Source organism: Microtus pennsylvanicus, chromosome 5, assembly GCF_037038515.1.
Source record: "Microtus pennsylvanicus isolate mMicPen1 chromosome 5, mMicPen1.hap1, whole genome shotgun sequence".
Taxonomy (NCBI): Eukaryota; Metazoa; Chordata; class Mammalia; order Rodentia; family Cricetidae; genus Microtus; species Microtus pennsylvanicus.
In genome coordinates this window covers 70,195,983-70,268,071 of record NC_134583.1, presented here as the reverse complement: position 1 = coordinate 70,268,071, position 72,089 = coordinate 70,195,983, and the positions used below count along the sequence as shown (strand labels likewise).

Below are 72,089 nucleotides of genomic sequence, written 5' to 3'. Positions count from 1 at the left end.
TTTCAAAGGCAACTTTCAGTGGTTTGCTATCCCGGGATCACAATGTGCAATTGTGATTGGACACCAGGATAGAACTAATGTAGTGCAGAACGAGGAGTTCCTTTCTTTCCAGATCCCTTCTCTTCATGACATTCTCTTAAATCTGACTGTAACAGAAAGACTTGGTAGTAAAGACAGGAATAGGTCAGGCCATCCACATCCAAGCTACTACCCTCCTGTGTAGACCTGCCTGGATGCGAAACAGCTGTGTAACCAAGGCTCCTGGAATGTGCAGAAATCCATCTCTGCCCATGAGTTCTGTAGTCACAGGAGAGCAACCCCACATCTGACTCAAGAAAGGCTGTAAAACTGAGGAGTCGGAAATAGATTTTATTCATAAAAATATTATACTCAATAGGAACTTTAGAAAGGGTAGTCAGTATATACAGGGTAGAGCCTTAGCCAACTATTAAAATCACAAGAATAAATTATTTAAAAACCAACAACAAAATTTAAACCAAAGCAAAGAAAAAAATATACAAACAAATGAAAACCAAACCCAAACCAGAACCCTTGCTCCAATTAAGCGAAAAATAGTCTCTAGCTCTAGATCCAAAAAAATCAATGGAGAGCATCTGGCTCCCTAAAGACCCCAAAGGTGACCAAACTTCCTCTATAGACCCTTTCTCAGGACTGACATGGCAGTCCAGGATGTGAAACTGGAGAATCCCCTGACATTTTCTTTACGGATGATCAATGACTAACACAGCTGAGGGATGCTGTAGTCTCTGTACTGCGTTGTCTTCACCAACACTTTCCTGTGACATGGAGTCTCCCTCAGCACTCACAGGAGAGGGAATCCTGTTCTTTTCCCTGTGGTGTGCACAGACTACAGCACGGCATCAGTACAGTCTTTCTCGTGAGAGTCCTCACCACATATGGAGGGCGCAGCCGGCTTACTAAAGACATGGAGAGGAAACTGACAGAGGAAGCCTTGCTCAGCAGCACATCCTCCCCATGCTGCTGTGCGCCACTCAGGGTCCACCTGCTGACCAATGTCGGGATTTGGAGTCATTCTTGGTGGGTCCTCTGAATGTCAGGCTTCTTTCTCTTGATTTCCTTTCTCCAGGAATAGTGGGCCAACAGAACATGAATCAGATTGGTGATGGATCACCTGCAGTAGGTGGAGATTTTTCTTAGTCCTTTGTTCATAGCTACAAGGAGGGGTCTGCTTCTCCATAGGTGTTACTGCTCCAGTGGAGAATGTGTGAAGCTTCCTTCAGCCTCCTCAGTTCTCCAAAGCGGAGCTGTCAGAGAAGGAAAGGCAATCAGATGCATAGGAAGCCTCATTCGACCACAGTCTAGACAAAACCAGGCACTCTCCACACATGGGCAACAAACATCAAAAAAGAAAACCCACCCCATGAATGCCAAGGTTGCAGGGGACAGGAGTCAATGGTGGCTCATTGGCCTGGCACACACACGGCTCCTGCTGCAGCAGGTCTGTCTGCAGGAGGCTCTCATCCTGGAGTGTGGCCAGATCATGCTGGAGGTTTTCATATTAGGGGCGGAAAACAGCTGGGACACAGGTCTGTTAAGGACCTGCCCTATCAGCTTTTGAGCTCCCACCAGCTCTACTCAACTGGGAAATCCAGCATTATAATTGAGCTGGGCTCATTCACTCCTTGCTTCTTCAAGGATAAGACAGCACCTGAGTTTCTTTTTTTCTCCACCTTTAAAACTGCTAGAAAGTGAGCTGAGAAATACACACTGTGGTGAACTAGAAAAACAGCCCATTACTCCAATAGTTTAGATACATTCTTTTGAAAAAAACAGCAGTATAGCAATGTCTGGGTCACAGGCCTTGAACAGATGCCAGGAAACTGTGAGCAACCTGGGAAGTTAACTGTATGAGGCCCTGAAGAGGAACAAACACAACACTGCAGTGAAGGCTGGCTTATTCCTTCAGCACAGAAACTTCCTTGGATTCAACATGTCAAACTATAAATGTGATTTTAATTCCAGAGAAACCTTCTTACAGGAAGCAGATGCAAACTGCAGAGAACCCATAATCAATAAGAAGGTGCTGTATGCTAATCTGCCCACGTGTAGGATTTTATCTCTAAAGGTGATACTCCTGGAGGAAAATAAAGTGGCAGGAGGAGACACCGTCTTCCACAATTAACACTGCCTCTATTAGGTCTGGGACTACCATAGGAAGGATCAATGCACTCAGAACACACGAGAGCACTCAGAATTGAAGAAGTGCACACAATTGAGAAAGATTAAGGATAACACATATTGCTTCCTGTGCAGACATTTCTGTTGACTGAGCCAGCCCAATACTCTCAGATGTTCTTTCCCTGGCTTTGACTGAAAAGTCATGCAAATGTCCAGGAACCCAAATAGGACAGAGATTCAGGTACTGGGGAACTACTTGATATAACTCCCTCTTCGTGGCCTGGGATCCTACCTCATCTGGGAGACAGCGAAGGGATTCTGCAGCTTATCTGCCATTTCTATATATTTGGTGACCAGATCCTTCAGCTTCAGCAGGGATTGTCGTCTTTCCACCAATATATCCTGTTTCTGTTCATTAGAAGATTATGTTCTTAGTGGAGGGTTGAACACTCAAATGCACACACACACGCACACACTTCTGGATATACATGTACAAGAACATACACATTCGGCAAAATAACAAGAATTAATCAGTTGATATTTCTCTGTATCAATGGTCTCATTTCCTTAATAAAAATACACAGAATGACAGAATGGATGCAGAAACAGGATCTATTTTTCTGCTGCATACAAGAAACAAACTTCAACATCAATTATAGACATTACCTCTGGGTAAAGAATTGGAAAAAAAATCTTCCAAGCAAATGTACCTAAAAGACAAGCTGGTGGGGCTATTTTAATACCTAATAAAATCGACCTCAAACCAAAATTAATCAAAAGACATGGGAAGGACACACCACAAAGATAACATTTTAATTTTTTCTTTAAATTTTTCGAGACAGGGTTTTTCCATAGCTTTGGAGCTTGTCCTGGAACTAGCTCTTGTAGACTAGGCTGGCCTTGAGCACAAGGAGATCTGCTTCCCTCTGTTTTTCAAGAGCTGGGTTTAAAAGTCTGCACCACCACCACCACCTGGCCATCATTTCAATTCTTAACATCTATGCCCTAAGTAAATTTTTAAGATAAACATTACTATAGCTTAAAACACATATTGATTTCCACATGCTAATATGGAAATTATTACCAATAATAATCTCAGTCTCACCAATGTGCATGTCATCAGTGTGCAGGTCATGCAGACAAAAATTCATAAACTCTGGATTAACTGAAGTTTTAAATGAAATAAACTTAACAGATATTTATCAGACAATTAGAGAATACAACTGTATATCAACAACTAAAGAAAGGAAAGCATATATAAGTTCATGGAAATTGAAGATCTCTATATTGAATAAAAAGTGGACCAAAAAATAAAGAAAGAAAGAAATTAAAGACTTTCTAGAATTCAATGAAAATGAATACATAATCTATGCAAACTTATGGGACACAATGAAAGTAGTGCTAAGAGCTATAAGTGCCTACATTAAAAATGGGAAGATATTATACTTAATAGTAACACCTCAAAGCTATTGAACAAAAGGAAATATGTCCAAGAGGATTAGACCAGAAGAAATAATCAAACTGACAGCTAAACCAATAAAATAGAAATAAAGATAATTGTACAAAAATAAGTGAAAGAAAGAATTGGTTCTTTGAGAAAATCAACAAGATAGATAAACCCTCATCCAAGCTAAATAAAGACAGGCAAAGAATATCCCAATTAATAAAATCACAAACTGTATGGGGACATAAAAACGGATACCGAGGAAATCCAGAGAATCACAAGGAAATACTTTAAATCATGTACTTCATCAAACTGGATTATCTATAAGAAATGAATAATTTTCTCAATAGGAATCATTTATCAAAATTAAATTAAAATCAGATAAGTAAATATACCTACATTCCCCAGTGAAATAGTAGCCATTGTTAAAAGCCTCCCTCTACCCCACAAAAAAAAACCCAAGGTCAAATGGCTATCGCACAGAATTCTGCCATACTTTAAAAGAATAGTTAATGGCAATACTCCTCAAATTAGTTTGCAAAATAAAAACAGAAGAAACAGTGCCCAAATTATTTTATGAGGTCGCAGTTACCTTGATACCCAAACCACAGAAAGACTCAACAAAGATACTTACAGACCAATTTCCCTAATGGACATAGATGAAAAAGTACTCAATAAAATACTTGCAAATAAATCCAAGAATATTTCAAAAAGATCATCTATTATGATCAAGCAGTCTTTAACCTAGAGATGTAGGGATAGTTCAGCATATGAAAATTAGTCAATGTAATCTACCATATAAAATGAAGAAAAAACATATGGTGGTCATCTTACTAGATACCAAAAAATCTTTGACCCTTTCATGAAGAAAGACCTCAACACATAAACAGACAGGAGAGAATATAAGGAATAGCTGGAACATGCCAGCAAAGGAGATGATTTCTGAAGAGACACAGGCACTAAGATCAACAATTAATAAAGGACCTCAGGAACACCATGAGTAGGAGAAAATAGAGGTTTAAAGAATGGGAAATGATTTGCATCAACTCGCATCAGACAGAGGGCTAATATCCAAAATATACAAAGCATTCAATAGACTAGACATCAACCATCCAAATCGTTCAATTATGAAACGTGGTACAGATAGAAACAGAAAAAAAAGAAGAATCACAAATAGCTGAGAGACATTTAAAGAAATGATCAACATTCTTACCCTTCAGGGGAATTTGAACCAAAAACTCCTTTGAGATTCTACCTTACACCTGTCAGAATGGCTAAGATCAATGGCAGGAACGACAGCTGATGGTGGTGTGGATTTGTAGCAAAGGAAACACTCCTCCATTTCTAGTGGGAGTCCAGAGTTGTCCAGCCTCTATGGCATCAACATGGCGATTCCTCAGAAAATTGGGAACTGATTTACCTCAAAATCTAGGTACACCGTTCTTGGACATATATCTAAAGGATGCTCTATCCTATCACAAGAACACTTGCTCAAATATCTTCACTCTGGCTTTATTCACAATAACCAGAAACTGGAAACAACCTTGATGTCCCTCAAGGGAAGAATGGATAAAGAACGGGCAGTACATTTACAGAAGAGAATATTACTTGGCTGTTTGTAAACTGATATCCAATTGCTATTATAAGCAAATGGGTGGAGCTAGAAAAAATCATGCTGTCAGAGATATCTGAGATCCTGAAAAACACAAATTATATATATTTACTTATAAGTGGGCATCAGTTGTTAAGTAATTGATAATCAAGCCACTTTCTGCAACCCAGAAAAGTTAGGTAAAGAGAAGAAGGTCACTAGAGGAAACAGAAGAATTTCCCTGGGAAAAGAAAATAGATTAGACTTTGCCAGTAAACTTTGGTTGGGTGGGGAGGGAATTGAAAGGGATACTGTAGGGGGGAGGGATGGAGGGAGAGAGTGTGGACAGAGAGTGTTGGAGTTGGGGGGCTCCCAGAGGCTGCTATGGAAAGCTAGTACAGATAAAACTTCCTGTAATCTATATGGGGGATCCTAGTGAGGAATCCTAGAGGTGGAACATACAGAGTCTGAACTGACCATCTTCTGTAGCCAAGAAAGGCTTCCAGTGCTGAGACTGGATTGCATTCAGTTGAATATTTGGCTGGAGGGGATTCTGTGGAGATCCCTATACGGCTCCGGCTCATGCTAGGACAGACTGTTGCTCTCTGAAAACTAACAGTGGGCTCCCATTGTTGTGGACAACATCTACACATCATTGAACCTAGAGAGAGCAAGCTGTTGCCTGCATGGAGCCTTCACCCATATGCTCTAGTCTCTTTGGCATGGGATGATACTCTGCAGGTTACAGAAAGAGAAACATGACATCAACTCAGCCACAAAAACCTTGACTTACAGTCTGTCCTCCCTGCAAGTTATGCTGGGGCACTGTTGGTGCAGATATCGAGAGAGTGGCCATACAATGTCTGGCTTAACTTGAGGCTCATGCAAGGTGAGGCAGTCCATGCCCTATAATCCCTGGATGGCTAAAATCTGCAGACCAAATAGCCCAGAGACATAGCACAGAAGCAAACATAACTAAAAAAAAAATCAATGAACTGATTACTAATATTCCTATCAATGTTCTGCTATACTCATAGATTGGTGCCTTGCTGGTCCTCATCAGAGAGCTTTTCTCTAGCAGTAGTTGTGTGGAAGTGAGTATCTAAATTCGAACTTTCTATCAGTCCTACCCATTGGAGCTCAGGAAAACTTTCAGAAGAAATGGGGGGTGGGGGTGCGGATTTTAGGAGTAAGCGGGAATGATGGGCTGGAGGGTACTAGGAGAACATGGCCCACTGAATCAAGTAAACAGGGCTCACATAGGCTCACAGAGTTCTGTATGGGGCCTGCATGGGTCTGCACCGTTCTCTGCATAGATGGTGGTGTTTTGGTGGGACTCTTAATAGTGGGAGTGGGTGTGGGATGTCTCTGACTCTTTTGTCTGCTCTTGGGATGCCTTTCCTTCTATTGGAAAGCTTTGTCCAGCCTCTGTATGAAGGCCTTTTTCTTATTTTGTCATGCTTGCCTGTTCTTTTCTGGAAAGAAAACAAAGGGTAGCAGATCTGGAAAAAGAGAGGTTTATAGGAGCTGAGAGAAGTGGCGGTAGAGAAAATTATGGCATGTGAGAATAATTTATTGTCAATAAAAGGAAATGTTCACTCAATAAAAAAAGTGAATCGTTGAAGAGTTACAACACTTTAAAACAGAGTTATTAACTGTGTAATCTCTACCCAAAAGGAGAGCTTAAAATTTTCTTCCTCTAAATTATTAACAAGGAGCAGGAATCCCTGTGATTCGATGGCATATAATATTTTTCACATATAGCTGGGATTCATAAGCCATGGCTAGTGGGAAGGAGGTAAAATTGCCTTTTCTGTGAAGAGTAAAATTTATGGACAGATCCTTAGTAAGGCTTAGATTCTGCCTCCTGCAGGAAAATCCTCTGCTCCTGGAGGTCTCAAACGCAATGAGAGCTGGAGGGTTGCACCGAGCAGACACCAGCTAGGATGTAAGAGATGAATTAAAGGTAATAACTTCATCAGTTCCTTCAGGACAGACATCTTATCTGTTTGCTGCAGGTATGGCTTACTTCCTGGCATTTATGGAACTCCCAACATAGACTCTTGAATGGTTAAATGAATGAAAGCTACCTTTATGTTATTCATCTTAAAGCTACCTGTCTACTAATGATAAAACATTTTAAATTATATTTTCACTGATGCATTTCAGATGACTATAATTTAGCACCTATGTCTTAAAATGTAATCCAGGCGGTGGTGGCGCACGCCATTAATCCCAGCACTCGGGAGGCAGAGGCAGGCGGATCTCTGTGAGTTCGAGACCAGCCTAATCTACAAGAGCTAGTTCCAGGACAGGCTCCAAAACCACAGAGAAACCCTGTCTCGAAAAAAGCAAAAAAAAAAAAAAAACCAAAAAACAAAAAAAAAAACAAACAAAAAAAGCATGAACGTATAATCTACTGACCTTGGACATTTGGTTTAAGCATCAATTTTAATTTAACTATTTAGACTAAGATTGAGCTTGTGATGCAAACCCTTAATCCTAGCTACTCAGAGACTAAGACAGAAGGACTGAACATTAACGTCTGGACTGAACTCCACTGTGAGTTCAAAGCTAATCTTTGGAATGTAGTGTGATCATATCTCAAGACTTTAAAAGGATTTGGTGATATATCTCATTGTTAGAATGTGTAACAAACATGAGCAAGCCCAGGTTTAATGTTATTTTAATAATTAGATCAAATAACCATGGGAGAACTGCTATTTTCTGAAGGGAAATTAAGGAGGAGTGGACCCGGGGTCTGGGGAGCAGGGGGTGAATGACTGGGAGGAGGGAAGGAGGTTGAACTGATGAAACATGAGGGAAGATAAAACATGTAGACAAGAACCTCCCCTTTGACATTTACACGGGGATTTCCTCCTTCAAAGCTGTTTCCAGCCATTGATCTCACAAGATGCTAAATCCTTAGAAAGTCTTGGAATAATCACAGATATCAACACTTGGACAGGATGTTAGTAGTGAGCTACTGGAAAACTGGGTGGATGATCACGTGTGTGTGTGTGTGTGTGTGTGTGTCTGTGTGTGTGTGTGTGTGTGTGTGTGTATTACTACAGATGGTGGACAGCCTGCCCACATTGCTGCAGCCTACCTTATCCCCCTCGTCACATAGCTCACAGAACTTCTCATCGGTCTTTTCATAGAGATTCTTCACCTTCTCACAGGCCACTTGCAGTGAAATCTGCTCCCTCCATAGCTTTCGGTTCTCCTCTCTCAACATGCTCACTGTTTTCTTCAACTGAGTTCGCTCACTCAGGAGCTGGTTGTGGAGGATGCTGAACCATCACAAAAACACCATGAGACCTACCTAGCCTCCATCTCCCACATCACCCATGCAAACTCCCATGTCACCAGACAGCCCTAGACCAGAGCCCACAGTCACCATGCCAGGATACCCCAGTGGCTGTCAAATGTCAGAGAATGGCCAAATTACAGAAAGACTCAGACTGCTTTTGAAAACTGTTACAATGAAAGAAATGCATGTACGTCTGAGAGCAGGGTTTGCCTCCTACCACATGTACTTAACTGTCCATGGTATTGGGAAAGCATCAGCAGGTTGAGAGGTAGAAGACAAACATTCTGTGAGGGAGGACAGCAGACCCAATTGAAATATATTCTATCTATGGGTAGAATGGGATCACCTCTGTAAACCCCTACCAGAGCCCCCAAGACTCACAAATGCCAGACACCTTTATCATGGTACAAATAGATTTTCTATCTAGAGGCTCCTGAGGCAGGCAGGACAATGTTGTGATGGGCTCACAGATACTTCAGTCTTAGCAAAACTAGTCCAGTAGGTCCAAGTCAAGAGCATAAGACAGACTGCTTTTTATAGGGAGACAGGCCAAAAGGAAAGTCCTCACTTTGGTTCAAAGACAAAAACATGGCAAAAGCAGTCACTGCCAAGGAATAGAGTCCCAGTGAAGTCAGTCACTCACCTGTAAGAGACGGTTTCCTCAGTCAGCTCCTTGCACTTGTTCAAGGCCTCTCTCATCTCCATGGGGAATTTCTGTAGATCCAACATCACTTTCTTATGCTCCATATTCAGCATCTCCAACTCAAAATTTAGCCTGTATTAGGGCATAGCCCCAGAGCAAAGAACCCCGTGAATTCTGGCCTTAATGATCCTATGATTTCAGGCTGTGCCCTAAACACCCCAGCACAGTCAATGTCACATTCTGATAGCTATGAACGAGGACAACCTGGTGCTGTTTAAACTTCCTGACGTGGCCCCAGACCAGCAGTCAGGGGTGCAAAGGGAGTGATCCAGAGCTGCATGAGTACCATTAATGGGCCTGGAGGAATAGAATAGTTAAGTCCTGGGGAGCCTGTTACACAAGTCTGAAACCACCAGAAATCTATGATAATGTTGTTCCCGTATTCAGAACGGCGATTTTTGATCCCAGGTTCCTACTGCTACATGGATGTCTAAAGCACAAAATCAGTGTTTCCAGCGAGCAGACCTGACTTAAGGATAGATATATAAGTCTCCAGTGGATTCCAATGGGCTGCCAAGGTGAGCACACGGGCCAGGAGCACCATCACTGGTCATAGAGGAGTTCCCTGACCCTAAGGGAACTTAGTGGGATCACCTGGAAACTGTGGCACAGAAAGAACCACATGCGACAGACACACAACTGCTAGGACACACACACACATACATGGAGGATGCCAAATAAATGTAGGCAGGCAGAATTGTCTCAGAATATCAGAAACTAGACTAGAGAGGAGCAGTGATGAAGTTCAGACCTCAAGTCACACACTGAGATGCACCAAGACGACTAGGGCCCTCCAGCTGCTCCCAGGAGCAGCCAGTACTCAAGCACCTCCTGGTTAAGCACAAAACTCACCATAAACTCACAGCACCTAGCATCGTCCACAAGCCAACACCTGCCAAGGCCTCATGAAATGTATGCTGAGGGCTCACAAACTATTACCCCATCCCCAGACTGATCCAGGCCACAGGCTCTGGTTTTTATTTGGAGGAATCACACAGCCGGTATCCTGATATCACTCCTTCCCAGATTTCAGCTATGCCTCTCAGATGCCCTCAGGATCTTTAGTTTGGACAGAACACTCTGGAGATGCAGCCTCCAGTGACCTGAAGAATGCTGGGGTTGACTCGGTAGGGTCAAGACAGTTACGCAGGAACTAGACAAAATGGATACCTGTTGTTCAAATCCTTGTTGGTATAATTAGCAAGAATTCCACGAAGTTCATTCCTTTCTTGGGTCATCATCTGTAGCTGCAGGGTGAGTTTAGGGACCTTGTTCAGCCGCTGCTCCTGCCCAGTAACAGAGTTTGGGGTTGATGTTTTTCCAGCACTCCCTGCAGGTAGATAAATATTAGTGAATTTATGCAGTAGTATGGCACAGGACCAGGAAAGATCATGTTGAGTTCGAACAAGAGGCCAAGGAAGAGTGAATGCATGGAACACAGTGAAGGATCAGGACAACTCCTCAAACTGGGAGCCCATAAGCCATGCCTCTGTCTCCACTCACTGTGGCTAGCTATGTGTATCACCCCTACTGCTGCCCCACTGGCCCTGAAAGGCATATGTCACCCAGCCATACTGCTGTGGAAATATCAACTCATTTCTGATGTGATACAGAAAATTCCTGGAGTCTCCAGTGCTTAGAGACTCTCAGTCTCTTAGTGTGGCCTGGAATAGAAGTAACTGAATGTCTGAGACCCTGGTGCATAGATGGGGAATTTCCCATGAGATACTCACAGAACCTAAAGAAATCACTGATGATGAGTTGTAGCAACAACCTACTCTCACACCCCATTAGTCTGTGCCTCCTACTAATCTTTGCCACTCAAAATAAAATTAAAAAACTCACAGAACAGCAGCTGTAACCTTGACAACTCCTGGATCTCTGCCAAACTAACTAGCAGCAATCCTTGACTATGGGTCTGCACTTTAGTAACCCAGAGAAGAAATATAGAACCATCTCTTCCAAGATCCCAGCTACTAAACCCCATTTCTGTAAGGTCCAACTCAACCCCCAACCTCCTCCTTCGAAAGTCAGATTCTCTGCCAACCAGTGTGCTCAATCTTGCCATTGTGTCTTCTGGTGAACCCTATATGCACATAATTGATGTGGGAGTGATTTCTTATTAATAAAACAACTGCCTAGACCCATTTGATAGGCCAACCCTTAGGTAGGCAGAGAAAACAGAACAGAATGCTGGGAGAAAGAAGCTGAATCAGGAGTCGCCATGATTCTCCCACTCCAGGCAGATGCAGGTAAAGATCATTCCTGGTAAGCCAGCTAGTGGGCTACACAGATTAATAGAAATGGGTTAGATCGATATTTAAGAGCTAGCCAATAAGAAACTGAAACTAAAGGGTCTGGCAGTGTTTAAAAGAATACAGTTTCCATGTAATTATTTTGGGTAAAGCTAGCCGTGCGGGCGGCCGGGTACCGAGGTCGCAGCCCCGCTGCTCCTATTTAAACACATAATGAGTGCCCCAAGAATATAACACTGTTGGTTTCAAAAAAAGATGCCAACGACTCTTTAGGATACAGCGGAATGTCCAGAGAACGGACTGTTAGGGTCACTGCCAACTGCCATCACTTATCTCATAACCGTCTCTTCCCCAGTTCACCAAAAGCCAAGCTGGCTTTTTCAGGTGCCTTCCCTGAGACACAGGGGAAGCTCGTCAGCACCTCTCTGATAGTTAGACTCTAATTAATTATAATTTAATACTTCATCATTTATGGAGGTCAAGACTCATTTTCTAAACATTCCCAAGTAACGGCTCTTCACCTCCTAATCAAACAGATGGGAAGTGAAGGATACTAAGAAATTAGCTCATGTTGATGTGGAATGAAGTTCAGTTTCATGAAGTGAATGAGTACCTCAGGAAATATCTACAAGGCTGTTACAATGTGTGGGGGTGATGGGGATTGCAGGTGACCCATCAGACCAAAGATGAGTCACATGGGTAATGATGTAAATTTCCCCCAAACTTCAGCAGAATACATTCCATCCATCATGATGTTAGCAAAGGTGAGATCACCTAGTGACAGGACAGGCTGGAGACACCTAAGGGCATCCACAGGTGAGCCCTCACTCACCAAGAACAGACGCTTGCAGGGAGAGTGATGGCTCATTCCTGCACTCAAGTTAAAGTTAAAGTCAAGTTAAAGATGACTGGCTATTGAGATTCAGGAACTCAGAAACCTTAGGGGTCACTGACATGCAGCAATACCCAATGGTTCCTACCCTGCAAGTGGATGTGAGGTAAAATTTGAGATCCTCCAGCTTTGGCCAGAGGATTTTACTCTCCCTGTTATTAGTGACCCACAACCAAAAGAAATCCAGTGTGGGTGAAGCTCAGTGCTATAACTGAAACCTCATTCATCCCTGTCTCCTTCCGTCCCACTCAGAGTCAAAGCAGAGGGCCCTAGCACAGCAGCTGCAGGGTTGACCATTACTGGCTCTCTGACAATCTAAGCATCAGAAACCCTAAACTCCAGGTCTACTCTTTAGTAACAGAGAGAAGCAGGATAGATTCATTACCTCCACGAAGCTCTGAGATCCTGTGACTCACTATGAAAAACCAAGCTGAAGCCTTCCACCATCAAGAAACTCCCCACTCCCTCCCCAGGACTCACTGCGTTTTCCCAAGAACCATTTATGTCTTGATGTGCGACACTGAGGTTGAAGGCCAGCTTCCTTCAGACTCCCTCTAGTCTCATTATGCTCTCCCTTCGGTCTCCCAAGGAGCCTGCTCAGTCTTGCCAACATGGCTACGTCCAAAACCCGTAGGCAATGAACAGATGCCCCACAGGCAGTTGGTGTTGCCACAACACTGATGACATCACACAGAATCAGGGGTCTCCAGGATACAATAGAATGTCCAGGGAGGGGTCTGCTGCTGTCCATGGTACAGCCATTACCTCTGACTCATTTCCTCACTCCAAAATGACCTTAAACCAAGCAGCCATATGAGGAGCCTCTCTGGGGTCAAAAAGGGAAAAGGAAGCTTTTATACAGGTAGTAATAAAAAATTTCCCCTGGAGAATCAGCAGAGCTCACTCAGGTTATAAAGGTTGTGAGTAAAGATGTGATTCACTCTTGACGTGTCTGGTTGGAGCCACATGTGGCCAGATGATCCCTAAGATATTTAGAAAAAACAGTCCTAGAAGCAATATGATGGTCCAAACCTTGAATCAATATACTGAGGCAAGAGCAGTGACAAGTCAGAGGTCTGTCGGGGCTGTGTAGAGGCACCCTAAGTTGGAAACACATGCACACGCATACAGATAGAAGAGGCACACAATCATGGGATAGAATATGATGTACATCACTGCTATGCTGCTTCTATCAGGAAACAAAAGCCAAATTCCTTGGCCTAGAGCCAGGTGTTATGATATATGTGCTTGTTAATGGCTTTGGGTACAATACCCATTAGGAGATCATGAGAAGGACAGGCATTTGGAGAGGCTTGGGGTTATTAAATCAAAGAGTTTGGTTATAGCCTAACCTCAATTTTCTATTTCTGACAGTTTTGTAAAGAGGATCCAGTCCATCTTTAGGCTGAAATTCATTTTCTCCAGATCTCTGGACTTTCTCAACAGAAGCATGTTCCTTAGAACTTAGGCTGATGAGGTCTGTCAAGTGATCTGTGCCATTTCAGATATGGAAGCCCTAAGCAGGTGAATGTGATTAGCAACTTTTTTTCTAAATAGGGTCTTGTAGAGGCCAACAAGTTGAGAACCAAACATCTGGCAAAACTGGTATGAAAAGGTTTATGAACATACAGAGTGGTGCTGTGGTAAAGAAGCAGAAGTGAGAAGTGAGATACAGAGAGAGAGAGAGAGAGACAGAGAGAGAGAGAGAGAGAGAGAGAGAGAGAGAGAGAGAGACAGAGAGAGAGACAGAGAGAGAGACAGAGAGAGAGAGAGAGACAGAGAGAGAGAGAGAGACAGAGAGAGAGAGACAGAGAGAGAGACAGAGAGAGAGAGAGAGAGAGAGAGAGAGAGAGAGAGAGAGAGAGAGAGAGAGATATGGTTTGCAAATCAATCTGAGATGTGACAAGATCTAGAAAACAAGGTATAATGGATTACCAGCAATTTCCAGCAACTAAGAAAGAGGCCTGTGTGGGGGAAACCCAGCCCAAGGGGGTGTGTTAGCCTTGGGCTAATTGTTAGGTATAAATCTGGCGGGTGTGAGCCCCGCCGGTCCCTTTTTGTACTTCCTGTTCATCACTGGATCCCTAGTGTTGTAAGCTATTCCCTCATTAAAGTTTACTATTTCATATTAAGCTAGCCTGGTTATTACGCCACACAGCTTGGCCTTTTCAATAATTAATTGTGAGATATCACACTTCCATGAACACACTTCTCCAACTCAAGAGATACACTTATCCAACCCAGCCAAATATGCACAAAACCATTCTGCATGTGCCTGCCTCTAATCTCACCAGTCTCCCACACAAATAGGCTTCACTCTCTTCCAAATGACCTGAGATTCAGTTGACAGGTGACCGCACCTATGACCCACAATGTTTTCTCTTGACCCATCCATGGAATCTGGAAGGTGCTCATGAAATGAACTGAGAGATAAGACTTTGCCTACCTGATACTCAAAATGTAGTCTTGAGATTCTCAATCTCTGGATGATAACCCTAAACCATCCCTCTACAGGAAAGGGAGTCTTGCTGTCAGCTAGTTTTTCTTCTTCCCTTTACATTCTTCAGAAATCGAGGGGACAGCCTCCTCAAGCCTATTCACAGCGGCACATGGTACAGCTTGGCTTCATAACCCTCAAGTCTCACCTCAAGAAGTCAAAAGAAAATTGATGGAGTTCACAAACACTCATATGGTTGGAGATGCCGAGGTTATCTATTGTTCACTCTAGCACCTTGCAGGGCCAGAATGTGTTCCCCAGACTAAGCATGTTATCTTCTCTGATATCATACCAGGGCACACAAATCTGGCTGGAAGGAGCCAAGCTTTCTTCCTTTCCACGGTCTCATAAGGCCCATAATATTGTGAGGTAAGTTCACGTATTATCTCTGCATGGGCATTTGCCTATCAAGGAAAACTCATGTTCCCAAAACATAACTTCTGCTATCTCTGGTTCCACCAGAGTCTTGTTCTAATTCTGCATTCCTTAGTAAATGCAACTTGTGTCTTCTATTGCTTAAAGCTTCCTTTTTTCCCATAGTACACACCATTGAGAGTTTGGCTAAATCATCAAGAATTGACTAATACAGCATTCATCACCCATTCACTTTACTTTAAAATTATTGAGAGATGCACCCTAAAAACAACAAGTCTTTATGTTTCCTGCACCTCTATCTTCTAAAAAGCTTTCAGAGATCTCACTAACAGAATGACCTGCCCACTCCTCTATCAGTCAAAAGGGTCCTTAAGGGTTATATGCATATTTAACATTAAGTCTGCAAATGCTTCATTCTTGATGCTTGCAGCCCTCAACTTGGGCTGAACTTAAGACATACTTCCAGGAATACAATTATCTCAGAGAAGAATTTAAAACCCTCATAAGTTGAGAGCAGCTGTATACATTTGCACAATGGTACAAGGACCTAAGAACCAAGAGAGTTACTGCCGTATACATTACATTAATAACAATTTAAAGTTGTACTAATAAAGGCCATCTTCAAGAAACTGACAGGGTCATTTAGCCTATGCTGTTGAATGAGACTCAGTACAGTGAACAGACTACACACTACTAAACACACACACACACACAAGCATGCACGCGCACACACACACACAGCACTTGTTACTAGGTAAAAAGAACAAGTCTATTCAAAGCATTAACACTGTATATAGAAGACAACATTGTTCTTTTGTGAATTTCGTATCATGTGAGTTTGTTCACAGTACTGTGCAATTTCAATAGTATCAAACTGCAAATTCCCTAACATCTGAAATTAGTAAATTTAGCTAAGCGGCCAGCAGAGTGATCCTACAAAGTCTAGACTGGACCTACATCCTTGGCCTCATTTCTCCATGTATAGCACATCTTTCCTGGAAGACCGGTTTCCCATCCACTTATACAGTTCCATCCTTAGTGCTAAGTGTCAGCTGGAAAAAACCTTTCCCTGAGCAGCTGACCATGGCTGTGCATAACTCGGCTCTTTATATTATTATTTCACCTTCCTTTATTTAAAGACTCAAAGCATTATAAAATATTCTTCACTTGTCTCCCATGTCACTCCCATGAACACAGCATCACAACTGAGGTCTTCCCTCCTGTCTTCTGTGGTCCCCTAAGGGTGCTGGCACACAGGAAGACTGCATCTGTAGAATTACTGAAATGCTAAAACTGATGATGATGTACCTTAGCATTACAAAAGCGCTGTGATCACAGGACTGGTGTCACGTTATAGCTAGGAATGTTCAAGATGTCAAACAGGGCCACTTACCTTCATTATCATCTAGGAGGAATACAGTGAGTGAGAAACTCAGAGAGCCTCCAGCGGACTTCAACGAGCCTTAAAAAAAAAAAAAGGAATTGACACTTTGTGATTAAAAAGGAACAATTTTAATGACCCAGCTGGTACAGGTGGAGTTTCTTACTTGATTTATCACCCGGCTGTAGACAGAAGCTGCCTGACTTGTGCTGTGCCAATGAGAGACAGCCCCAGTACACCCACTTCAATGTCTTCTCAAACAGTCTCATTCTGTAGCCCAACTCGCCTGGGCCTCATTAGCTCATGCCAGCTTTGAACTGGTAGCACTCTTTCTGCCTCAGCTTCCTAGGATAATCCACCAGGGCCAAGGACCAGTTCAGTTTTTGAAAGTCTTTTTCCATACATTTTAACAGTAGCTATTTATAATAAGGGCTCCTCATTGTATCACTCACAATAGTACTGAAGAGAAATCAAGACTTCAGGGGCCTAAGAGATGGTTTGAGAGGTAATCTGCTTGTATTACAAATCTAATAACCTGAGTCTGATTGCCAAGAACCCATGGTGAAGGGCCAAAATGATTCCTGGAAGCCATCCTCTGATCTCTACAGAGACACACTTATGGCTGTGTGCGCTTATGAGCAAGTACACGCGTGTAAACACGAACATGGACACACATACACGCACACACACCCCCAAATAAGCAGAATAATAAAAATGAAAAAGAAAAAAAAAGAAATCAAGAACTTGAAATGTGGGACTTGAGCTCGTTCACACCAGAAACTAAATACGCTCACTCTACTGATGAATCAAGTACTGTTTATGCAGCTTAGAATTTTATGCTTAAAGTATCCACAGAGAGGCTGTGAAAAGACTGGCCTGTCTCCAGTCAACCACACAAGAGATGAGGTAATGTTAGCATGAAGTATGAACCTAGTCTATAAACTAAAGCAGGAACACAAAGCTGACCTTCACAGAAGGGACAGGCAGAGCTCCCAGATAACCTCAACCAGGATAAGCCAATACGAGTGCAAACCCGAGTCCCTAACTCAGGCTCCCCTCATGGCATTTTCAGGAGGGTGGGAAGGAAATGCACATACTGCATGTCAGAACAAGAATAAATAACGATATACCCTAAACTCAGAAAACAACTGTCTTTGTCTTTCTACAATGCACTACCAAGAAAAAAACAACTGTCCAGGGTTCTGAATAAGCTACTGCAGATGCTCCACTGCAGGTGAATCAAGACAGGGATTTAGAAGTTCTCTCTTAAAAGCACAGGTTCAAACTCCTCTCTTTGTCACACACAGAGTTCAGCACAGCAGCAGCACAAGGTCTCACTAACCACCTGCACTAACTGACAGAAGAATCTCCCGAACCCTAACTCGTCAGATAGCTACCTAGAAACACACACTCCTCTCACCGCTGTGTTCATCTAAACCACGGACGTCAGGCTCTCATGGCTGCACTCAAGTCTATTCTGCACCCTAAAAATGATCTACTCCCCCTAGGGCTCAAGGCGGCTTGCTTCTCAGCTGTGACGGGCAAGGATGAGGCTGCGCTTCAGTGAGGCTGAGGAAATGCCACACTGCAACAGCAGGGAACCTCAAAACTGTCATGTTTATTCAGAGCTATGGAGCCTGTCTTAGTTAAAAGAAACAACTAGTGGCTGAGACATTTTAGTCCTGTCCACTACTGAGTAAGAAACCCACAGACATGAAAAGAAACAACTTTGGAGTGTGGAACAACGATGCTTTCTAAGTACTTCGTATTTCTCACCACAGATCCTGTCCTTGGGCATGAGCAGTGTCTTCCAGTTCTGGACCCACAACGTACAATCTCTTTGATGTCTGTACCAAAGCACAAGTGCCCTTGGCAGGACAACAAACAGTATCTCCAAGAGAGAAACATTTGGCTAAGGTAGCTCTCAAACTGGAAGCTCAGGGTCTTTCTAGCATATTCTGCATCAATTACAAAGCAATTACAACAATGACAATTGTTCTTTCAGCCTGAGCACACTAGGCACTTTATGCTGCGCAATAAAACTAAGAGACTTTCTGTGGGGGAAAAAGAAATGAATAAAGTTCAATTTTACATGCTAACATATTGAAGAAAAGCATAAACTATACATACTAACTACTTAGGTTCACTATATTTCCGGTCTTACACGCAATTTTTTCCCCTTTCAAATGAGGCTCTGTTGCCAGGAGGCCGCTAGTTAGTCCCCTGCCACTTAGCCCCGAAATAATCACACAGAAGATGCATTAATCAAATGACTGCTTGGCACATTAGCTCTAGCTTCTGACTAGCTAACTCTCACATATTAATTTAACCCATTTCTACTAATCTGTGTATTGCCCCGAGGCTGTGACTCACCGGGAAAAGTTCCCTCTGGCTCCAGAGGCTACATGGCCTCTCTCCAATCTGCCCTGCTTTCTCCCAGAATTCCATTTAGTTTCCCCACCTAGTTCTCCTCTGCCCTTCTTTCTCCCAGCATTCCATTTAGTTTTCCCCACCTAGTTCTCCTCTGCCCTTCTTTCTCCCAGCATTCCATTTAGTTTTCCCACCTAGTTCTCCTCTGCCCTATCAGGCCAAGCCAATTTCTTAATTCATTAACCAATAAAAGCAACATATAGACAGAAGGACCTCCCACACTAAAGCTCGGGAATTATTGTAAATGTCGTGTGCCTCCCTCATGCTGTTACCCCTGTGGAGTCTGCTGACTGACGGTAGCATCTGCAGTCTCCTCAGATACACCTCCCATCTGTCTCGGGGATTTCTTGGTCTTCAGTAAAAGGGTATCTATGAGACAAGAGAAAATACATTAACCACACATCGTCATGCTCCAGATGCTCCCTGTGTGACGGCCCCACTCACTGCTGCACTCTGCAAGCTTCACACATCAGTAAGGCTTTCCTGAGGTTCCAGCAGGACTTCTCTGCCAGCCTGTGAGCCAGCTTTGAAGGAAGAACCAGATCTTCCTTCTTGCAGGCAGTGGATAATACACTGCAAATCTGGAAGACAAATCAACAAGGAGGAAAGCACATGAGCCAATGTCTAACGTCTGTCCGCATCGCTGTGGAGTCTTTCACAGGACACCACGTGCCGCTGCTGTACACAGTCTTAACTGTCTATGATGAGTGAGCGCTGTCTACTGGGAAACCAGTACATGTTATTGACAGCTATTAAGATGAAAGGGAAAATGGCGCACTGACTCCCACAAAGCAACCAGGGATTCTCACGTTCTCTATGTCTCCTATGCTCCCATTTCCCCTATGACAAACTAAATCAGCTTTAGGTAGAAGACATTAAATACTTCATCAGTCCTTATGCACTGAATTCATAACACTCAAAACTTGTTAAAAGATAGATGCAAGAGAACATGTTTTCTATTTGTATTTACCAGTAAACACATCACTCTGTACACCTACTAATGGTTGACCTTTCAGTCTGGCTGATATGCTTCCCCTTGTTTTAGAAAACAAAATTTGAGCTAAGATATTTCTGGAAAGCTTAACATGACTTACGTCATCAATGCTGGGAGCAGGCACACGAATTGCCAGGCACCTATGGCAGATCGGGGGATCACCTTAGATGTGGAACTGTAACACAAGATCAGCCTGCAGGTGGACATGTACTTCTCCATGGTTCTGTGCAAGGCATGCTGAGCATTCTTTGTGAGTTTGTCCACCTCTGTCAATAAAACCACTGGGTCAAAAAGAAACAAACCAGCTACAACTGGAGGGCACTCAAGCGTTAAGTCACCATCTGCCTCTACTGTGTCCTCATTAATAGGTGTGACGTCCTAAATAGATGGCTGATATTCTACTTTCACCTCCACAAAGGGCAGAATCATATTTTTTAAAATGTTATAATCAAACAAGACTAAGAAACCCTGGTCAAAATGAAGTTAAATTAGGACTTCTCACTTCATCTCAGCTTTTATCATAACAAAGTTGCAAGACAAGGATGCGCTGATCTATGCTATAAACTCAAAGAATTTGTTAATACTTTGGAAATCTCTGATGCAAGAGTCATAGCCAATGGGTACAGTCAACAGGAGAATCTGGGAAGACATACAGGAAAATTGCATCTGGCTGCAATCAAGGACCAGTCATCCTTAAGTGGTTCAGGAACTGTGAGTAGGCAGGGGGTGAATCCAAACAACCTCAATGTGTAAGTCAAACTCCATTCCCATTTCCATAAAAAGAACAAAGACAAAGACACATCATGCCTGAGTGGGAGTGAAAAGAGGAATCCACAACACTTGTCCAAGCTGTGAGAATGTGAAACCACAGACTGCCCACAGGACACACAGGATCACAGCCAGTGTGAATGCAGAAGCCATAAGCAGGAGCAGGCCCCACAGGGCCCAATCTGTGGCTGAGAACATGGGACCCTGACACAGTGGGAATGGAGCAAGTAGGTGGTTCTGGAACAAAGGCACTTCCTGCTAGGAGGATGCTCCATGCAGAGCCCAGCAGTGGGAGCAGAGGGAGCAGAACAGGAGAGACAAGGACAAGGATGTAGAGTGGTAGGAAATATGGGTCCCGACTTTCTGAAGAAAAAACACAGAAACACCTAAGCCCCAAACATAGAAAAACCCTCTCTGGCCTCCTACTTTCAAACACTACAAAAAAACCTATTTTTTTTTTTTATGTTTTGTTAACGATGGTCAATAGAAAATAATCACATTGAATTCATAGTTCTAAGAAAATAATTACTTTTCACGTAACCATAAATGTAATGGACAAACATGCTAATCTAACTTTGGAGCATGAAGACCTGAGTTCAGCTCCAGAAACCATGTAAAAAGATGGTCATAAAACTCAGAGCTGGAGAAACAGAGGCAGCTGCATCCCTGGAACTCAGCAAAACAAAAAATATACCAAGGAAGGATGGTGGCCCACATTCAGTATCTGATACTTATTCCAGACAGGATTGACTTTTTAGACAGCTTTGTTTATGCTCACCAACACTGAAAGAGTCAGGATAGCTCAACCGAACTCATGCAAGGAACTGCAAACTGTGAGCTCTGCAGAGCGAGCAGACTTCAGTGACAGCACAGGCTGTGGGTCAAGCAACCAGCTTTACTTTAATCTGCTCTGTGGACCAAGCTTCCACACGTACAGCAATATTTCAAAAAATAACTCTAAGCTGGAGGACAAGGAGTGTAAACTATTTTTTTTTGTTTTTACTAAAACTGTAATTCCTACTACTTTTCTAAAAATATTTAGTAGCAGTTTACCTGGGATTAACTTCAAGGTGGTAGTTACTGCCAATGGTGATGATTTCAAAATTTTTTTAGATGGAGTCTGTGAATGAAACAAGAATCTGCTCAACATCTTCTTACTGGCTATCTTCTTTTTCTCATGTATAACCAATCACCACTAACTACCTGAACAGTCTTCCATGTTAACACAGAAATACAGGAAAAATATATTCATGTTCCACGGCAAATAATAACATAGAAAGAGGAAATCTCATGCACACATGTTTTACTCCTCCCACTTAAAAATGTGTCTCTGCAATCCCTTTTAGACAACTGGTGTGAGATGACGGCCATGTATCAACTTAAAGTATGCATGTTCTGCAGCAAATTACTTTTGTGAATTTTAACTTTGACCACACTGTGAATGTCTGTTTCATCTGATGAACTGATCTATGCATATTACACACACACACACACACACACACACACTCTATTTCTTTTTTTTTTTTTGCTGTAAAGTATTTTTTTTTTTATTCTCATGGTAGATCTGCGTCTAGGCAATAGCACATAATAGAACTTTCCATTATTGAAAAGCTACTAGCAAGACACTTCTTTTTAGAAAATATTTGTTGTTGTTGTTGTTGTTTTTTAATTTATTTATTTATTAAGGATTTCTGCCTCCTCCCGGCAACCGACTCCCATTTCCCTCCCCATCCCCAGATCAAGTCACCCTCCCTCAACATAGTAAAAATGGCTATTCTACCAAAAGCAATCTATAGATTCAATGCAATCCCCATCAAAATCCCATCAAAATTCTTCACAGATCTGGAGAAGACAATAATCAACTTTATATGGAAAAACAAAAAACCCAGGATAGCCAAAACAATCTTATACAACAAAGGAACGTCTGGAGGCATTACCATCCCTGACTTCAAACTCTACTACAGAGCTACAGTATTGAAAACAGCTTGGTATTGGCATAAAAACAGAGAAGTCGACCAATGGAATCTAATAGAAGACCCTGACATTAACCCACAAACCTATGAACACCTGATTTTCGATAAAGGAGCTAAAAGTTTACAATGGAAAAAAGAGAGCATCTTCAACAAATTGTGCTGGCAAAACTGGATGTCAATCTGTAGAAGAATGAAAATAGATCCATATCTATCACCATGCACAAAACTCAAGTCCAAATGGATTAAAGACCTCAATATCAGTCCGAACACACTGAACCTGATAGAAGAGAAAGTGGGAAGTACTCTACAACACATGGGCACAGGAGACCACTTCCTACGTATAACCTCAGAAGCACAAACATTAAGGACCTCATTGAATAAATAGGACCTCCTGAGACAGAGAAGCTTCTGTAAAGCAAAGGACACTGTCCCTAAGACACAAAGGCAACCCACTAACTGGGAGAAGATCTTCACCAACCCCGCAACTGACAAAGGTCTGATCTCCAAAATATATAAAGAAATCAAGAAACTAGACCGTAAAAGGCTAATCAACCCAATTATAAAATGTGGCATTGAGCTGAACAGAGAATTCTCAACAGAAGAACTTCAAATGGCCAAAAGACACTTAAGGTCATGCTCAACTTCCTTAGCGATCAGGGAAATGCAAATCAAGACAACTTTAAGATACCATCTTACACCTGTCAGAATGGCTAAAATAAAAAACACCAGTGATAGCCTTTGTTGGAGAGGTTGTGGAGAAAGGGGTACACTCATCCATTGCTGGTGGGAATGCAAACTTGTGCAACCACTTTGGAAAGCAGTATGGCGGTTTCTCAGGAAATTCGGGATCAACTTACCCCTGGACCCAGCAATACCACTCTTGGGAATATACTCAAGAGAGGCCTTATCATACAACAAAAGTATATGCTCTACAATGTTCATAGCAGCATTGTTTGTGTTCCAGCCAGAACCTGGAAACAACCTAGATGCCCTTCAATGGAAGAATGGATGAAGAAAGTATGGAATTTATACATATTAGAGTACTACTCAGCAATAAAAAACAAGGACTTCTTGAATTTTGCATGCAAATTGAAGGAAATAGAAAACACTATCCAGGTGAACAATCTAAATAGAACTGTTAGGCGCGAAGAATTAGAAGCTGTTATCAAAAAACTCCCTACCAAAAAAAAAGCCCAGGACCAGATGGTTTCAATGCGGAATTCTACCAGAACTTCCTAGAAGACCTAATACCTATACTCCTTAACGTATTTCAGAATATAGAAACAGAAGAGTCATTGCCAAATTCCTTTTTTGAAGCTACAGTCACTCTGATACCAAAACCACACAAAGACTCAACCAAGAAAGAGAATTACAGGCCAATCTCACTCATGAACATCAACGTAAAAATCCTCAACAAAATACTGGCAAACCATATCCATGAACACATTAGAAAAATTATCCATTATGATCAAGCAGGCTGCATCCCAGAGATGCAGAGCTGGTTCAACATAAGAAAATCTATCAATGTAATCCATCATAAAAATAAACTGAAAGAAAAAAAAACCATATGATCATTTCATTAGATGCTGAAAAAGCTTTTGACAAAATTCAACATCCCTTTATGATAAAAGTCTTGGAGAGATTAGGGATACAAGGGTCATACCTAAATACAATAAAAGCTATTTACAGCAAACCGACAGCTAACATCAACCTAAATGGAGAGAAACTCAACGCCATCCCACTAAAATCAGGAACACGGCAAGGCTGTCCACTCTCTCCATACCTCTTCAATATAGTGCTTGAAGTTTTAGCAATAGCAATAAGACAACATAAGGGGATTCGAATTGGGAAGGAAGAGGTTAAACTTTCATTATTTGCAGATGATATGATAGTGTACATAAGCGACCCCAAAAACTCCACCAAAGAACTCCTACAGCTGATAAACACCTTTAGTAATGTGGCAGGATACAAGATCAACTCCAAAAAATCAGTTGCCTTTCTATACACTAAGGATAAGGAAGGAGAGAGGGAAATCAGAGAAGCATCACCTTTCACGATAGCCACAAATAGGATAAAATATCTTGGGGTAACCCTGACCAAGGAAGTGAAAGATCTATTTGACAAGAACTATAAGTCTTTGAAGAAAAAATTGAAGAAGACACCAGAAAATGGAAGGACCTCCCTTGCTCTTGGATTGGGAGGATCAACATAGTAAAAATGGCTATTCTACCAAAAGCAATCTATAGATTCAATGCAATCCCCATCAAAATCCCATCAAAATTCTTCACAGATCTGGAGAAGACAATGATCAACTTTATATGGAAAAACAAAAAACCCAGGATAGCCAAAACAATCTTATACAACAAAGGAACGTCTGGAGGCATTACCATCCCTGACTTCAAACTCTACTACAGACCTACAGTATTGAAAACAGCTTGGTATTGGCATAAAAACAGAGAAGTCGACCAATGGAATCTAATAGAAGACCCTGACATTAACCCACAAACCTATGAACACCTGATTTTCGATAAAGGAGCTAAAAGTATACAATGGAAAAAAGAGAGCATCTTCAACAAATTGTGCTGGCAAAACTGGATATCAATCTGTAGAAGAATGAAAATAGATCCATATCTATCACCATGCACAAAACTCAAGTCCAAATGGATTAAAGACCTCAATATCAGTCCGAACACACTGAACCTGATAGAAGAGAAAGTGGGAAGTACTCTACAACACATGGGCACAGGAGACCACTTCCTACGTATAACCTCAGAAGCACAAACATTAAGGACCTCATTGAATAAATAGGACCTCCTGAGACAGAGAAGCTTCTGTAAAGCAAAGGACACTGTCCCTAAGACACAAAGGCAACCCACTAACTGGGAGAAGATCTTCACCAACCCCGCAACTGACAAAGGTCTGATCTCCAAAATATATAAAGAAATCAAGAAACTAGACCGTAAAAGGCTAATCAACCCAATTATAAAATGCGGCATTGAGCTGAACAGAGAATTCTCAACAGAAGAACTTCAAATGGCCAAAAGACACTTAAGGTCATGCTCAACTTCCTTAGCGATCAGGGAAATGCAAATCAAGACAACTTTAAGATACCATCTTACACCTGTCAGAATGGCTAAAATAAAAAACACCAGTGATAGCCTTTGCTAGAGAGGTTGTGGAGAAAGGGGTACACTCATCCATTGCTGGTGGGAATGCAAACTTGTGCAACCACTCTGGAAAGCAGTGTTTCAGTTTCTCAGAAAATTTGGGATCAACCTACTCCTGGATCCAGCAATACCACTCTTGGGAATATACCCAAGAGAAGCCCTATCATACAACAAAAGTATATGCTCAACTATGTTCATAGCAGCATTGTTTGTGATAGCCAGAACCTGGAAACAACCTAGATGCCCTTCAACGTAAGAATGGATGAAGAAAGTATGGAATATATACATATTAGAGTATTACTCAGCAGTAAAAAACAAGGACTTCTTGAATTTTGCATACAAATGGATGGAAATAGAAAACACTATCCTGAGTGAGGTAAGCCAGACTCAAAAAGAGGAACATGGGATGTACTCACTCATATTTGGTTTCTAGCCATAAATCAAGGACATTGAGCTTATAATTCATGTTCCTAGAGTAGCTAAATAAGAAGGTGAATCCAAAGACAAACACATAGGCATCCTCCTGAATATTAACCTTCATCAGGCGATGAAAGGAGACAGAGACAGAGACCCACATTGGAGCACCGGACAGAAATCTCAAGGTCCAAATGAGGAGCAGAAGGTGACGCAGCATGAGCAAGGAACTCAGGACCGCGAGTGGTGCACCCACACACTGAGACAATGGGGATGTTCTATTGGGAACTCACCAAGGCCAGCTGGCCTGGGTCTGAAAAGCATGGGATAAATTTGGACTAGCTGAACATAGCGGACAATGAGGAAGAATGGGAACTCAAGAACAATCGCAGTGGGTTTTTGATCCTACTGCACGTACTGGCTTTGGGGGAGCCTATGCAGTTTGGATGCTCACCTTATGAGACCTGGATAGAGGTGGGCGGTCCTTGGGCTTCCCACAGGTCATGGAACCCTATTGCTCTTTGAGCAGATGAGGGAGGGTGACTTGATCGGGGGAGGGGGAGGGAAATGGGAGGCGGTGGCGGGGAGGAGGCAGAAATCCTTAATAAATAAATAAATTTAAAAAAAAAAGAAAGAAAATGGTCGACATCCTTAGTCATCAGAGAAATGCAAATCAAAACAACTCTGAGATTCCATCTTATACCTGTAAGAATGGCCAAGATAAAAAACACTGATGACAACTTATGCTGGAGAGGTTGTGGGGTAAAGGGAACACTCCTGCATTGCTGGTGGGAATGCAAGCTGGTACAGCCCCTTTGGATGTCAGTGTGGCAATTTCTCAGAAAATTAGGAAGACCCAGTAATACCACTTTTGGGTATATATCCAAAGGATGCTCAATCATGCCACAAGGACATATGCTCAACTATGTTTATAGCAGCATTGTTTGTCATAGCCAGAACCTGGGAATAACCTAAATGCCCCTTGACTGAAGAATGGATAAGGAAAATGTGGTTCATTGACACAATGGAGTACTACCAGCAGAAAAACATAATGACATCTTGAAATTTGCAGGCAAATGGATCGATCTATAAACCATAGAGAAACCCTGTCTCGAAAAACCAAAAAAAAAAAATATCATATTGATTTAGGTACCCCTGGCCCATAAAACAAATATATGTACTCACTCATGAATGACTTTTAGATATACAGCAAGGAAACCCAGACTACAATTCACAATCCTAGAGAATCTAGACAACAATGTGGACCCTAAGAGAGGCACTGATGGATCTAATCTATATGGGAAGTAGAAAAAGACAAGATCTCCTGAATAAATTGGAAGCATGGGGACCATAGGAGAGGGTTGAAGGGGAAGGAAGAAGCTTGGAGAGGAGCAGATAAAACTGTATAGATCGATAAAATAAAAAAGTATTTAAAAAAAGAAGAAAAGAAAATCCTTGCCGGAAACATGTGCCGAGCCCTGACAAGAGATGCTTACTGTGATAGGTTGAGCTCAAATCTCAATTTTTTCACCCTGACACCATAAGGTTCTTGTAGGATACACATAATTCTTGTAATTTTCCAGCACCTGATGGCCCATATACTAGGAGGTGCGGAAAGTCACCACACTGCACCTAGCGAAGAAAGAACAAGGCATTTTACTTCGTCGAACCCAGGGGCTCCAGGTTAAACTACTTCTAAAGCACTAAGGTATTTTGTTTACGATCCGACTCCAATAGAAAATTTATCAAACTTTCATGTTTGCTTTCTCTAGGCACTAATTTAATCTAACTTGCACGAGCAACACAGCACATGCAAGGCACAACACTAAATGCTTAAAGGCAGGAACTCCCTCAGCAAGCTCTCTGAAGGGCACTTTCAAAAATGAGGGCTGATGGGAATGTGGAACTGATCTCTGTAACTGAGACAGATGCTTGTCTTGCCTGGGTTCCCAAAATGATTTTCTTGCTAAGAAGGGGGTACACTGATTCCCTTGAAGTTCATTTGGGGGGTACAGGAAGGCTGCACATAAGGGATGCTATGGGAAAGAGTGTGTTATCAAACACCAATAAGAGAATGACATCAAACTAAAGGGCACTATGGGCATGGGGGCTTGATCCGATGAGAAGATGTAGACTTTAAAAGTACATTCATTAAGGCGTAGGAATAGTATACTAACCCTTGTCCTAAGAATATAAACAAGTAGCCACAGGAATCAATAAAATGTGTCCATCCTATGGCTAGGAAACTTAACGTTGAAGCTACTGTAAAAACCGGTGTGCATACACATGAAGTATAAGGCTCGATTTTTATATTATTGCACGCATTATAAGAACAACAACAAAAAAGACAACTAAAACATATCTTCCACTTCCCTCCCGATTCTTCCAAAAACTCTCATATGGAGGATAGAGGCACTAGGTAAAATAAGTCCTCGTTTTCAGAAAGGACTTAGCTGTGATTCCGAAGAGGCTAGTAACTATGAACAGGGTGCAGGGAACTGTCCCCTCCATCAGCCCGCCATCTAGCTACCTGCAGCAGGAGAGCCTATGGGCCCCAGCCCTTCCTACAACCGGGGTTTGCAGCCTCCGCCAGGTCCGCACCCAAAGCTCACGGGACCCCGGGCAGCAGAAGCAGCACTCCGGGGAACTTGTCACTTTGGGTCCCCGCTAGCCCTGCAGCGCCCGCCTTCTCACTCCCTTATCCTCGGGCTTTTCAGGAAGCGGCGGAACGTGCCGGCCTCCGCCGTCCCGGTCTGCTCACCAGGTTGCTCAGCTGCGCCGCCTGTTCCTTGTGATAGTCCAGCCGGGCGAAGGAGCAAGGCCGGTATTTGTCCACCCAGAGGCTCATGGCAGCTGGAGTCCCACCGGTGCGCCAGCCAGCTAGACGAGTTTCCCGCGAGCTCCAAACCGTGCGTCACTTCCGGCAGCGGACGACTTCGGGATTAGAGACTATGGTACCCGAATAGAGCCTGAAATAGTTACCAGCAAAGCGCACAGCAGCCTCTCCACCCCAGTTCCCACGCTCTGGTCCAGCATGGGTAATTCATGGTGCAATCCTTGTCCCTTTATTCTCACCCTCTGTTACATTTTAGAAAACATTCGATGGAATTAAAGACACATCAATGACAGTCTGACCATCCAATCTGAGTGCTTAGGAAGTTTCCTCCATTTCATTCATCCATTCATTTATAAATTCATTGAAATTTATGCCACAGAAATTTATCTTTATTTGTAGAGTTGGTTTTCTCTTAATTTTTTTTATACCAAAGAGCTTTTGCCTACATGCATCTGTGAACTGTGTTCTTGGTGCAATTAGGGGTCAGAAGAGGATCTCAGATCCCCTGCCACTAGGGTTACAGATGGGTGTGAACTGCCATGGGAGTGCTGGGAACTGAACCCAGGTCCTCTACAAGAGCAGCCAGTGCTCTTACCCACTGAGCCATGTCTGCTGCTCTAGAACTGTGTTCTTGTCAACTGCAGTTAATCCATCTCTAGGTTCTCTCACAGGCAGGTACCCAGTAGAGATTATTGAATAAATATTGGAAGGAAGAAAGATGTTAACTTTATTTTACTTTATTTTTTATTTCCATTACACAAAATTATTAATGGATTAGAATAAAATAAAATTAAAGTACCATGAAAGACGACAGAAAGCCTGTAGTGAAGAACACATGGGGTTAACATGCCATTTTGCACAGAGCACATTTGAAAATCTTCTAGGTAAACAACAAAGTGTGAAACACTTGGAAAAATATTCTGTACATCATGGCCACACAATCATGGTGCCACTTAGATGCACATCTTAAAATGTGTTTTCTAGTGTCAGTGAGTTCTTTCCAACTCTTCCACACCTCTGAAACCCTGCGCCATTTTCTCAGTGATTTCATCAGGAATTTTAATTATTATCATTCTCTCATACAGGACATTTTGACCACAATTTCCCCTCCCTCCACTCTGCCCAGTCCTCACCTCCGCTCCCCCAGATCCACTCTTCCTCCATTTCCCTTCAGAAAAGAGCTAGTTTGCCATGGATATCAACCTAACACATGTAAGACTAGGTACAAAGGGCCTCAGGAGCCAGGAGAGGCTCCACTTTGACCAGGTTTTGTTTGGGGATAGATCACCTTCTCTAGGACTGAAAGGACTAATTCACAAATGGAAAGCTGGCCCAGGGAAGCTGCCAGTGCCCTCCAGCCCACTACTCTTACCTTTACCACTAGTACAAAGGATGTCACTTCTCTTCTTCCTTTACGATCGCCATATATTTGGTTTAAAAGTATTCATGAGTTAATTACACAGATTGAGTTCTGACCCTTGCAGGCACTTGGCTTGGCACCAGAGTCTCAAAGGCAAAGAACAAATAAACACAAATATTTGGATTTTGGGTTTGGAGGCCCCATTCAAGAACCTGGTATTGAGTAGACCATCAAGTGACTTTCTGGGCTTGTAGCTTCTGACAGGTTGACTGACTGGAAACTGAGGCTGAAGGATAAGAGAAACCATCAGAACTGAAAGAGAAGTTCAGCACACACTGTCCCAAACCGTAGCATCAATGTTTCCACCTCCAGATTCATTCCTGTAAGGTCATGTGTTCTAGGAGGCTAAACCTACCGGATTTCTTTGTTCCCAACTTATGTCTCTCAGTGCTTCCCAGAGCAAAATCTGATGCCTGGGCTGGAGGGAGATAGGTACTCATACAATTGTACTTTCTCCAGTTGAAATCCTGAGCCTGTGGCCAGAGTCACAAAACTCAGGGATTGAGGCATTCATATGTGAGCTCCCAGGATGTATTTGAACAGCCCCTGAGAAGTGTTTGTTTATGTGAGATGCTGGCTACTGTGAGTTGGTGGTGATTCTTTGCACTTGCCTGGCAAATGATTGCATGTTAAAATCTCAAGGTAGCACATGCTTTTCCCTGGGCCAAATGGAACATCATAGTTTCTGATGCAACACCAGGGACTCCACATGGCTCTTCCTGGTTCTGTCTGAGATACTAACACTTTTTGCATTTCTTCAGGATCCCTTTGATCTCTCTGTCCCTGCCTCTTTGTTCCCAGTGAATCTTTTTGCCACATTTTAAGCAGCCTGAAGTAAATTACTATCAACTATATATAAAGAAATAATAGGAACAAACATCTCTGACTAAAGTGAGGAATGAGCATATTCAAGGGACTATAGAGAGGAAACAAAGCTGTGCTTATGCATTTAAACATGACATTGAAAATAAAAACACAAAAATCAACAAGATTGTAGTAATAGGGGGCGGCGGCGGGGCTGCGTCCCCAAATCCCCAGCCGCCTGGCTCGGCTAGCTTATGTCACAAATAATTACACGGACACTGTATTCTTTTAAACACTGCTCTGGCCCATTTCTAATCATCTGTGTAGCGCCCCTAGGTGCGCTTACCGGGAAGATTCTAGCCTAAGTCCATCCTGGGTTGGAGCTTCATAGCGTGCGTCTTCCCTGGAGCAGGTAGCATGGCGTCTCTCTTGCGTCTGCTCTGGAGAAGGGAGCTGTGGAGTCTGACCAGGAGCCAGGAGCATGGCGGACGTCTGCTCCCGAGAGGAGAGCTGTGGAGTCTGACCTCACTTCCTCTTCCTCCCGGCATTCTGTTCTGTTTGCTCCACCCACCTAAGGGTGGGCCTATCAAATGGGCCTAGCAGGTTCTTTATTGCTTAGCCAGTGAAATCAACAGATTGATATATGACACTCCCACATCACTTCCCCTTTTTCTGTTTAAACAAAAAAAGGAAGGCTTTGACCTTAACATAGCAAAATTACATATAACAAAAGTTATCAAGTAAAAATTACATCAGAAACATTTATACATATAACAAAATTGACCGTAAATCTCTATCAATAAAGCAAAATCTATACTAATGCAAATTATTCATGTCTATATCATATCCCCCTTTAAATTAAAAGAACATTTATAAACTATATTTGGGAACATGGGCGCAGTTTTTTCTCTCCAAACTGCTTCCTGCTGAATGGGGGCGTCGTTAATGATTTTAGGGTGTAACCTGTGTGCCAGGTTTATCTCAGTTGGCAGTTGAGCAAGGCAATTTTCTGAAGATGTTCACAGCAACCCTTCAGGAGGACGTGGTCCATCATACCAAATCGGAATAGAAGAAATCCATAGAGTCTCATCCTCTGTGAAAACAAAAGAAGACTCTCTCCAAAGCATCATATCCTTAGACCCAAATTCTGAAGTCGTAATACCCTTATATCCATTCTGGTTTAGCTTGGCAGCCCATGTAATGAAATGTCTCTCTGTACTTAGCTCCTTCACAGTCAAAAATTTTAAAGAAAACACAATAATACAAAGAATCCAGACTCTCTGTGAATTTTTCATCTTTACGCGGCTTATTTTTACTCTATCACTTTACTTTATTCTGTCTCTTTAAAGACTTTACCTTTTTTTTTTTAACCATTAACTTTATTCTCTATATTCTTTTTCTTCTCTCTCCCAAGCCTACGTACATTCATCCAACAGTGTGACTCATTCAGTGGTCTGAATCTGTCCTATTGTGAATCTGCAATTTTTTACTATCCAGGAGCACTTTTGATTTGCGCCTTTAAATCATTAGGCGCTTAAGAATCTAATCTGAGACATTCCTAGATTAAGTTTTTGTTTTTTTGAGCGCATATCTTTGACCTGGAATAACCCTGTAGACCAGGCTGTCTTTGAACTCTCAGAGATCCGCCTGTCTCTGCCTCCCAGGCATTGGGATTAAAGGTGTTTGCTACTACACCTTGAACTCACAGAGATCTGTTCGTCTCTGCCTCCTAGGCACTGGGATTAAAGGCGTGTGCTACCACACCTTGAAGTCACAGAGGTTTATCTCCCTCTGCCTCCCAAGTGTTGGGATTAAAGGTGTGTACTAGGACACACAACAACTCTCTTCCTTTTTTTTTTCAAGAACTTCAACTTTTAGCTTGCATATATTTTTAACACACAGTAAACCATTTAGAAATTTTCTTTGTCTCTGAATCTCTCTTTACTGTATATCTCTCTGTTTTTGACCACAAGAGCCTTTAAATGACTGAGCAATATCAGTAGGACTAAAGGCGTGGCTTTGCCGGCTGGATCCTTAGCTTTCCAGCCTCACGGCTGAGGTACTGGCTGTAGCCATGTTTATAGCCACAACTGGCGTTCCAAGGTCCCTGACAGCCAGCAAGCTACAACAGACAACACTCAAGTCCTCTCTCGGTAGCCGGCCCTCCTGCCTCAAACAGTCAGAGTTTGCCCTGGCAGGATGGCCCAGAAAGCCAGCATTTTTAAACGGCGCAGCTTTTTTCCTGCTACGGCTGAAAACCGAAAAGCATGCGTTCAGCTTTTCATCAACACCGTTTAAGTGTTTTGTGGAAGGACCTCTTAATGAGCCGCAGGGTTTTGCAGCTAAAGCTGAGTCAGGAAGCCTCTTGGGGCTACCAGGTAGGAGCGGCACTCAGCACTGTAATTCTGAGACTGAGCACACAGCACAGAAATTCTTTTCATCCAAGTTACATCCAAATCTGACACGCAGAGCACTGTGCAGTCTGAAAACACATCTCTGTATGGCAGCAGGAATCCGCCATGCTCTTCCGCCTGCCTAAGCCTGATTCTGCCTTCTGCCCAGGAGCAGGCGGGGAGCTCTGAGTCATCGTCAAGGTCTCAGAGCACTCTCCTTCAGATCCCAAGCGGGAACACAAACATAAAGCCAGAGTTTGCACTGGCGGCAAAGCCCCAGGAAGCCGCGCTTTAAAATAACGCAGCTTTTTTTCTGCTGCTGTCGCTGAATCAGGAAATCTCTCTACAGCACGCCACCAACAAACAGCAAAAATCTGTGTTAAATGCTCTCTTCCTTATTTTTAAGCCTTCTCAGGTTTTTTAAGTAGGTTTAGTTAGCCACACGTCTGGGCGTCATTTGTAGTAATAGGGGGCGGCGGCGGGGCTGCGTCCCCAAATCCCCAGCCGCCTGGCTCGGCTAGCTTATGTCACAAATAATTACACGGACACTGTATTCTTTGAAACACTGCTCTGGCCCATTTCTAATCATCTGTGTAGCGCCCCTACAGGATGACCAATATAACATAATTATTTATTATTTTCCGTTTTCTTTTTATTTACTTTTCTATCACACAAGACATTTTGACTACAGCCTCCCATCCCACCATTCTTAGTCTTTCCCCATCTCCCCTCACCCAGATATACTGTTTCTCCATTTCTGTTTACATAAGAGCAGGCTTCCCAAGGATAGGACCAAACACAGCATATCAAGATGCAACAAGAGAAGGCGCAAACTTTCATGTTAAGCATGGAAGAGACAAGCTGGAGCAAGAGAGTCCCAAGAGCAGGCAAAAAGTCATCCATACAGCTACTGCCACTTCTAGGAGTTCTACAAATACCCAATCTAAACAACCATGACATATATGCATGCCGAAAACTTAGTGCCAATCCACGGCAGGATCAATGATTGCCACTTTATTCTCTGTGAGTCCTGATGGACCCTGCTCATGTGGTTCTATGTGTAATGTTCTTCTGGTGCCATTGACCCATCCAGATCCTACAATATGATAATAATGCCTTTAAATATCAACAAGCTCAATTCTCTGATCAAAAGAATCTTCCTGAGTAAATCAAGTAATATCAGTCACTTTTCTAAAAGCAACATATGTTGACTTTAATGGTAGCCATTATCTTTGAGCAAAATGATGGATAAAATAATCCAACAAAAACAACAAGAAAACAGAAGTTCCTATGTGCTAACTCCAAAGCTAGGCCTGGTGCAGCCTAGCAGGGATTGGTGCCAAGCTGGTGGGAATTCTTCCACGTTTGTTAATATCTGACTTGTTACATTCACAGTCTATATTATTTTCACTTAAACCTTTAAGGATCAGTGAAAATGATACAGCTAGTACTGAGGATGTGAAGGAAGAGAGGGACCTATACAATGCAAGGGTTCTGTTGTCTTCACACTCTAGTACTGCAGACATGGGTTCACAGATGCACCTTTCTACACAAATGAAATATACTATTTTTAATACACTTTAGTCTAGAGCAGGAGATAAACATCAACCAACATACTTAACTTAGTGTTGATTACAATAAACATAATTTAGTTGTTATGTCCCCCAGCAAATTATTACATGACTTTTAACATCACAAAAAGTGCCATGAGTAAAAGGTATTACTTTTCCTTACCTAAAAGTGTTGCATTCCCAACAGTATATTTGAGACCTTTCTCTGTTTATCAGTAAATAGCTAATGGGCAAGTCTAAGTTATTGAGAATCCAAATCACTAAGCATCATCAAGAAACAAAACTAAATTCTCAATTTTACTTTATATTATATTCTGCTTAGTTTATAGCTAGATTGTATAATGTATGGTGCACATTAACAAATAATTAATTATAAAAATTAGAAATGAATCTGCTTCCCCTAAGAGGAAAAACAAACAATAGTAAATGTTTGGGGAAATGATTGTGACAAAAGGTCATAGAGAGCTACAAGACAGAAAGCTGTGAGACAATTAGATAACCATGGTGACAGAAATGAAAAGAAAAAAACCTATGGTAAAGTTAAGTGTAGGAGCAAATCACTCATAAAATGTTAAAGACGGAAGAGAAACAAATAAGACCGGCCTGCTTAGGGACACCAGCTGGCAAGAAAAACAAAGTCCAAACTGTACTTCAGATTATACAGTATGAGAGGGTGCTGCATACAAGGGGACTCACTATCTGCATTAAGTACCTCTCTAACATGGTCTAACGTCCACAGGAGATAATGAACAAGGTAACTAGATACCTTGTTCTGGTTACCTTTACCAGATTCCCCCCATACAATAAAATAAGTAAAATGCTATTGTGAGAATACAAACATCATTAAATGAGCCTGTTTTCTACAGAAGGAGACACGTGGTAAAAACAGAATTTGGTGACTGGTGGGGTTTGTAAGTGTATTGGATTCCACCTCTCCCCTATGTCATTATTTCAGTACATTTGACCAGCTCCTATTTACTAGAATAGAGGAAACAGCAGACAGAGCAATGGTCCGTCAAGATCCAAGGAATGCTGAAATATATTTTCAGATTATAATATGAAATTTAGGCACAAAGAGACCTCAGAAGAAACAGAAACATGGAGAACTATAGACGAAGTAGCCTGAGAAAAAAGCATATAGATAGAAGAAGATAAATATCAGAACATAATGAAGCCCAGCCTGCTGCTACAGAGAGAAGACCAAGAAGTGAGTAACCAGCCAGCTGGCAGGACATCCCCTCTCCAGGCCCTCCATACTGGGGCAAAACCCTGGGCCACTCCCACACCTGCCTCTGCTTCATTAGCCAGTAGACAGGAGAGGTTCCTGCAAGTAGGCTTCTCCATTATCCCCACCCCGATCATCAGACCCTGTAAGCTACAAAGCCCACCCTGCCCCCAAACTGCCATATCCCCCATGCAACCTCAGTGGAAAGGTGAAACACAGCCTGCTACTATACAGAAGCAATCAGGTGAATGACAGCCACCCAGAAGGACACCAAACTATTTAGGCTCTCCAAACCAGGGCAAATCCCTGGAAGCCTCTGCCACCTACCTCAGTTTCTCTTGCCAGCCAGCAGGACAGTTTTCTCCAGGTAGGCTGCACAGATACCCCTGCAACACAGACAGTGACAGTACAGAACAGACAAAGAACAGTTTCCAAGACACAAACAGCCACGGTAAGAATTAGACCAATATGTAAAGTCAATAACGGCATCAACTGAAGGAAGAGATGGGTAGGTGCCAATGCAAGAATTCATCCCACAGCCTAGAAATCAACATGGTAACACCAGAACCCAGTAGCCATACATCAGGAAGACTAAGATCAACCTACCCCAGAAGAAGCAAAATAAAATGATTTGAAACATATCTAAACACAATAAAAGCAATAGACAACAAGCAGATAGTCAACATCAAATTAATGGAGAGAAACTCAAAGCGATCCAACTAAAATCAGAAACAAGACAAGGCTGTCCACTCTCTTCGTAACTATTCAACATAGTTCTTGAAGTTCTGGCTAGAGCAATAATTCATCAACAACAACAACAAAAAGAACAAGGGGATCCAAATTGGAAAGAAAGAAGTCGAACTTTTGATATTTGCAGGTGATATGATAGTTTACATAAGTGACCCCAAAAACTTTACTAGGGGACTTGACTTCTACAGCTGATAAATACCTTCAGTAATGTGGGGGGATCCAAGATCAACTCAGAAAAATCAGTAGCCTTCCTATATACAAATGATAAAGAAGCTGAGAAAGAAACCAGAGAAACATCACCCTTCATAACAGCCACAAATAACATAAAATATCTTGGGGGTATCCCTAAACAAAGAAGTGAAAGACATATTTGAGAAAGTCTTTGAAGAAATTGAAGAAGATAGCAGAAAATGAGAAGAATTCCCATACTCTTGGATAGTTACGATCAGCATAATAAAAATGGCAATCCTACCAAACGCCATCTAGAGATTCAATGCAATCCCCATCAAAATCTCAACCCAGTTCAAGTGCTCTGCAATTCAGTTTCCCTGCTACAGTAACCAGTGAGATGACATTTCAGATACAGAGATGACTTCTAGCTCTAATAATACTCAAGGTTTTACATTTTGTATATTACCTACTGGAAAAGACAGAAAATGTGTTGTGGGATTCTGTGTAAGGGCCAAATTGGGGAAGTCCTCAACGATACATATGTCTTCAAGTCTTGCTGCAGCAGGAGAAAGCACTCATGAGAAGCCTCTCCCATCTCCACTCAGGAGTGGTGACTGAGCATCATGTAGAAGGGGACAAAGAACAATTTAAACTTTGAAAAGACTACAAAATAACACACTGACCTTTCTATTTTTAACTTGGATACCTACCATCCTGCCAAAAGACAGTTTCTAATGTGGTTTTAAATTGGATACCCATCCGCCCACCCACCAAACTCTAAGCCAGTGCTTAGTTTACTGCAAGAAAAAAGTGTACAGAATATTTAGGATGCTGAGTATTTCATACGAGAGCTGGACAGTGCTGTAAAGAGTCTTTTTAATTGTTTAACACCACCAAATAAATGAAATTAGGAGGATTTCCGGGGACAGAGTTGGGACTGTTGTATGATAAAGCACATGTCTAGTCTTTCTGTGGAGAGGCAGTGGTTACGCATTTTAAAATGTCTGGGTACACTATTACTTCTCATGACAATTTGTCATAATTCAGTAGCATGATCTTCCCCTAGGGATAGCTAAATATTTTGATATGTACAGCATCACCGAAGTTCTGATGACTCAGATCTGTCCTGCTCTTTATCGTAATTCGCACTGAAAATCAGCATTGAAACAAGTCTACAAATTAACGTTAAAAAAAGAGGAAGCATTTACGATACCTGTACCTTTTTTCTTTTTTATTGTATTGAGCTAAACATTTTTCTCCATTCCCCTCCCTTTTCTTGTACTTTTTAATACTTTTTATACTGTTGTATATTTATGATCAAGCTTTTACTCTAGGGTCTTATTAGAAAAAATGAAATAAGCAACCTTGGTTTTGATGCAAATGTAGTATACTAAATTCTGAAATAGCCTGAGAAAAAGCTGGAGATATTATTTAATAGTAAAAGTAGATGAGGTTTCTCATCTGCATTGTAGCATTAAGTTAGTTCATAACATTCACATTTATTTTTACATGTATGCCTGTTTGTGAATGTTTTCGTTGCATGGATATGCTCTACATGCATGCTTGGTGCTGAGGTCAGAAGGTATTGGGTCCCCTAGAATTTTAGATTCAAAAGAAAGTGAGTCCCCTTATGAAGCTGGGAACCAAACCCAAGTGTCCTTAACTACCGAACAATCTCTCTAAACCCTAAACTCACACTTCTTAAATTTAGCAGATGAAATGATGTTTTGAGTAACCTATATGAAACAGCCTTATGGAATTTTATCAACTGTTTTGTGACATAAACCAATGGGCGGGACCATTGCAGAGCTTTGAATGAATCCTTCTGACTCTGTTCCCAATATTCCTACTGTAAGTAGATGACAGTGTTGGAGCAGGCCCTTACTCTACAGCTTTCCCATGTGACATACATGGTTTGGGATGAGAGGTTGGAAGGCATCTCCAGAATACCAACTTGCAGCTCAGCAGTTCCCCTCTGCTGTGGGCACCCTTTGCTCATGCATTTCAAAGGCAACTTTCAGTGGATTGCTATCCCGGGATCACAATGTGCAATTGTGATTGGACACCAGGATAGAACTAATGTAGTGCAGAACGAGGAGTTCCTTTCTTTCCAGATCCCTTCTTCATGACATTCTCTTAAATCTGACTGTAACAGAAAGTCTTGGTAGTAAAGACAGGAATAGGTCAGGCCATCCACATCCAAGCTACTACCCTCCTGTGTAGACCTGCCTGGATGCGAACCGGCTGTGTAACCAAGACTCCTGGAATGTGCAGAAATCCATCTCTGCCCATGAGTTCTGTAGTCACAAGAGAGCAACCCCACATCTGACTCAAGAAAGGCTGTAAACTGAGGAGTCGAAAATTGATTTTATTCATAAAAATACTCATTATATTCAATAGGAACTTTAGACAGGGTAGTCAGTATATACAGGGTAGAGCCTTAGCCAACTATTAAAACAACAAAAATAAATTATTTAAAGACCAACAACAAAATTTAAACCAAAGCAAAGAAAAAAATATCCAAACAAATGAAAACCAAACCCAAACCAGAACCCTGGCTCCAATTAAGCTAAAAATAGTCTCTAGCTCGAGATCCAAAAAAATCAATTGAGAGCATCTGGCTCCCTAAAGACACCAAAGGTGACCAAACTTCCTCTATAGACCCTTTCTCAGGACTGACATGCCAGTATAGGATGTGAAACTAGAGAATCCCTTGACATTTTCTTTATGGATGATCAATGACTAACACAGGTGAGGGATGCTGTAGTCTCTGTACTGCGTTGTCTTCACCAACACTTTCCTGTGACATGGAGTCTCCCTCAGCACTCACAGGAGAGGGAATCCTGTTCTTTTCCCTGTGGTGTGTACAGACTACAGCACGGCATCAGTACAGTCTTTCTCGTGAGAGTCCTCACCACATATGGAGGGCTCAGCCGGCTTACTAAAGACATGGAGAGGAAACTGACAGAGGAAGCCTTGCTCAGCAGCACATCCTCCCCATGCTGCTGTGCGCCACTCAGGGTCCACCTGCTGACCAATGTCGGGATTTGGAGTCATTCTTGGTGGGTCCTCTGAATGTCAGGCTTCTTTCTCTTGATTTCCTTTCTCCAGGAATAGTGGGCCAACAGAACATGAATCAGATTGGTGATGGATCCCCTGCAGTAGGTGGAGATTTTTCTTAGTCCTTTGTTCACAGCTACAAGGAGGGGTCTGCTTCTCCGTAGGTGTTGCTGCTCGAGTGGAGAATGTGTGAAGCTTCCTTCAGCCTCCTCAGTTCTCCAAAGCGGAGCTGTCAGAGAAGGAAAGGCAATCAGATGCATAGGAAGCCTCATTGGACCACAGCCTAGACAAAATCAGGGACTGTCCACACATGGGAAAGAAGCATCAAGGAAGAAAACCCACCCCATGAATGCCAAGGTTGCACGGGACAGGAGTCAATGGTGGCTCATTGGCCTGGCACACACACGGCTCCTGCTGCTGCAGGTCTGTCTGCAGGAGGCTCTCATCCTGGACTGTGGCCAGATCATGCTGGAGGTTTTCATATTAGGGGAGGAAAACAGCTGGGACACAAGTCTGTTAAGGACCTGCCCTATCAGCTTTTGAGCTCTCACCAGCTCTACTCAACTGGGAAATCCAGCATTATAATTGAGCTGGGCTCATTCACTCCTTGCTTCTTCAAGGATAAGACAGCACCTGAGTTTCTTTTTTTCTCCACCTTTAAAACTACTAGAAAGTGAGCTGAGAAATACACACTGTGGTGAACTAGAAAAACAGCCCATTACTCCAATAGTTTAGATACATTCTTTTGAAAAAAACAGCAGTATAGCAATGTCTGGGTCACAGGCCTTGAACAGATGCCAGGAAACTGTGAGCAACCTGGGAAGTTAACTGTATGAGGCCCTGAAGAGGAGCAAATACAACACTGCAGTGAAGGCTGGCTTATTCCTTCAGCACAGAAACTTCCTTGGATTCAACATGTCAAACTCTAAATGTGATTTTAATTCCAGAGAAACCTTCTTACAGGAAACAGATGCAAACCGCAGAGAACCCATAATCAATAAGAAGGTGCTGTATGCTAATCTGCCCAAGTGTAGGATTTTATCTCTGAAGGTGATACTCCTGGAGAAAATAAAGTGGCAGGAGGAGACACCATCTTCCACAATTAACACTGCCTCTATTAGGTCTGGGACGACCATAGGAAGGATCAATGCACTCAGAACACACGAGAGCACTCAGAATTGAAGAAGTGCACACAATTGAGAAAGATTAAGGATAACACATATTGCTTCCTGTGCAGACATTTCTGTTGACTGAGCCAGCCCAATACTCTCAGATGTTCTTTCCCTGGCTTTGACTGAAAAGTCATGCAAATGTCCAGGAACCCAAATAGGACAGAGATTCAGGTACTGGGGAACTACATGATATAACTCCCTCTTCATGGCCTGGGATCCTACCTCATCTGGGAGACAGCGAAGGGATTCTGCAGCTTTTCTGCCATTTCTGTATATTTGGTGACCAGGTCCCTCAGCTTCAGCAGGGATTGTTGTCTTTCCACCAATATATCCTGTTTCTGTTCATTAGAAGATTATGTTCTTAGTGGAGAGTTGAACACTCAAATGCACACACACACGCACACACACACTCCTCAACGCACACTTCTGGATATACATGTACAAGAACATACACATTCGGCAAAATAACAAGAATTAATCATTTGATATTTCTCTGTATCAATGGTCTCATTTCCTTAATAAAAATACACAGATGACAGAATGGATGCAGAAACAGGATCCATTTTTCTGCTGCATACAAGAAACAAACTTCAACATCAATTATAGACATTACCTCTGGGTAAAGAATTGGAACAAAAATCTTCCAAGCAAATGTACCTAAAAGACAAGCTTGTGTAGCTATTTTAATACCTAATAAAATCGACCTCAAACAAAAATTAATCAAAAGACATGGGGAAGGACACACCACAAAGATAACATTTTAATTTTTTTTTTTTAAATTTTTCGAGACAGGGTTTTTCCATAGCTTTGGAGCTTGTCCTGGAACTAGCTCTTGTAGACTAGGCTGGCCTTGAGCACAAGGAGATCTGCTTCCCTCTGTTTTTCAAGAGCTGGGTTTAAAAGTCTGCACCACCACCACCTGGCCATCATTTCAATTCTTAACATCTATGCCCTAAGTAAATTTTTAAGATAAACATTACTATAGCTTAAAACACATATTGATTTCCACATGCTAATATGGAAATTATTACCAATAATAACCTCAGCCTCAATAATGGGCATGTCATCAGTGTGCAGGTCATGCAGACAAAAATTAATAAACTCTGGATTAACTGAAGTTTTAAACAAAATAAACTTAACAGATATTTATCAGACAATTAGAGAATACAACTGTATATCAACAACTAAAGAAAGGAAATCATATATAAGTTCATGGAAATTGAAGATCTCTATATTGAATGAAAAGTGGACCAAAAAATAAAGAAAGAAAGAAATTAAAGACTTTCTAGAATTCAATGAAAACGAATACATAACCTACGCTAACTTATGGGACACAATGAAAGTAGTGCTAAGAGCACCAAGTGCCTACATTAAAAATGGGAAGATATCATACTTAATAGTAACACCTCAAAGCTATTGAACAAAAGGAAATATGTCCAAGAGGATTAGACCAGAAGAAATAATCAAACTGACAGCTAAACCAATAAAATAGAAATAAAGATAATTGTACAAAAATAAGTGAAAGAAAGAATTGGTTCTTTGAGAAAATCAACAAGATAGATAAACCCTCATCCAAGCTAAATAAAGACAGGCAAAGAATATCCCAATTAATAAAATCAGAAACCGTATGGGGACATAACAACGGATACCGAGGAAATCCAGAGAATCACAAGTACATACTTTAAATCATGTACTTCATCAAACTGGATTATCTATAAGAAATGAATAATTTTCTTAATAGGAATCATTTATCAAAGTTAAATTAAAATCAGATAAGTAAATATACCTACATTCCCCAGTGAAATAGAAGCCATTGTTAAAAGCCTCCCTCCACCCCACAAAAAAACGCCAGGGTCAAATGGCTATCGCACAGAATTCTACCATACTTTAAAGGAATAGTTAATGGCAGTACTCCTCAAATTAGTTTGCAAAATAAAAACAGAAGAAACAGTGCCCAAATCATTTTATGAGGTCGCAGTTACCTTGATACCCAAACCACAGAAAGATTCAACAAAGATATTTACAGACCAATTTCCCTAATGGACATAGATGAAAAAGTACTCAATAAAATACTTGCAAATAAATCCAAGAATATTTCAAAAAGATCATCTATTATGATCAAGCAGTCTTTAACCTAGAGATGTAGGGATAGTTCAGCATATGAAAATTAGTCAATGTAATCTACCATATAAAATGAAGAAAAAAACATACGATGATCATCTTACTAGATACCACAAAAATCTTTGACCCTTTCATGAAGAAAGACCTCAACACAAAAACAGACAGGAGAGAATATAAGGAATAGCTGGAACATGCCAGCAAAGGAGATGATTTCTGAAGAGACACTGGCACTAAGATCAACAATTAATAAAGACCCTCAGGAACACCATGAGTAGGAGAAAATAGAGGTTTAAAGAATGGGAAATGATTTGCATCAACTCGCATCAGACAGAGGGCTAATATCCAAAATATACAAAGCATTCAATAGACTAGACATCAACCATCCAAATCGTTCAATTATGAAACGTGGTACAGATAGAAACAGAATAAAAAGAAGAATCACAAATAGCTGAGAGACATTTAAAGAAATGATCAACATTCTTACCCTTCAGGGGAATTTGAACCAAAAACTCCTTTGAGATTCTACCTTACACCTGTCAGAATGGCTAAGGTCAATGGCAGGAACGACAGCTTATGGTGGTGTGGATTTGTAGCAAAGGAAACACTCCTCCATTTCTAGTGGGAGTCCAGAGTTGTCCAGCCTCTACGGCATCAACATGGCGATTCCTCAGAAAATTGGGAACTGATTTACCTCAAAATCTAGGTACACCGTTCTTGGACATATATCTAAAGGATGCTCTGTCCTATCACAAGAACACTTGCTCAAATATCTTCACTCTGGCTTTATTCATAATAACCAGGAACTGGAAACAACCTTAATGTCCCTCAATGGAAGAATGGATAAAGAACGGGCAGTACATTTACAGAAGAGAATATTACTTGGCTGTTTGAAAAGTGATATCCAATTGCTATTATAAGCAAATGGGTGGAGCTAGAAAAAATCATGCTGACAGAGATATCTGAGATCCTGAAAAACACATATTATATATATATTTACTTATAAGTGGGCATCAGTTGTTAAATAATTCATAATCAAGCCACTTCTGCACCCCAGAAAAGTTAGGTAAAGAGAAGGTCACTAGAGGAAACAGAAGAATTTCCCTGAGAAAAAAAATAGATTAGATTTTGCAAGTAAACTTTGGTTGGGTGGGGAGGGAATTGAAAGGGATCCTGTAGGGGGGAGGGATGGAGGCAGAGAGTGTGGAGAGAGAGTGTTGGAGTTGGGGGGCTCCCAGAGGCTGCTATGGAAAGCTAGTACAGATAAAACTTCCTGGAATTGCTGTTTTCTTTGATCATTGTGTTTATTTTCTCTATGGTATCTTCAGAATCTGAGAGTCTTTCTTCTATCTCTTGTATTCTGCTGGTTATGCTTGTTTCTGTAGTTTGCATGCAAATGGATGGAAATAGAAAACACTATCCTGAGTGAGGTAACCCAGACCCAAAAAGATGAATATGGGATGTACTCACTCATAATTGGTTTGTAGCCATAAATACGGGACACGGAGACTACAATTGGTGATCCTAAAGAAGCTAAGTAAGAAGGTGAACCAAAGGAAAAACATATAGTTATCCTCTTGGCTATGGGAAGTAGACAAAGTTGCTGGGGAGAAAATTGAGATCTTGGGGGTGGGGTGGGATGGGGGTAAGGGGAGATGGGGAGAGAAAAGGGAGAAGAGGAGGAAGGGGAAACTTGGAGAAAAAGGAGGATTGGGATAAAGGAAGGTTGGATAGGGGAGCACGGAAGCACAACTCTTAGTTAAGGGAGCCACCTTAGGGTTGGCAAGAGATTTGAACCTAGAGTGGCTCCCAGGTGCCCAAGCCGAGGTCCCCAGTTAATTCCTTGGGCAGCTGGGGATAGAGAACCTGAAATGACCCTATCCCATAGCAATACTGACGAATATCTTGCATATCATCATAGAACCTTCATCTGGTGATGGATGGAGATAGAGACAGAGACCCACACTGGAGTACTGGACTGAGCTCCCAAGGTCCCAATGAGGAGCAGAAGGAGGGAGTACAAGAGCAAAGAAGTCGGGACCATGAGGGGTGCACCCACCCACGGAGACAGTGGAGCTGATCTATTGGGAGCTCACCAAGGCCAGCTAGACTGTGACTGAAAAAGCATGGGATAAAACTGGACTCTCTGAACATGGCGAACAATGAGAGCTGATGAGACGCCAAGGACAATGGCAAGGGGTTTAGATCCTACGTAATGTGCTGGGTTTGTGGGAGCCTAGCCAGTTTGGATGTTCACCTTCCTAGATATGGACGGAGGGGGAGGACCTAGGACTTACCACAGGGGAGGGAACCCTGACTGCTCTTTGGACTGGAGAGGGAGAGGGAAAGGAGTGGGGGGAGGGGGAGAAGGGTGGGAGGAGGGCAGAAGGGTGGGAGGACGGGGAGGGAAATGGGAGGCTGGAAGGAGGTGGAAATTTTTTTTTTCTCATTTCCTCAATAAAAAAAAAAAGAAATAAAAAAAAAAACTTCCTGGAATCTATATGGGGGATCCTAGTGAGGAATCCTAGTAGTGGCACATACAGAGTCTGAACTGACCATCTTCTGTAGCCAAGAAAGGCTTCCAGTGCTGAGACTGGATTGCATTCAGTTGAATATTTGGCTGGAGGGGATTCTGTGGAGATCCCTATACAGCTCCGGCTCATGCGAGGACAGACTGCTGCTCTCTGAAAACTAACAGTGAGCTCCCATTGTTGTGGACAACATCTACACATCATTGAACCTAGAGAGAGCAAGCTGTTGCCTGCATGGAGCCTTCACCCATATGCTCTAGTCTCTTTGGCATGGGATGATACTCTGCAGGTTACAGAAAGAGAAACATGACATCAACTCAGCCACAAAAACCTTGACTTACAGTCTGTCCTCCCTGCAAGTTATGCTGGGGCACTGTTGGTGCAGAACTCGACAGAGTGGCCATACAATGTCTGGCTTAACTTGAGGCTCATGCAAGGTGAGGCAGTCCATTCCCTATAATCACTGGATGGCTAAAATCTGCAGACCAAATAGCCCAGAGACATAGCACAGAAGCAAACATAACTAAAAAAAAAAATCAATGAACTGATTACTAATATTCCTATCAATGTTCTGCTATACTCATAGATTGGTGCCTTGCTGGTCTTCATCAGAGAGCTTTTCTCTAGCAGTAGTTGTGTGAAAGTGAGTATCTAAATTCGAACTTTCTATCAGTCCTACCCATTGGAGCTCAGGAAAACTTTAAGAAGAAATGGGGAGAGGGGTATGGATTTTAGGAGTAAGCGGGAATGATGGGCTGGAGGGCACTAGGAGAACATGGCCCACTGAATAAAGTAAACAGGGCTCACATAGGCTCACAGAGTTCTGTATGGGCCTGCATGGGTCTGCACCATGTTCTCTGCATAGATGTTGGTGTTTTGGTGGGACTCTTAATAGTGGGTGTGGTGTGTCTCTGACTCTTTTGTCTGCTCTTGGGATGCCTTTCCTCCTATTGGAAAGCTTTGTCCAGCCTCTGTATGAAGGCCTTTTTCTTGTTTTGTCATGCTTGCCTGTTCTTTTCTGGAAAGAAAACAAAGGGTAGCAGATCTGGAAAAAGAGAGGTTTATAGGAGCTGAGAGAAGTGGCGGTAGAGAAAACTATGGCATGTGAGAATAATTTATTGTCAATAAAAGGAAATGTTCACTCAATAAAAAAAAAGTGAATCGTTGAAGAGTTACAACACTTTAAAACAGAGTTATTAACTGTGTAATCTCTACCCAAAAGGAGAGCTTAACATTTTCTTTCTCTAAAATATTAACAAGGAGCAGGAATCCCTATGATTCGATGGCATATAATATTTTTCACTTATAGCTGGGATTCATAGGCCATGGCTAGTGGGAAGGAGGTAAAATTGCCTTTTCTGTGAAGAGTAAAATTTATGGACAGATCCTTAGTAAGGCTTAGATTCTGCCTCCTGCAGGAAAATCCTCTGCTCCTGGAGGTCTCAAACGCAATGAGAGCTGGAGGGTTGCACCGAGCAGACACCAGCTATGATGTAAGAGATGAATTAAAGGTAATAACTTCATCAGTTCCTTCAGGACAGACATCTTATCTGTTTGCTGCAGGTATAGCTTACTTCCTGGCATTTATGGGACTCCCAACATAGACTCTTGAATGGTTAAATGAATGAAAGCTACCTTTATGTTATTCATTTTAAAGCTACCTTTCTACTAATGATAAAGCATCTTAAATTATATTTTCACCAATGCTTTTGAGATGACTATAATTTAGCACCTATGTCTTAAAAACACAAATGTAAGCCGGGCAGTGGTGGTGCACGCCATTAATCCCAGCACTCGGGAGGCAGATGCACGCGGATCTCTGTGAGTTCGAGACCAGCCTAATCTACAAGAGCTAGTTCGAGGACAGGCTCCAAAACCACAGAGAAACCCTGTCTCGAAAAAAAAACAAAAAAAAAAAGCACAAACGTATAATCTACTGACCTTGGACATTTGGTTTAAGCATCAATTTTAATTTAAGTATTTAGACTAAGTTTGAGCTTGTGATGCAAACCCTTAATCCTAGCTACTCAGAGACTGAGACAGAAGGACTGAACATTAAAGTCTGGACTGAACTCTACTGTGAGTTCAAAGCTAATCTTTGGAATGTAGTGTGATCATATCTCAAGACTTTAAAAGGATTTGGTGATATATATCATTGTTAGAATGTGTAACAAACATGAGCAAAGCCCAGGTTTAATGTTATTTTAATAATTAGATCAAATAACCATGGGAGAACTGCTATTTTCTGAAGGGAAATTAAGGAGGAGTGGACCCGGGGTCCGGGAACAGGGGGTGAATGACTGGGAGGAGGGAAGGAGGTTGAACTGATGACACATGAGAGAAGATGAAACATGTAGACAAGAACCTCCCCTTTGACATTTACACGGGGATTTCCTCCTTCAAAGCTGTTTCCAGCCATTGATCTCACAAGATGCTAAATCCTTAGAAAGTCTTGGAATAATCACAGAAATCAACACTTGGACAGGATGTTAGTAAGCTACTGGAAAAGTGGGTGGATGATCACGTGTGTGTGTGTGTGTGTGTGTGTGTGTGTGTGTGTATTACTACTGATGGTGGACAGCCTGCCCACATTGCTGCAGCCTACCTTATCCCCCTCGTCACATAGCTCACAGAACTTCTCATCGGTCTTTTCATAGAGATTCTTCACCTTCTCACAGACCACTTGCAGTGAAATCTGCTCCCTCCATAGCTTTCGGTTCTCCTCTCTCAACATGCTCACTTTTTTCTTCAACTGAGTTCGCTCACTCAGGAGCTGGTTGTGGAGGATGCTGAACCATCACAAAAACACCATGAGACCTACCTAGCCTCCATCTCCCACATCACCCATGCAAACTCCCATGTCCCCAGAGAGCCCTAGACCAGAGCCCACAGTCACCATGCCAGGATACCCTAGTGGCTGTCAAATGTCAGAGAATGGCCAAATTACAGAAAGACTCAGACTGCTTTTGAAAACTGTTACAATGAAAGAAATGCATGTACTTCTGAGAGCAGGGTTTGCCTCCTACCACATGTACTTAACTGTCCATGGTACTGGGAAAGCATCAGCAGGTTGAGAGGTAGAAGACAAACATTCTGTGAGGGAGGACAACAGACCCAATTGAAATATATTCTATCTATGGGTAGAATGGGATCACCTCTGTAAACCCCTACCAGAGCCCCCAAGACCCACAAATGCCTGACACCTTTATCATGGTACAAATAGATTTTCTATCTAGAGGCTCCTGAGGCTGGCAGGACAATGTTGTGATGGGCTCACAGATACTTCAGTCTTAGCAAAACTAGTCCAGCAGGTCCAAGTCAAGAGCATAAGACAGACTGCTTTTTATAGGGAGACAGGCCAAAAGGAAAGTCCTCACTTTGGTTCAAAGACAAAAACATGGCAAAAGCAGTCACTGCCAAGGAATAGAGTCCCAGTGAAGTCAGTCACTCACCTGTAAGAGACGGTTTCCTCAGTCAGCTCCTTGCACTTGTTCAAGGCCTCTCTCATCTCCATGGGAAATTTCTGTAGATCCAACATCACTTTCTTATGCTCCATATTCACCATCTCCAGCTCAAAATTTAGCCTGTATTAGGGCATAGCCCCAGAGCAAAGAACCCCGTGAATTCTGGCTTTAATGATCCTATGATTTCAGGCTGTGCCCTAAACACCCCAGCACAGTCAATGTCACATTCTGATAGCTATGAACGAGGACAACCTGGTGCTGTTTAAACTTCCTGACGTGGCCCCAGACCAGCAATCAGGGGTGCAAAGGGAGTGATCCAGAGCTGCGTGAGTTCCATTAATGGGCCTGGAGGAATAGAATAGTTAAGTCCTGGGGAGCCTGTGTCACAAGTCTGATCCCACCAGAAATCTATGATAATGTTGTTCCCATCTTCAGAACAGGGATTTTTGATCCCAGGTTCCTACTGCTACATGGATGTCTAAAGCACAAAATCAGTGTTTCCAGCGAGCAGACCTGACTTAAGGATAGATATATAAGTCTCCAGTGGATTCCAATGGGCTGCCAAAGTGAGCACATGGGCCAGGAGCACCATCACTGGTCATAGTGGAGTTCCCTGACCCTAAGGGAACTTAGTGGGATCACCTGGAAACTGTGGCACAGAAAGAACCACATGCCACAGACCCACAACTGCTAGGACACACATACACACACACACACATACAAAGAGGGTGCCAAATAAATGTAGGCAGGCAGAATTGTCTCAGAATATAAGAAACCAGACTAGAGAGGAGCATTGAAGAAGATCAGACCTCATGTCTTACACTGAGATGCACCAAGACGACTAGGGCCCTCCAGCTGCTCCCAGGAGCAGCCAGTACACAAGCACCTGCTGGTTAAGCACAAAGACTCACCATAAACTCACAGCACCTAGCATCGTCCACAAGCCAACACCTGCCAAGGCCTCATGAAATGTATGCTGAGAGCTCACAAACTATTGCCCCATCCCCAGACTGATCCAGGCCACAGGCTCTGCTTTTTATTTGGAGGAATCACACAGCCTGTGTCCTGATATCACTCCTTCCCAGATTCCAGCTATGCCTCTCAGTGCCCTCAGGATATTTAGTTTAGGCAGAACACTCTGGAGGTGCAGCCTCCAGTGACCTGAGGAATGCTGGGGTTGACTCGGTAGGGTCAAGACAGTTACGCAGGAACTAGACGAAATGGCTACCTGTTGTTCAAATCCTTGTTGGTATAATTAGCGAGAATTCCACGAAGTTCATTCCTTTCTTGGGTCATCATCTGAAGCTGCATGGTCAGTGTAGCCACCTTGTTCATCCGCGGCTCCTGCCCAGTAACAGAGTTTGGGGTTGATGTTTTTCCAGCACTCCCTGCAGGTAGATAAATATTAGTGAATTTATGCAATAGTATGGCACAAGACCAGGAGAGATCATGTTGAGTTCGAAGAAGAGGCCAAGGAAGAGTGAATGCATGGAACACAGTGAATGATCAGGACAACTGTCCTCAAACTGGGAGCCCATAAGCCATGCCTCTGTCTCCACTCACTGTGGCTAGCTATGTGTATCAGCCCCTACTGCTGCCCCACTGGCCCTGAAAGGCATATGTCACCCAGCCATGCTGCCTTGGAAATATCAACTCATTTCTGATATGATACAGAAAATTCCTGGAGTTTCCAGTGCTTAGAGACTCTCAGTCTCTTAGTGTGGCTGGAATAGAAGTAACTGAATGTCTGAGACCCTGGTGCATAGATGGGGAATTTCCCATGAGATACTCACAGAACCTAAAGAAATCACTGATGATGAGTTGTAGCAACAACCTACTCTCACACCCCATTAGTCTGTGCCTCCTGCTGGTCTTTGCCACTCAAAATAAAATTAAGAAACTCACAGAACAGCAGCTGTAACCTTGACGACTCCAGGATCTCTGCCAAACTAACTAGCAGCAATCCTTGACTATGGGTCTGCACTTTAGTAACCCAGAGAAGCAACATAGAACCATCTCTTCCAAGATCCCAGCTACTAAACCCCATTTCTGTAAGGTCCAACTCAACCCCCAACCTCCTCCTTCGAAAGTCAGATCTCTCTGCCAACCAGTGTGCTCAATCTTGCCATTGTGTCTTCTGGTGAACCCTATATGCACATAATTGATGTGGGAGTGATTTCTTATTAATAAAGAAACTGCCTAGACCCATTTGATAGGCCAACCCTTAGGTAGGCAGAGAAAACAGAACAGAATGCTGGGAGAAAGAAGCTGAATCAGGAGTCGCCATGATTCTCCCACTCCAGGCAGACGCAGGTTAAGATCATTCCTGGTAAGCCAGCTCGTGGGCTCCACAGATTAATAGAAATGGGTTAGATTGATATATAAGAGCTAGCCAATAAGAAACTGAAACTAAAGGGTCAGGCACTGTTTAAAAGAATACAGTTTCCACGTAATTATTTTGGGTAAAGCTAGCCGTGCGGGCGGCCGGGTGCGAAGGACGCAGTCCTGCCGCTCCTATTTCAACACATAATGAGTGCCCCAAGAATACAACACTGTTGGTTTCAAAAAAAGATGCCAACGACTCTTTAGGATACAGCAGAATGTCCAGAGAACGGACTGTTAGGGTCACTGCCAACTGCCATCACTTATCTCATAACTGTCTCTTCCCAAGTTCACCAAAAGCCAAGCTGGCTTTTTCAGGTGCCTTCCCTGAGACACAGGGGAAGCTCGTCAGCACCTCTCTGATAGTTAGACTCTAATTAATTATAATTTAATACTTCATCATTTATGGAGGTCAAGACTCATTTTCAAAACATTCCCAAGGAACGGATCTTCACCTCCTAATCAAACAGATGGGAAGAGAAGGATACTAAGAAATTAGCTCATGTTGATGTGGAATGAAGTTCAGTTTCATGAAGTGAATGAGTACCTCAGGAAATATCCACAGGGCTGTTACAATGTGTGGGGGTGATGGGGATTGCAGGTGACCCATCAGACCGAAGATGAGTCACATGGGTAATGATGTAAATTTCCCCCAAACTTCAGCAGAATACATTCCATCCATCATGATGTTAGCAAAGGTGAGATCACCTAGTGACAGGACAGGCTGGAGACACCTAAGGGCATCCACAGGTGAGCCCTCACTCACCAAGAACAGACGCTTGCCGGGAGAGTGATGGCTCATTCCTGCACTCAAGTTAAAGTTAAAGTCAAGTTAAAGATGACTGGCTATTGAGATTCAGGAACTCAGAAACCTTAGGGGTCACTGACATGCAGCAATACCCAATGGTTTCTACCCTGTGAGGTAAAATTTGAGATCCTCCAGCTTTGGCCAGAGGATTTTACTCTCCCTGTTATTAGTGACCCACAACCAAAAGAAATCCAGTGTGGGTGAAGCTCAGTGTTGTAACTGAAACCTCATTCATCCCTCTCTCCTTCCTTCCCACTCAGAGTCAAAGCAGAGGGCCCTAGCACAGCAGCTGCAGGGTTGACCATTACTGGCTCTCTGCCAATCTAAGCATCAGAAACCCTGAACTCCAGGTCTACTCTTTAGTAACAGAGAGAAGCATGATAGATTCATTACCTCCACGAAGCTCTAAGATCCTGTGACTCACTAGGAAAAACCAAGCTGAAGCCTTCCACCATCAAGAAACTCCCCACTCCCTCCCCAGGACTCACTGCATTTTCCCCAGAACCATTTATGTCTTGATGTGCGACACTGAGGTTGAAGGCCAGCTTCCTTCTGCCTCCCTCTAGTCTCGTTATGCTCTCCCTTCTGTCTCCCAAGGAGCCTGCTCAGTCTTGCCAACATGGCTATGTCCAAAACCCGTAGGCAATGAACAGATGCCCCACAGGCAGTTGGTGTTGCCACAACACTGATGACATCACAGAGAATCAGGGGTCTCCAGGATACAATAGAATGTCCAGGGAGGGGTCTGCTGCTGTCCATGGTACAGCCATTACCTCTGACTCATTTCCTCATTCCAAAATGACCTTAAACCAAGCAGCCATATCAGGAGCCTCTCTGGGGTCAAAAAGGGAAAAGGAAGCTCTTATACAGGTAGTAATAAAAAATTTCCCCTGGAGAATCAGCAGAGCTCACTCAGGCTATAAGGTTGTGAGTGAAGATGTGATTCACTCTTGACGTGTTTGGTTGGAGTCACATGAGGCCAGAAGATCCCTCAGATATTTAGAAAAAACAGTCCTAGAAGCAATATGATGGTCCAAACCTTGAGTCAATATACTGAAGCAAGAGCAGTGACAAGTCAGAGGTCTGTCGGGATTGTGTAGAGGCACCCTAAGTTGGAAACACATGCACACGCATACAGATAGAAGAAGCACACAATCATGGGATAGAATATGATGTACATCACTGCTATGGTCCTTCTATCAGCAAACAAAAGCCAAATTCCTTGGCCTAGAGCCAGGTGTTATGATATATGTGCTTGTTAATGGCTTTGGGTACAATACCCTTTAGGAGATCATGAGAAGGACAGGCATTTGGAGAGGCTTGGGGTTATTAAATCAAAGAGTTTGGTTATAGCCTAACCTCAATTTTCTATTTCTGACAGTTCTTGTAAAGAGGATCCAGCCCATCGTTAGGCTGAAATTCATTTTCTCCAGATCTCTGGACTTTCTCAACAGAAGCATGTTTCTTAGAACTTAGGCTGATGAGGTCTGTCAAGTGATCTGTGCCATTTCAGATATGGAAGCACTAAGCAGGTGAATGTGATTAGCAACTTTTTTTCTAAATAGGGTCTTGTAGAGACCAACAAGTTGAAACCAAACAACTGGCAAAACTGGTATGAAAAAGGTTTATGAACATACAGAGTGGTGCTGCGGTAAAGAAGCAGAAGTGAGAAGTGAGATACAGAGAGAGAGAGAGAGAGAATATGGTTTGCAAATCAATCTGAGATGTGACAAGATCTAGAAAACAAGGTATAATGGATTACCAGCAAATTCCAGCAACTAAGAAAGAGGCCTGTGTGGGGGAAACCCAGCCCAAGGGGGTGTGTTAGCCTTCTGCTAATTGTTAGGTATAAATCTGGCGGGTGTGAGCCCCGCCGGTCCCTTTTTGTACTTCCTGTTCATCACTGGATCCCTAGTGTTGTAAGCTATTCCCTCATTAAAGTTTACTATTTCATATTAAGCTAGCCTGGTTATTACGCCACACAGCTTGGCCTTTTCAATAATTAATTGTGAGATATCACACTTCCATGAACACACTTCTCCAACTCAGGAGATATACTTATCCACCCCAGCCAAATATGCACAAAACCATTCTGCATGTGCCTGCCTCTAATCTCACCAGTCTCCCACACAAATAGGCTTCACTCTCTTCCAAATGACCTGAGATTCAGTTGACAGGTGACCGCACCTATGACCCACAATGTTTTCTCTTGACCCACCCATGGAATCTGGAAGGTGCTCATGAAATGAACTGAGAGATAAGACTTTGCCTACCTGATACTCAAAATGCAGCCTTGAGATTCTCAATCTCTGGATGATAACCCTAAACCATCCCTCTACAGGAAAGGGAGTCTTGCTGTCAGCTAGTTTTTCTTCTTCCCTTTACATTCTTCAGAAATCGAGGGGACAGCCTCCTCAAGCCTATTCACAGTGGCACATGGTACAGCTTGGCTTCATAACCCTCAAGTCTCACCTCAAGAAGTCAAAAGAAAATTGACGGAGTTCACAAACACTCATATGGTTGGAGATGCCGAGGTTATCTATTGTTCACTCTAGCACCTTGCAGGGCCAGAATGTGTTCCCCAGACTAAGCATGTTATCTTCTCTGATATCATCCCAGGGCACACAAATCTGGCTGGAAGGAGCCAAGCTTTCTTCCTTTCCACGGTCTCATAAGGCCCATAATATTGTGACGTAAGTTCACGTATTATCTCTGCATGGACATTTGCCTATCAAGGAAAACTCATGTTCCCAAAACATAACTTCTGCTATCTCTGGTTCCACCAGAGTCTTGTTCTAATTCTGCATTCCTTAGTAAATGCAACTTGTGTCTTCTATTGCTTAAAGCTTCCTTTTTTCCCATAGAACACACCATTGAGAGTTTGGCTAAATCATTAAGAATTGACTAATACAGCATTCATCATCCATTCACTTTACTTGAAAATTATTGAGGGATGCACCCTAAAAACAACAAGTCTTTATGTTTCCTGCACCTCTATCTTCTAAAAAGCTTTGAGAGATCTCACTAACAGAATTACCTGCCCACTCCTCTATCAGTCAAAAGGGTCCTTAAGGGTTATATGCATATTTACCATTAAGTCTGCAAATGCTTCATTCTTGATGCTTGCAGCCCTCAACTTGGGCTGAACTTAAGACATACTTCCAGGAATACAATTATCTCAGAGAAGAATTTAAAACCCTCATAAGTTGAGAGCAGCTGTATACATTTGCACAATGGTACAAGGACTTAAGAACGAAGAGAGTTACTGCCGTATTCATTACATTAATAACAATTTAAAGTTGTACTAATAAAGGCCATCTTCAAAAAACTGACAGGGTCATTTAGCCTATGCTGTTGAATGAGACTCAGTACAGTGAACAGACTACAGACTACTAAACACACACACACACACAAGCACGCACGCGCACACACACACACAGCACTTGTTACTAGGTAAAAAGAACAAGTCTATTCAAAGCATTAACACTGTATATAGAAGACAACATTGTTCTTTTGTGAATTTCGTATCATGTGAGTTTGTTCACAGTACTGTGCAATTTCAATAGTATCAAACTGCAAATTCCCTAATATCTGAAATTAGTAAATTTAGCTAAGCGGCCAGCAGAGTGATCCTACAAAGTCTAGACTGGACCTACATCCTTGGCCTCATTTCTCCATGTACACCACATCTTTCCTGGAACACCGGTTTCCCATCCACTTATACAGTTCCATCCTTAGTGCTAAGTATCAGCTAGAAAAAACCTTTCCCTGAGCAGCCGACCATGGCTGTGTATAACTCGGCTCTTTATATTATTATTTCACCTTCCTTTCTTTAAAGACTCAAAGCATTATGAAATATTCTTCACTTGTCTCCCATGTCACTCCCATGAACACAGCATCACAACTGAGGTCTTCCCTCCTGTCTTCTGTGGTCCCCTAAGGGTGCCTGGCACATAGGAAGACTGCATCTGTAGAATTACTGAAATGCTAAAACTGATGATGATGTACCTTAGCATTACAAAAGCGCTGTGATCACAGGACTGGTGTCAGGTTATAGCTAGGAATGTTCAAGATGTCAAACAGGGCCACTTACCTTCATTATCATCTCAGGAGGAATACAGTGAGTGAGAAACTCAGAGAGCCTCCAGCGGACTTCAACGAGCCTAAAAAAAAAAAAGGAATTGACACTTTGTGATAAAAAAGGAACAATTTTAATGACCCAGCTGGTACAGGTGGAGTTTCTTACTTGATTTATCACCCGGCTGTACACAGAAGCTGCCTGACTTGTGCTGTACCAGTGAGAGACAGCCCCAGTACACCCACTTCAATGTCTTCTCAAACAGTCTCATTCTGCAGCCCAACTCGCCTGGGCCTCATTAGCTCATGCCAGCTTTGAACTGGTAGCACTCTTTCTGCCTCAGCTTCCTAGGATAATCCACCAGGGCCAAGGACCAGTTCAGTTTTTAAAAGTTTTTTTCCATACATTTTAACAGTAGCTATTTATAATAAGGGCTCCTCATTGTATCACTCACAAAAGTACTGAAGAGAAATCAAGACTTCAGGGGCCTAAGAGATGGTTTGAGAGGTAATCTGCTTGTATTACATATCTAATAACCTGAGTCTGATTGCCAAGAACCCATGGTGAAGGGCCAAAATGATTCCTGGAAGCCATCCTCTGATCTCTACAGAGACACACTTATGGCTGTGTGCGCTTATGAGCAAGTACACGTGTGTAAACACGAACATGGACACACATACACGCACACATACCCACAAATAAGCAGAATATTAAAAATTAAAAAGAAAAAAAAGAGAAATCAAGAACTTGAAATGTGGGAGTTGAACTCGTTCACACCAGAAACTAAATACACTCACTCTACTGATGAATCAAGTACTGTTTATGCAGCTTAGAATTTTATGCTTAAAGTATCTACAGAGAGGCTGTGAAAAGACTGGCCTGTCTCCAGTCAACCACACAAGAGATGAGGTAATGTTAGCATGAAGTTGAACTTGGTCTATAAACAATACATCAGGGACACAAAGCTGACCTTCACAGAAGGGACAGGCAGAGCTTCCGGATAACCTCAACCAGGATAAGCCAATAACGAGTGCAAACCCGAGTCCCTAACTCAGGCTCCCCTCATGGTATTTTCACGAGGGTGGGACGGAAATGCACATACTGCATGTCAGAACAAGAATAAATAACGATATTCCCTAAACTCAGAAAACAACTGTCTTTGTCTTTCTACAATGCATTACCAAGAAAAAAACAACTGTCCAGGGTTCTGAATAAGCAGCTGCAGATGCTCCACTGCAGGTGAATCAAGACATGGATTTAGAAGTTCTCTCTTAAAAGCACAGGTTCAAACTCCTCTCTTTGTCACACACAGAGTTCAGCACAGCAGCAGCACAAGGTCTCACTAACCACCTGCAGTAACTGACAGAAGAATCTCCCGAACCCTAACTCGTCAGATAGCTACCTAGAAACACACACTCCTCTCACCACTGTGTTCATCTAAACCACGGACGCTCAGGCTCTCATGGCTGCACTCAAGTCTATTCTGCACCCTAAAAATGATCTATTCCCCCTAGAGCTCAAGGCGGCTTGCTTCTCAGCTGTGACGGGCAAGGATGAGGCTGTGCTTCAGTGAGGCTGAGGAAATGCCACACTGCAACAGCAGGGGACCTCAAAACTGTCATGTTTATTCAGAGCTATGGAGCCTGTCTTAGTTAAAAGAAACAACTAGTGGCTGAGACATTTCAGTCCTGTCCACTACTGAGTAAGAAACCCACAGACGTGAAAGGAAACAACTTTGGAATGTGGCACAACGATGCTTTCTAAGTACTTCGTATTTCTCACCACAGATCCTGTCCTTGGGCACGAGCAGTGTCTTGCAGTTCTGGACCCACAACGTACAATCTCTTTGATCTCTGCACCAAAGCACAAGTGCCCTTGGCAGGACAACAAACAGTATCTCCAAGAGAGAAACATTTGGCTAAGGTAGCTCTCAAGCTGGAAGCTCAGTGTCTTTCTAGCATATTCAGCATCAATTACAAAGCAATTACAACAATGACAATTGTTCTTTCAGCCTGAGCACAATAGGCACTTTATGCTGTGCAATAAAACTAAGAGACTTTCTGGGGGGTGGGGGGTGAAGAGATGAAAAAAGTTCAACTTTACATGCTAACATATTGAAGAAAAGCATAAACTATACGCACTAACTACTTAGGTTCACTATATTTCAGGTCTTACATGCAATTTTTTCCCCTTTCAAATGAGGCTCTGTTGCCAGGAGGCCGCTTGTTAGTTCCCTGCCACTTAGCCCCAAAATAATCACACAGAAGATGCATTCATCAAATCACTGCTTGGCCCATTAGCTCTAGCTTCTGCCTAGCTAACTCTCACATATTAATTTAACCCATTTCTACTAATCTGTGTATTGCCCCGAGGCTGTGACTCACCGGGAAAAGTTCCCTCTGACTCCCAGAGGCTACATGGCTTCTCTCCAATCTGCCCTGCTTTCTCCCAGCATTCCATTTAGTTCTCCCCACCTAGTTCTCCTCTGCCCTTCTCTCTCCCAGCATTCCATTTAGTTCTCCCCACCTACGTCTCCTCTGCCCTTCTTTCTCCCAGCATTCCATTTAGTTTCCCCACCTACTTCTCCTCTGCCCTATCAGGCCAAGCCAATTTCTTAATTCATTAACCAATAAAAGCAACATATAGACAGAAGGACCTCCCACACTAAAGCTCGGGAATTATTGTAAATGTCGTGTGCCTCCCTCATGCTGTTACCCCTGTGGAGTCTGCTGACTGACGGTAGCATCTGCAGTCTCCTCAGATACACCTCCCATCTGTCTCGGGGATTTCTTGGTCTTCAGTAAAAGGGTATCTATGACACAAGAGAAAATACATTAACCACACATCGTCATGCTACAGATGCTCCCTGTGTGACGGCCCCACTCACTGCTGCACTCTGCAAGCTTCACACATCAGTAAGGCTTTCCTGAGGTTCCAGCAGGACTTCTCTGCCAGCCTGTGAGCCAGCTTCGAAGGAAGAGCCAGATCTTCCTTCTTGCAGGCAGTGGATAATACACTGCAAATCTGGAAGACAAATCAACAAGGAGGAAAGCACATGAGCCAATGTCTAACGTCTGTCCGCATCGCTGTGGAGTCTTTCACAGGACACCACGTGCCGCTGCTGTACACAGTCTTCACTGTCTATTATGGTGAGCGCTGTCTACTGGGAGAAACTAGTACATGTTATTGACAGCTGTTAAGATGAAAGGGAAAATGGTGCACTGACTCCCACAAAGGAACCAGGGATTCTCACGTTCTCTATGTCTCCTATGCTCCCATTTCCCCTATGACAAACTAAATCAGCTTTAGGTAGAAGACATTAAATACTTCATCAGTCCTTATGCACTGAATTCATAACACTCAAAATTTGTTGAAAATAGATAGAAGAGAACATGTTTTATATTTGTATTTACCAGTAATCACATCACTCTGTACACCTACTAATAGCTGACCTTTGGATCTGTCTGCAGCTGCCCTTAAATGCCTGATATGCTTCCCCTTGTTTTAGAAAACAAAATTTGAGCTAAGATATTTCTGGAAAGCTTAACATGACTTACGTCATCAATGCTAGGAGCAGGCACACAAATTGCCACGCACCTACTGCGGATCGGAGGGATCACCTTAGATGTGGAACTGTAACAGAAGATCAGCCTGCAGGTGGACATGTACTTCTCCATCGTTCTGTGCAAGGCATGCTGAGCATCCTTTGTGAGTTTGTCCACCTCTGTCAATAAAACCACTGGGTCAAAAAGAATCAAACCAGCTACAACTGGAGGGCACTCAAGCGTTAAGTCACCATCTGCCTCTACTGTGTCCTCATTAATAGGTGTGACGTCCTAAATAGATGGCTGATATTCTACTTTCACCTCCGCAAAGGGCAGAATCATACATTTTTAAATGTTATAATCAAACAAGACTAAGAAACCCTGGTCAAAATGAAGTTAAATTAGGACTTCTCACATCATCACAGCTTTTATCATAACAAAGTTGCAAGACAAGGATGTACTGATGTATACTATAAACTCAAAGAATTTGTTAATACTTTGGAAATCTCTGATGCAAGAGTCATAGCCAATGGGTACAGTCAACAGGAGAATCTGGGAAGACACACAAGAAAATTGTATCTGGCTGCATTCGAGGACCAGTCAACCTTAAGAGGTTCAGGAACTGTGAGTAGGCAGGGGGTGAATCCAAACAACCTCAATGTGTAAGTCAAACTCCATTCCCATTTCCATAAAAAGAACAAAGACAAAGACACATCATGCCTGAGTGGGAGTGAAAAGAGGAATCCACAACACTTGTCCAAGCTGTGAGAATGTGAAACCACAGACTGCCCACAGGATACACAGGATCACAGCCAGTGTGAATGCAGAAGCCATAAGCAGGAGCAGGCCCCACAGGGCCCAATCTGTGGCTGAGAACATGGGACCCTGACACAGTGGGAATGGAGCAAGTAGGTGGTTCTGGAACAAAGGCACTTCCTGCTAGGAAGATGCTCCATGCAGAGCCCAGCAGTGGGAGCAGAGTGAGCAGAACAGGAGAGACAAGGACAAGGATGTAGAGTGGTAGGAAATATGGGTCCCGACTTTCTGAAGAAAAAACACAGAAACACCTAAGCCCCAAACATAGAAAAACCCTCTCTGGCCTCCTACTTTCAAACACTACAAAAAAACCTATTTTTTTTTTTATGTTTTGTTAAGATGGTCAATAGAAAATAATCACATTGAATTCATAGTTCTAAGAAAATAATTACTTTTCACGTAACCATAAATGTAATGGACAAACATGCTAATCTAACTTCTGGAGCATGAAGACCTGAGTTCAGCTCCAGCAACCATGTAAAAAGATGCTCATAAAACTCAGAGCTGGAGAAACTGAGGCAGCTGCATCCCTGGAACTCAACAAAACAAAAAATATACCAAGGAAGGATGGTGGCCCACATAAAGTATCTGATACTTATTCCAGACAGGATTGACTTTTTAGACAGCTTTGTTTATGCTCACCAACACTGAAAGAGTCAGGATAGCTCAACCGAACTCATGCAAGGAACTGCAAACTGTGAGCTCTGCAGAGCGAGCAGACTTCAGTGACAGCACAGGCTGTGGGTCAAGCAACCAGCTTTACTTTAATCTGCTCTGTGGACCAAGCTTCCACACGTACAGCAATATTTCAAAAAATAACTCTAAGCTGGAGGACAAGGAGTGTAAACTAATTTTTTTTGTTTTTACTAAAACTGTAATTCCTACTACTTTTCTAAAAATATTTAGTAGCAGTTTACCTGGGATTAACTTCAAGGTGGTAGTTACTGGCAATGGTGATGATTTCAAAATTTTTATAGATGGAGTCTGTGAATGAAACAAGAATCTGCTCAACATCTTCTTACTGGCTATCTTCTTTTTCTCATGTATAACCAATCACCACTAACTACCTGAACAATCTTCCATGTTAACACAGAAATAAAGGAAAAATATATTCATGTTCCATGGCAAATAATAACATAGAAAGAGGAAATCTCATGCACACCTGTTTTACTCCTCCCACTTAAAAATGTGTCTCTGCAATCCCTTTTAGACAACTGGTGTGAGATGAGATGACGGCCATGTATCATCTTAAAGTATGCATGTTCTGCAGCAAATTACTTTTGTGGATTTTAACTTTGACCACACTGTGAATGTCTGTTTCATCTGATGAACTGATCTATGCATATTACACACACACACACACACACACACACACACTCTATTTCTTTTTTTTTTTTTTGCTGTAAAGTAATTTTTTTTTTATTCTCATGGTAGATCTGCGTCTAGGCAATAGCACATAATAGAACTTTCCATTATTGAAAAGCTACTAGCAAGACACTTCTTTTTAGAAAATATTTCTTGTCGTTGTTGTTGTTGTTTTTTAATTTATTTATTTATTAAGGATTTCTGCCTCCTCCCCGCAACCGACTCCCATTTCCCTGCCCCTCCTCCGATCAAGTCACCCTCCCTCATCTGCTCAAAGAGCAATCAGGGTTCCCTGACCTGTGGGAAGCACAAGGACCGCCCACCTCTATCCAGGTCTCCTAAGTGAGCATCCAAATTGCCTAGGCTCCCCCAAAGCCAGTACGTGCAGTAGGATCAAAAACCCACTGCGATTGTTCTTGAGTTCTCAGTATTCCTCATTGTCCGCTATGTTCAGCGAGTCCGGATTTATCCCATGCTTTTTCAGACCCAGGTAGCTGGCCTTGGTGAGTTCCCGATAGAACATCCCCATTGTCTCAGTGTGTGGGTGCACTCCTTGCGGTCCTGAGTTCCTTGCTCATGCTCCGTCTCCTTCTGCTCCTGATTTGGACCTTGAGATTTCTGTCTGGTGCTCCAATGTGGGTCTCTGCCTCTGTCTCCTTTCATCGCCTGATGAAGATTAATATTCATGAGGATGCCTATGTGTTTGTCTTCGGATTCTCCTTTTTATTTAGCTTCTCCAGGAACATGAATAGTTCAATGTCCTTTATTTATGGCTAGAAACCAAATATGAGTGAGTACATACCATGTTCCTCTTTTTGGGTCTGGCTTACCTCACTCAGGATAGACACACTCTATTTCTTAAGTCATAGGCAGACAGTGTTGGGGAGGGGTGCATATCTGACCAGAACTGAAAATCCTTGCCAGGGAGACCTGAGACACCTAACTTCATAAGCACAGGACTGAGTCAGCAACCTGGGCTGGAGTGTGGACCTGGGATGGCGAACTCTACAGGAGCCGGACGGAGCCAGCAACCTAGGCCAGAGCAGACCTGAGACAGTGAACTCCACAGGAGCAGCTACAGCAGAGCAATCGGAGCAACCACTGAGGGAGTGTGCCAGAGCCAGAGACCTCTACTGGTTCAGGAAATGAGTCTGGGACCTACGAAGAGATAGGCAGGAATCAGTGACCTCTGCAGGACTGAGAGTAAGTCTGAGATCTTCGATGGAGTAAACCTGAACCAGAACCCCTGCATATCCAGGTGTGAATCTGGGACCTCCCAGAAACTGGTCCTAAGCCAGGAACTCTGAGGGTCGGGGTATGAATCTGGGACCTCCAATGGAGTGGGAAGGAACCAGAGACCTCTGCAGGTTCGGGTATGAGTCTGGGACCACTGAGAGAGTAGGCCTAAGTCAGGACCTCTGCAGAACCAATCCCAAGTCAGAGACCTCCACAGGATCAGATCCAAACAAGGGACATTTATAGAAACAGATCTGAGCCGGGAGCCTAGGAAAGAGCAGGCCTGAGACAGCGACTCCATAGTAGTGGAGCAAACCATGGGAGCACTGAGCAACCTAGGAAACACAGAGTGACTAACGGGGTGACTAAAACCTGTGGCACTGACTACACCACAAGGAACAACCACCTGAGCCTTGGATCTACTGGAACCTGGAAGATTGATCACCAGAGCCACAGACAGCCCCAACTACACCAATCAGAGTAAAAGATGAGTAGACAAGGTAAGAACACACAACACCACAAAGACCTCCTGTGTCTTATCAGATCACCATGGATTAAAGTTAGAATTCAACAACAATCCTACCTCCATAAAGCCGACAAATTCATGGAAACTGAACAGTCAACTACTGAACCACACCTGTGTTAAGGAAGAAATAAAGAAAGAAATTAAAGTCTTTCTTGAATTTAATGAAAATAAAGGGACAACATACTCAAACCTATGGGACACTATGAAAGCAGTCCTAAGAGGAAAGTTCATAGCACTAACTGCCCACTTAAAGAAAACAGAGAAAGCATACATCGGAGACTTAACAGCACACCTGAAAGCTTTAGAAAAAAAAGAAGCAGACGTGCCCAGGAGGAGTAGAAGACTGGATATAATCAAACTGAGGGCAGAAATCAACAAAATAGAAACGCGGAAAACAGTCCAAAGAATCAATGAAAGAAAAAGTTGGTTCTTGCAGAAAATCAACAAGATCGACAAACTCCTATCCAAACTAATAAAACAACAGGAGAGAACACGCAAATAAATAAGATCAGAAATGAAAAGGGGGACATAACCACAGACACAGAGGAAATTCAGAGAATCATTAGATCTTACTACAAAAGCCTGTATGCCACAAAACTGGAAAATGCAAAAGAAATGGACACTTTTTTAGATAAGTACCATACACCAAAGCTAAACCAAGACCAGGTGAACGATCCAAATAGACCTGTTAATCGCGAAGAGCTAGAAACCGTTATCAAAAATCTACCTTCCAAAAGAAGCCCAGGAACAGATGGTTTCAATGCAGAATTCTACCAGAACTTCCAAGAAGAGCTAATACCTATACTCCTAATGTATTTCACAATATAGAAACAGAAGAGTCATTGCCAAATTCCTTTTATGAAGCTACAGTTACCATGATACCAAAACCACACAAAGACCCAACCAAGAAAGAAAATTACAAGCCTATCTCACTCATGAATATCGACGCAAAAATTCTCAATAAAATACTGGCAAACCGAATCCAAGAACATATTAGAAAAATTATCCATTATGATCAAGTAGGCTTGAGATGGAGGGCTCGTTCAACATACGCAAATCTATCAATGTAATCCATCATATAAATAAACTGAAAGAAAAAAACCATATGATCATTTCATTAGATGCTGAAAAAGCATTCGACAAAATTCAACACCCCTTTATGATATAAGTCTTGGAGAGATTAGGGATACAAGGGTCATACCTAAATATAATAAAAGCTATTTACAGCAAGCCGTCAGCAAACATTAAATTAAATGGATAAAAACTCAAAGCCATCCCACTAAAATCAGGAACACGACAAGGCTGTCCACTCTCTCCATACCTCTTCAATATAGTGCTTGAAGTTCTAGCAATAGCAATAAGACAACATAAAGGGATCAAGGGGATTCGTATCGGAAAAGAAGAAGTTAAGCTCTCGTTATTTGCAGATGATATGATAGTATACATAAGCGACCCCAAAACCTCTACCAAAGAACTCCTACAGCTGATAAACACCTTTAGTAATGTGGCAGGATACAAGATCAACTCCAAAAAATCAGTGGCCTTCCTATACACTAAGGATAAAAAAACAGAGAGGAAAATTAGAGAAGCATCACCTTTCATGATAGCCACAAATAGCATAAAATATCTTGGGGTAACTCTGACAAGGATGTGAAAGATCTATTTGACAAGAACTTTAAGTCTTTGAAGAAAGAAATTGAAGAGGACACCAGAAAATGGAAAGATCTTCCTTGCTCCTGGATTGGGAGGATCAACATAGTAAAAATGGCAATTCTACCAAAAGCAATCTATAGATTCAATGCAATCCCCATTAAAATCCCATCAAAATTCTTCACAGATCTGGAGAAGACAATAATCAACTTTATATGGAAAAACAAAAAACCCAGGATAGCCAAAACAATCTTATACAACAAAGGAACGTCTGGAGGCATTACCATCCCTGACTTCAAACTCTACTACAGACCTACAGTATTGAAAACAGCTTGGTATTGGCATAAAAACAGAGAAGTCGACCAATGGAATCTAATAGAAGACCCTGACATTAACCCACAAACCTATGAACACCTGATTTTCGATAAAGGAGCTAAAAGTATACAATGGAAAAAAGAGAGCATCTTCAACAAATTGTGCTGGCAAAACTGGACGTCAACCTGTAGAAGAATGAAGATAGATCCATATCTATCACCATGCACAAAACTCAAGTCCAAATGGATTAAAGACCTCAATATCAGTCCGAACACACTGATAGAAGAGAAAGTGGGAAGTACTCTACAACACATGGGCACAGGAGACCACTTCCTACTTATAACCTCAGAAGCAAAGACATTAAGGACCTCATTGAATAAATAGGACCTCCTGAGACAGAGAAGCTTCTGTAAAGCAAAGGACACTGTCCCTAAGACACAAAGGCAACCCACTAACTGGGAGAAGATCTTCACCAACCCCGCAACTGACAAAGGTCTGATCTCCAAAATATATAAAGAAATCAAGAAACTAGACCGTAAAAGGCTAATCAACCCAATTATAAAATGCGGCATTGAGCTGAACAGAGAATTATCAACAGAAGAACTATAAATGGCCAAAAGACACTTAAGGTCATGCTCAACTTCCTTAGCGATCAGGGAAATGCAAATCAAGACAACTTTAAGATACCATCTTACACCTGTCAGAATGGCTAAAATAAAAAACACCAGTGATAGCCTTTGCTGGAGAGGTTGTGGAGAAAGGGGTACACTCATCCATTGCTGGTGGGAATGCAAACTTGTGCAACCACTTTGGAAAGCAGTATGGCGGTTTCTCAGGAAATTTGGGATCAACTTACCCCTGGACCCAGCAATACCACTCTTGGGAATATACTCAAGAGAGGCCTTATCATACAACAAAAGTATATGCTCAACTATGTTCATAGCAGCATTGTTTGTGATAGCCAGAACCTGGAAACAACCTAGATGCCCTTCAATGGAAGAATGGATGAAGAAAGTATGGAATTTATACATATTAGAGTACTACTCAGCAATAAAAAACAAGGACTTCTTGAATTTTACATGCAAATTGAAGGAAATAGTAAACAATATCCAGGTGAACAATCTAAATAGACCTGTTAGGCGCGAAGAATTAGAAGCTGTTATCAAAAACCTCCCTACCAAAAAAAAAGCCCAGGACCAGATGGTTTCAATGCGGAATTCTACCAGAACTTCCTAGAACACCTAATACCTATACTCCTTAACGTATTTCACAATATAGAAACAGAAGTCATTGCCAAATTCCTTTTATGAAGCTACAGTCACTCTGATACCAAAACCACACAAAGACTCAACCAAGAAAGAGAATTACAGGCCAATCTCACTCATGAACATCAACGTAAAAATCCTCAACAAAATACTGGCAAACCATATCCATGAACACATTAGAAAAATTATCCATTATGATCAAGCAGGCTGCATCCCAGAGATGCAGAGCTGGTTCAACATAAGAAAATCTATCAATGTAATCCATCATATAAATAAACTGAAAGAAAAAAAACCATATGATCATTTCATTAGATGCTGAAAAAGCTTTTGACAAAATTCAACATCCCTTTATGATAAAAGTCTTGGAGAGATTAGGGATACAAGGGTCATACCTAAATACAATAAAAGCTATTTACAGCAAACCGACAGCTAACATCAACCTAAATGGAGAGAAACTCAACGCCATCCCACTAAAATCAGGAACACGGCAAGGCTGTCCACTCTCTCCATACCTCTTCAATATAGTGCTTGAAGTTCTAGCAATAGCAATAAGACAACATAAGGGGATTCGAATTGGGAAGGAAGAGGTTAAACTTTCATTATTTGCAGATGATATGATAGTGTACATAAGCGACCCCAAAAACTCCACCAAAGAACTCCTACAGCTGATAAACACCTTTAGTAATGTGGCAGGATACAAGATCAACTCCAAAAAATCAGTTGCCTTTCTATCCACTAAGGATAAGGAAGGAGAGAGGGAAATCAGAGAAGCATCACCTTTCACGATAGCCACAAATAGCATAAAATATCTTGGGGTAACCCTGACCAAGGAAGTGAAAGATCTATTTGACAAGAACTATAAGTCTTTGAAGAAAGAAATTGAAGAAGACACCAGAAAATGGAAGGACCTCCCTTGCTCTTGGATTGGGAGGATCAACATAGTAAAAATGGCAATTCTACCAAAAGCAATCTATACATTCAATGCAATCCCCATCAAAATCCCATCAAAATTCTTCACAGATCTGGAGAAGACAATGATCAACTTTATATGGAAAAACAAAAAACCCAGGATAGCCAAAACAATCTTATACAACAAAGGAACGTCTGGAGGCATTACCATCCCTGACTTCAAACTCTACTACAGACCTACAGTATTGAAAACAGCTTGGTATTGGCATAAAAACAGAGAAGTCGACCAATGGAATCTAATAGAAGACCCTGACTTTAACCCACAAACCTATGAACACCTGATTTTCGATAAAGGAGCTAAAAGTATACAATGGAAAAAAGAGAGCATCTTCAACAAATTGTGCTGGCAAAACTGGACGTCAACCTGTAGAAGAATGAAGATAGATCCATATCTATCACCATGCACAAAACTCAAGTCCAAATGGATTAAAGACCTCAATATCAGTCCGAACACACTGAACCTGATAGAAGAGAAAGTGGGAAGTACTCTACAACACATGGGCACAGGAGACCACTTCCTACGTATAACCCCAGCAGCACAGACACTAAGGGCATCATTGGATAAATGGGACCTCCTGAGACAGAGAAGCTTCTGTAAAGCAAAGGACACTGTCACTAAGACACAAAGGCAACCCACTTACTTGGAGATTTTGACCAACCCCGCAACTGACAAAGGTCTGATCTCCAAAATATATAAAGAAATCAAGAAACTAGACCGTAAAAGGCTAATCAACCCAATTATAAAATGGGGCACTGAGCTGAACAAAGATCTCAACAGAAGAACTTCAAATGGCCAAAAGACACTTAAGGTCATGCTCAACTTCCTTAGCAATCAGGGAAATGCAAATCAAGACAACTTTAAGATACCATCTTACACCTGTCAGAATGGCTAAAATAAAAAACACCAGTGATAGCCTTTGCTGGAGAGGTTGTGGAGAAAGGGGTACACTCATCCATTGCGGGTGGAATGCAAACTTGTGCAACCACTCTGGAAAGCAGTGTTTCAGTTTCTCAGAAATTTGGGATCAACCTACCCCTGGATCCAGCAATACCACTCTTGGGAATATACCCAAGAGAAGCCCTATCGTACAACAAAAGTATATGCTCAACTATGTTCATAGCAGCATTGTTTGTAATAGCCAGAACCTGGAAACAACCTAGATGCCCTTCAATGGAAGAATGGATGAAGAAAGTATGGAATATATACATATTAGAGTATTACTCAGCAGTAAAAAACAAGGACTTCTTGAATTTTGCATACAAATGGATGGAAATAGAAAACACTATCCTGAGTGAGGTAAGCCAGACCCAAAAAGAGGAACATGGGATGTACTCACTCATATTTGGTTTCTAGCCATAAATCAAGGACATTGAGCTTATTATTCATGTTCCTAGAGAAGCTAAATAAGAAGGTGAACTCAAAAACAAACACATAGGCATCCTCCTGAATATTAACCTTCATCAGGCGATGAAAGTAAACAGAGACAGAGGCCCACATTGGAGCACCAGACAGAAATCTCAAGGTCCAAATCAGGAGCAGAAGGTGACGCAGCATGAGCAAGGAACTCAAAACCGCGAGGGGTACACCCACACACTGAGACAATGGGGATGTTCTATTGGGAACTCACCAAGGCCAGCTGGCCTGGGTCTGAAAAAGCATGGGATAAATTTGGACTAGCTGAACATAGCGGACAATGAGGAAGAATGGGAACTCAAGAACAATCGCAGTGGGTTTTTGATCCTACTGCACGTACTGGCTTTGGGGGAGCCTATTCAGTTTGGATGCTCACCTTATGAGACCTGGATAGAGGTGGGCGGTCCTTGGGCTTCCCACAGGTCAGGGAATCCTATTGCTCTTTGAGCAGATGAGGGAGGGTGACTTGATCGGGGGAGGGGGAGGGAAATGGGAGGCGGTGGCGGGGAGGAGGCAGAAATCCTTAAAAATAAATAAATTTAAAAAAAAAGAAAGAAAATGGTCGACATCCTTAGTCATCAGAGAAATGCAAATCAAAACAACTCTGAGATTTTATCTTATACCTGTAAGAATGGCCAAGATCAAAAACACTGATGACAGCTTATGCTGGAGAGGTTGTGGAGAAAAGGGAACACTCCTGCATTGCTGGTGGGAATGCAAGCTGGTGGGAATGCAAGCTGGTACAGCCCCTTTGGATGTCAGTGTGGCAATTTCTCAGAAAATTAGGAAGACCCAGTAAGACCACTTTTGGGTATATATGCAAAGGATGCTCAATCATGCCACAAGGACATATGCTCAACTATGTTTATAGCAGCATTGTTTGTCATAGCCAGAACCTGGGAATAACCTAAATGCCCCTTGACTGAAGAATGGATAAGGAAAATGTGGTTCATTGACACAATGGAGTACTACCAGCAGAAAAACAGAATGACATCTTGAAATTTGCAGGCAAATGGATCGATCTATAAACCATAGAGAAACCCTGTCTCGAAAAACCAAAAAAAAAAAAAAATATCATATTGATTGAGGTAACCCTGGCCCAGAAAGACAAATATATGTACTCACTCATAAATGACTTTTAGATATACAGCAAGGAAACCCAGACTACAATTCACAATCCTAGAGAATCTAGACAACAATGTGGACCCTAAGAGAGGCACAGATGGATCTAATCTATATGGGAAGTAGAAAAAGACAAGATCTCCTGAATAAATTGGAAGCATGGGGACCATAGGAGAGGGTTGAAGGGGAAGGAAGAAGCTTGGAGAGGAGCAGATAAAACTGTATAGATCGATAAAATAAAAAAGTATTTAAAAAAAGAAGAAAAGAAAATCCTTGCCGGAAACATGTGCCGAGCCCTGACAAGAGATGCTTACTGTGATAGGTTGAGCTCAAATCTCAATTTTTTCACCCCGACACCATAAGGTTCTTGTAGGATACACATAATTCTTGTAATTTTCCAGCACCTGATGGCCCATATACTAGGAGGTGCGGAAAGTCACCACACTGCACCTAGCGAAGAAAGAACAAGGCATTTTACTTCGTCGAACCCAGGGGCTCCAGGTTAAACTACTTCTAAAGCACTAAGGTATTTTGTTTACGATCCGACTCCAATAGAAAATTTATCAAACTTTCATGTTTGCTTTCTCTAGGCACTAATTTAATCTAACTTGCACGAGCAACACAGAACATGCAAGGCACAACACTAAATGCTTAAAGGCAGGAACTCCCTCAGCAAGCTCTCTGAAGGGCACTTTCAAAAATGAGGGCTGATGGGAATGTGGAACT

General features: G+C 42.3%; 2 protein-coding genes and 1 pseudogene across 2 annotated transcripts; all 3 read right to left on the bottom strand.

Annotated features, from left to right (window-relative positions):
- Positions 1 to 868: 868 nt before the first annotated feature.
- LOC142851341 (disks large homolog 5-like) lies at positions 869 to 9,360 on the bottom strand. Its single transcript, XM_075975202.1, has 4 exons — positions 9,152 to 9,360; positions 8,305 to 8,488; positions 2,453 to 2,568; positions 869 to 938 (listed from the first exon to the last, which is right to left on the bottom strand). The coding sequence occupies exons 1-4, from the start codon at positions 9,262 to 9,264 to the stop codon at positions 869 to 871; spliced, it is 483 nt and encodes a 160-aa protein (XP_075831317.1). The 5' UTR covers positions 9,265 to 9,360.
- Positions 9,361 to 10,495: 1,135 nt separating this feature from the next.
- LOC142851340 (replication factor C subunit 3-like) lies at positions 10,496 to 22,022 on the bottom strand (annotated as a pseudogene).
- Positions 22,023 to 39,876: 17,854 nt separating this feature from the next.
- On the bottom strand, positions 39,877 to 60,165 carry LOC142850974 (disks large homolog 5-like). The gene is made up of 8 exons (XM_075974860.1): positions 60,028 to 60,165; positions 59,856 to 59,952; positions 57,156 to 57,225; positions 51,101 to 51,260; positions 49,861 to 49,992; positions 49,014 to 49,197; positions 41,982 to 42,097; positions 39,877 to 40,816 (listed from the first exon to the last, which is right to left on the bottom strand). The coding sequence occupies exons 4-8, from the start codon at positions 51,205 to 51,207 to the stop codon at positions 40,798 to 40,800; spliced, it is 558 nt and encodes a 185-aa protein (XP_075830975.1). The 5' UTR covers positions 51,208 to 51,260; positions 57,156 to 57,225; positions 59,856 to 59,952; positions 60,028 to 60,165; the 3' UTR covers positions 39,877 to 40,797.
- Positions 60,166 to 72,089: the final 11,924 nt, after the last annotated feature.

What these genes read in the sequence shown, in the direction of transcription:
- LOC142851341 (XM_075975202.1), bottom strand. Translation starts at nt 9,264, where the DNA reads ATGCTGAATATGGAGCATAAGAAAGTGATGTTGGATCTACAGAAATTC. An exon ending in TATGTGACGAGGGGGATAAG is followed by an intron (nt 2,569 to 8,304) that starts GTAGGCTGCAGC and finishes TCTAATGAACAG; the next exon opens with AAACAGGATATATTGGTGGA. An exon ending in TTCGCTGTCTCCCAGATGAG is followed by an intron (nt 939 to 2,452) that starts GTAGGATCCCAG and finishes CCATGTCTTTAG; the next exon opens with TAAGCCGGCTGCGCCCTCCA.
- LOC142850974 (XM_075974860.1), bottom strand. Translation starts at nt 51,207, where the DNA reads ATGAACAAGGTGGCTACACTGACCATGCAGCTTCAGATGATGACCCAA. An exon ending in AACAAGGATTTGAACAACAG is followed by an intron (nt 49,993 to 51,100) that starts GTAGCCATTTCG and finishes GCCCTAATACAG; the next exon opens with GCTAAATTTTGAGCTGGAGA. An exon ending in GAGGAAACCGTCTCTTACAG is followed by an intron (nt 49,198 to 49,860) that starts GTGAGTGACTGA and finishes GTGATGGTTCAG; the next exon opens with CATCCTCCACAACCAGCTCC.